We start from the raw sequence: 60,948 nt of genomic DNA, 5'->3' as shown, positions 1-60,948 counted from the left end.
GGGTTGGGTGGGTTTCATCCAACCCAATGACATCCCTATATGTTAAGTGTGTATTTGCAATATTTCAAAAGTTAGGCATGTGCTCGTAAATAGACTAAAAGTTAACAGTGTTTTTGTAAATTTTTCAAAATTTAAAGCATGTTTTTTTTTTAATTTTGCAACAAAATTAAAAGCGCATTCGCAACAATTCACACTTTGAAATACCTGTTAATATAGATAATTTGTTGTATCAAGTTGGTATCAGTCTTTGGTATACAGAGTAAGACCCATTTTTCTTTATAACCAAAGAACCCAACTTAGCACAGGCAAGAGCAGTTGATTTTTTTTTTAATGATGAAGAACCTTTATAAGGATGTGGATTAATGAGCCCGCCTCCTTACAAAGTAAACTAGGGATGGCAGTGGACCTGGTGAAATGGGGCTCCGCCCTGCCTCGCCCCGTTTAGACCGGGAATGGAGGACATGAAACCGGGATGGAGGTTAAATTCAAAACCTGTGCAGGAATGGACTTACACTTTTTCCCGTCCCGATCCCCACCTTGCCCTACCCTGCCCCGTCCCTAATCCTTCTTTAGGGATGGCAATGGACCGAGGGAAAATGGGGCCCTGCCTCGCCCCGTTTGTAATTTGCCTATTAATAAACAGGTAGTGTCCGCCTAACCCCAGCTGGCTTAGATGAAAATCATTATTTGCATGTTTCTTATGCCAAAATTAAAAATATCTTTGAAAAACAAAGGATTGTCTAAATTTCTTAAATCAGATTTAATCATGTCCCCTCTTTGATCCTATAGGGTTTGTTACGGATGGGTCCGGATAAACCCGATATGTTGACACCCCTAGATAATATTAGCTATCCTCAACTGTACCATACCCTTCAATAGAAATTGTTTGTTTCTTTATATTTTACTTAATTTTTTCAGGATCAAGCCTTATGGATATAATGTATGTGTTCTGTTTAGTCAAAAACAAGTTTTACCTTATTAGGATCGCGATATGTAAGTAGGTTTTTAAGAACTTTAAATTTCTTCAGTCTAGAAGAAAAATTCATAATTAACAATCTCATATTTTCACATCAAAATCACTCAATTCAAACTTTAAACGGACTACGTTACATGCATCTATGTGGTCAAATTAGTAAAATAAAAATTTGCATATGCGAGTTTCGATGAGAGCATAATCAATATTTTTTTCCATTCTCACCGTCACCACACCCCTAGAACATCTCTCTCTCTCTCTCTCTCTCTCTCTCTATATATATATATATATATATATATATATATATATATATATATATATATTCAAAATCTACAATATATAGGTGATAATCCACTGTCTTCTTTCTCTAAGACAGTTTTTTATTGATCAGACTTTATATATTGAATTTTTATCAAAAGTGACAAGTTTTGGGTTATGAATTTTTTATGTTTTAGATGCATTTTTAAGTGTTAAAAATCAACACCCACAACACTTTGTAGTGTAAAGCTTTAAATGCATTGTGAACAGTCATTTTTTGAGGCTTTGGAAAACATGTTTATGTTTTTTTAACATATTTATTACTAAATAAATTATAAAGAATAAATATATGAGGTCCGATGGATGAACTTCTTGGTTTCAGATTTTAGACTTTTTGGATGGTTTCTTTTTATATATATTATTTTTTATTTAAGTTGTTTTAATTTATAAGGGGGTGGTGTCTCTTCTAGATAATGCTTTTTAGAGAGTAGAGCTTTAAATATTATATTTTTGTAATTATTTTATTTAATATTTTAGAGAATATTTCAGAGGGTGTGGTTCTCCTCTAAAAAAAACCTTTATAGGATAAAGTTTAAAGTTTTAAAATGGTCATGAGTGAATTTTGGATTTACATCACGATCCAAATTCAAATCCATGTTGATTCTACATTGATTATATCTTAGTCAATATTGATATTAGACTGAGTCTAGATCCATATTAACTTAGATCAAATCTAAGGGATTCAGTATGATCAAAACCAAAAGAATTAAAAAATAAAAACAGATCATTTTTTAAAAAGTACAATTTTCAGACCAACCATAATTGGATTTTGAAAAAACAGCCAATACAACTCACTCAAAAGAATGGATGCAAAAAGCCTACTGGGTTGCCAGAAGAGATGCTTTCAAATTCATCCACTGTGAAAACTCATCATTGATCCAACACTGAAAGTAATTAAAAGGCCCATAAAAAATAACTTTCTCATGAGCCATCCTCCATTGAAAGACGACTTGAAACACGAAGACATCTCCAAATAAGGTTTTTTTATTTTCTTAGGAGGGAAGCCAAGTGCCTCAATGTCAGGATGGATACCATCTAAACCACTACATGATATAAAATACCAGGTGATAACTGGTACATATTTCAATTGATAAGAAGTTAACAGGGCAATTGTATTACTCCAAGACCCTCGAACGTTCTCAAGCAATATACATAGGGATGGCAGTGGACCGGGGCAGGGGCGGGGGACAAGGTCTCCACCCCCTCCCCGTTTCAAAATTTGAACCTTCATCCCCGCCTCCATCCCAGCACGGGGATGAATTTTAACATCTACCCCGCCTCCATCCCCGTTTCATGTCCTCCATCCCCGGTCCAAACGGGGGTGAGGCGGGGTGGGGTCTCGTTTTCCCGCAGTCTATAGTTATTCCTTAAAGGATTGGGGACGGGGTGGGGCGGGGCAGAGAAAGGCGGGGATTGAGACGGGGACAGGACAGGGCGAGGCGGGGGAAAGCGTAAGTCCATCCCCGCACGGGGATAGATTTTAACCTTCATCCCCGTTTCATGCCCTTCATCCCTGGTCCAAACGAGGCCAGGCGGGGCGGAGCCCAGGTATCCCCCGGTCCACTGCCATCCCTAAATATACAGGCCACCAAGTGAATTAACTAAAATTCACGACTCTGTCGCATCTACAAAATCAAGGCACATACTGGGAAATAATGGAAAAGATATAAATGATTTTAGTAAGAGAGCGTTGCAGTACACAATCAAGCCTTAACTAAGTATACAGCTTAAATATTTTCTTTTTTTCCTGTTTTTAGCATCTCTGTGAATGTGCCATATTCTTAATGAGTGATTTTCAATAAGAAACCCCAAAAGACCGCTCTTCTCATCCTATCATCGTATTACATAGGTTCTCACCAGAAAACGATACATCGAACATTCTCCCCATTTAAGAACTGCCATCATACCACCTGCTTTCCACTTTAGCTGATTCTTTAGCCTACTGTCCAACTAATAAACCCAACCACCATTCATATCGGCAAAAGTGCAACATGCACTAGAGGGGATACTTCAATAGCTATACCTACATTCAAACAGGTAACTGAATGTGGCAATCAAGTAGCACAGGATTCACCAGTCAGACAAGATTGAGTGCTTGCATGTAATTCCTTGTATGCACTATTTTATGTTCTTTGTGCCATAAGCAAATGTTATTGTCATCGGCATGCTGCAGCAACATGCCAGTATTGGAATAGAGCCCAAACACATTTATTTTGTAACCTGGGTCATGATGATAATACCTATATGGATGAAAATAGTACACCAAACTTTTTGGTAATAGCTGCTTACAGCCATTATTACTAAAAGTTTCTGTAGAGGTGGAAGACACACCTTCAGCGAATACGTTTTGGACATAGAGATGTGGACTAGTTGGTACAAGCAATAAACTGCTAGAAACTTAATTATTAAAGCCAAGAGAATTTCTGTGTAGAGGTGGAAGACACGCCAGTGAATAAGTTCTGGACATGGAAATAAGGATTGTCTACTAGCTACAAACTGTTGGAAGCTGAATGATCCAAAACTAAAGAATTATTTTCGAGATCATATTCACATAAAGAAATCATTAGAGATGCTGACAAGTTTGAGAGGGGGATAGCGCTCCCACTAGCTCTGGCTGGCATGGCTGGAATGAATCTGCTCAACGTTTTTCTTGGGTGCGACCTCTTGAAAGCATATAGGCGAGACCGAACTCAAAACTCATAAAGACTGAAGCTCTTCTTTGCTGTACCTGTCATGGCCGGAAAGAATGTATTGAGAGAATTTTCTTGTCAGATTTCTCAGATATGGGCAACAGCAAACTCAAACTCAAGAATGGAAGTGATGTTCTTGCTAGCTATATTCTAAATGTGTGGAATCAATCTGCCCAACAATTTTCATGGCCAAGGTCTCTTGGAATCATATGGGCCACAACGAAGGTGAATACTCAATGAGAGAGGCAAACTGATCTTTTTGTTTTTTATATTTCTCATTCTTCTGTAATCTAGTTGTGACTAATGTGTAAGATATACCAAGTTAGTAATACAATTTCCTCACAGGGAGGCGGGCCCATTAAGTGACCTGGTTCTTGGCGAGGGCTGGGTTCCTTGGTTGTAATAAATAAATAAATAAATACAATGACTGAAAGCCATGTTAATTGCAAACACTGGCTTGCTATGTCAAGTAGGGGTGGCAATAGGGTCGGGTTGGCGGGTTGGCGTGTCAGCATACCTCAACCCTAACCCGACCTGTTTATTAAACGGGTTGGCTGTGGCAAACACGAACCCGACCCGTTTAATAAACGGGTAACCCGACACGACCCGCCAACCCATTTAATAAATGGGTTGGGTCGGGTAAACGGGTTTTCAGGTTCGCGGGTCAGGTTGGCGGGTCGGGTTGGCGGGTTGACGGATCTGGTTGGCAGGTTGGCGGGTTGACCCACCCGCCTAACCCGTTTATTAAACGGGTCAGCCGGGTTGGCGGGTTGGCATACCCCCAACCCGAACCCGACCTGTTTAATAAACGGGTTACGCGGGTCGACCCGTTTATTAAATGGGTTGGCTTAAGCCCAACCCGAACCCGCCTAAGAGGCGGGTTGGCGGGTCGTGTCAGAAATTGCCACCCCTAATGTCAAGGGACAGTTAAGTAACTTCATGGAAGGCAGCACAAAAAAAATTTGATATTTGTTTTCAAATAATTTTTCATAACAAAATAACTCATTTATTTTGCAGTATGTTACATGAGTGTGTTGCTAATAATGGGTTAATGTTTGCTACTCTCATGGGTAAGGAATCTCTTAGTACAAAACTCTAATATTTTTAATCTTTTGATGGGTTTTTCTCATTTGTCCGTTCCTGATTGGACATATTTGGGTTAGTAGAAATTGGTACGCGGATCATGTTATCCCAACATTTACCCAGGATTTTGGGAGTTGAAAAATTAACAGCCTGTATACGAAATGTTAGACCCTGATAAATTTGTATTTTTTTTTTAAGTAAAAAAAAAAAAAAAACAATCCGTCATGCTATGGGTACACTCATCCCATCAACTTGGTGACATTCACAAGTTGCTCCTACCAGATGAGCGGAGCCCTTGTGGGCTTTACAGTTAACTTAACTTTTGCTTGTTGAATATTACAGGATTTCCAAAGCCTAAAATCTTTTCAAAGGGTGCCAGTTTTGGGTGTCGGATCTATTTGTTCCAAGAATATAGAGTCGGGTTGCAAATCTGCAATTTTGTTAGTGTCTCGAGTCAGATATGGGCTTGGAACCGAACTCATTACTGTAACAATCGAATCTGATATCAAACTCAGATCCAACCCATTACATAGAAATTTATTTGTAACAATCAATGTCACAATGATGCAGGACTTAAAGGTTCAGGGGACACAAACTAGACATGCTCGAATACGCTGACACAACCAAAACATGCATGAACATTTTTTTAATAGTTTTTTAATAATTTAATTTTGTTTTCACATAAATATTTTTATATTAAATTATCAAAAGTATATTTTTCATTGGTTAAATAAATAAAAAAAATCAACGTGCTCCTGTCTATTTTCCAAAACACGTCGCAAACTCATCATATCACGCACATATTTCTTTTTGAGGTTGGTGTCATTTTAGGTTTATGGCCCTCGATTCATGTGGTCCATTGATTTGGTCACGATTGATTCACCCACGATAAACCTGAAAGATCCTTGTGGGTTGTTCTAAAACTACTCAGTAGATTTTTTTTTTCAAAAAATGATAATAATGATATTTCATAGTTTAGCTAGAAAATATTGCAATATTCTTCGCATACCTATCCACCCGCTGAATTTGAGGGTATTTATGATGATTTTACACTGATCTAACAAAACTGAGATTCGTCTTACATTGAAGTAGCAAAAAAAAAATAGTGAAACTCAATTTATGAGACTTTTTTTTTATTACTTTTATTCCACTCTCCATCATCATCACCACCTCTTCACCATCACCGTTACCACTACCACTATTATTACTACCACCACTTCTCCACCATCATTATTGTTATCACTGCCATTACCACAACCTCCACCATCCATCATCATTTTCACTGCCACCAGCACCACAAGCATCACCATTACAACTGCCACTCTTAACATTGTTATCATCACCACCATTATGTTTTGCTAGTCTTATAGCAACTAAGTTTCACAACCGAGTTTCGTTGTTCTTTTACAATTGAGTTTTGTTATTCTATTACAATTATGATGAATGGTGGTGGTGGTAATTATAGTGATGAAAATGGTGATAGATGGTAATGTTGGAGAAGTAGTGATAATGGTGGTGGTGGGGAGTAAATAAACAAAATTTGATGAATCTCAATTTTGCAATTTTGATGTATAGGTGAATTTCAGTTTTAGTGGCAAAAGTTGAGTTTTGCTTGAATGAGATTCATCTACATATCAAAATAAAGAAACTCAATTTATGAGACCCACATCAAAATAATGAATTAAAAGTAAAAGTGAAAGTGCCTCAGTTTTGATATTTCGATATATAGGCAAATCTCAGTTTTGTTAGAAATTTTGAATTTCGTTAAAACTTAGATTCACTCGTACATCAAAATAGCGAAACTCAATTTATGAGACATACATCAATACCGAATTAAAAGTGAAAGTCCCTAGTTTCACTATTTTGATGAAAATAACAAAACTCAATTTATGAGACTTACTTTTTTTTTACAACTAATTTTCTTTTACTCTCCATTACCACCGCTTTTTCACCAACGCCATCACCATCACCATCATTATCAATACCACTACTGTCAGGGTAAGCTAGCGCACAAACAGAAAACAGCAGGAAAGCGGTGGAGAGCATACCTGATGCGGCCAACGGAGAACCAGATCGATGGTGGTGGCTGGAATAGGGTGAGCTTCACTCCTCAGTCAGACTGCAGCCCTCCAATGAGCTCAGGCTCCTTCAGCAGTCGGTGAGCAAGATCCCTCTTTCCTCTCTTTATGAAAAACGCTTGGAAAAGGTAATTTCCTTAACCCTCTTCTGTGTTTTTCTCTGTATGCTCGCTCATATCAGGGCCGCTCATGGATACCCTTTTGTAGTTGTAGCAAGGGAAATGGTTACGTAACTGTTTTCTTTCTTGTTTTCCTTATGTATATCGGAAGGAACACTATAAGGGGAAAGTTACCATATGTGGGTAACTGCCACTATGTGTGGCTTATCCCAACATTCTCTCACTTGTTTCGACGATAAACCAGTAAACTTTATGGGAATGACTTGATGAATATATTGGCCTTTACAAATCTATTCTACAAATCCTTAGTTAAATCTCTAATCCTTATGAGATTAACAACAACCATAATGAGAATCAATAAACCGTATATGATCACTTTATTCATGTGCATATGTCAAAAAGAGTTTAACAAGCCCATCCTCAATACATGTTCAAAATATAATCCTGGTGCTAGCTTTTTAGTAAGAGGATCAACAATCATCTCTTTGGTACCAATATTAACAATATGCACTAGATGATTCTTTGTCATTTTTTTAACAACAAAATACTTTAGTTTCGTATGCTTGCATGACGTAGTACTTTTGTTGTTGCTTGAAAATGACACTGCAACTTCATTATCACAGTAAACCTTCAGTGGCTTCTCGATGGAATCGACCACCTTTAACTGTGATATGAAGTTCTTCAATCATATGGCCAGCGAAGTAGTCTTGTACAATGCTATGAATTATGCCTCCATGGTGTGAGCAGCAGTAGTCGTCTGTTTCCTACTCCTCCAAGAGATCACTCCCCCAGCAAGTAAGAAGACATACCTAGTAGTAGACTTTCTACTATCAAGGCATCTTCTTAAGTCCGCATCTAAGTAGCCAACGACCTCGAGGTGATCAACTTTATGATACATCAATATATAGTCTTTTGTTCTTTGCAAATACCGCAAGACTTTCTTAGCAGCCTTCCAATGGGATATGCCTGGATTAGACTGGAATCTACCAAGCATCCCTACTGCGAAGGAAATATCTGGACGTGAACAAATATGCGCTTATTGCAAGTTGCCAACAACTGATGCATGTGGATAAACATTCATTTGTACTTTATCAACTTCATTCTGTGGACAATGCTTTAGGCTTAATTTGTCACCTTTTGATATGGGTGTTCAACCAAGAGAACAATTCTCCATCTCATATCGCTTTAACACTTTATTTATGTAGGATCTTTGAGAGAGGCCTATAAAACCTTTTGCTCTATCTCGATGGATCTCAATGCTAAGAACACAAGCAGCCTCACCCATATCTTTCATATCAAAATATGATACAAGAAACTATTTTGTCTCCGAAAGCAACTTTATATCGTTGGTTGCAAGAAAAATGTCATCCACATACAACATCAATATAATGAACTTACTCCCACTTTCCTTAAGGTATATACATTGATCAATAATATTTTCTGTAAACCTGAAAGTCATAATGACTTGGAAAAATTTAATATACCACTGTCGGGAGGCCTATTTAAGTCCATATATTGACATGTTAAGCTTGCAAACCAAACGATCATCTTCAGAGAAACTAAGAGGTTGTTTCATGTATACCTCTTCATTCAGATCCCCGTTGAGGAACATTGTTTTCACATCCATCTGATATAGCTCTAAGTCATAATGAGCTACGAGGGCCAAAATTATCCTCATTGACTCCTTAGTTGAGACTGCAGAAAATGTCGCATTATAGTCAATGCCCTCTATCTGGGTGAACTCTTTAGCAACCAATCTTGCTTTATATCTTTCTATGTTACCTTTGGAGTCTTTTTTTGTCTTAAAGACCCATTTATACCCTACGGGTTTTACTCTTTTAGGTAACTTGACAAGATTCTACACTTGATTCTTAGCCATAGAGTTCAACTCTTCTTTCATAGATTTTATCCAGTGTGAAGATTGTTTGCTTTCAACAACTTCCATAAAAGTCAACGGGTCATTATCTATATCTATAAAATCATGAGGCTCCTGAAGGTACACCACATAATCAGGATGAATGGCAAATCTCCTAATTCTTATGGATCTCCAAACAGGTCGTTCTTTAGGCTCAGATTGAATCTGGTCATCATGTCCGTGCTCTTCTGCATTGTCCACAATAGGTTCACTTTGGATTTGTGCATCAACAACCGGGTGATCAACTACATCATCATTAAGAATAATAATGTGGTATCTCTCGGTGTTTTTCTTAACAGGTGATGAAACTGGATCATGTACTTCCTCAAAACCAAAGTTTTAAAGTACACTTAATCCTACTGAACCATCTTCAAGAAATTTAGCCTTATCCATTTCAATAATCTGTGGTGAATGAGATGGGCAGTAAAACCTGTATCCTTTTGATCTCTCTGGATAACCAATGAAATATTCACTCGTTGTTCTTGGATCAAAGGATTTAATCTGAGGCTTATACAACTTAGTCTCTGCAGGACATCCCCATATGTGCATATAAGATAGTGATGGTTTCCTACCTGTCCACAACTCGTAGAGAGTTTTAGACACAGATTTCGTAGGAACCTTATTCAAAATATGCACAACAGTCTTTAAGGCTTCACTCCACAACTTCATGGAAAGTGTTGAATAATTCAACATGGCCCTGACCATTTCTTTAAGCGTACGATTTCTCCTTTCAGCTACACCATTCTGGTAGGCACTATCAGGCATGGTATATTGAAGCACAATGTCTTCCTCTTTTAGAAATCACGCTAATGGTCCTTTCCTTTGCCCTATCTCGGTAAACCTACCATAATATTAACCACCTCTATCAGACCTGACTATCTTAATAACTTTATCGGTTTATTTCTCTACTTCTTTATTAAATTTCTTAAACATCAGAAAAAAATATCAGATTTTTTAAAAATCAAGTAGAGATACATATACCGTGAATAATGAGCAATAAAGGTGATAAAAAAATTCTCGCCTGTGTAATGGGGGGTAAATAGTTCACATACATTCGTATGGACTATCTCCAATATCTGACTACTGTGTTTGGCACCCTCTTTATATATGTTTATATGCTTAGTCTTTATGCAGTCAACACACGGGTCATTGTATGTAAAATCTAGAGATTTCAAGATCTATTCATTTACGAGTCTCTTTATTCTCTTTTCAGAGATATGACCCAACCTTCGATGCCAAAGCATAAAGCATTTATCATTAATTATGCTACGTTTATTCTCAATCAATGCGTATTCAGAAGTCAAAGACTCCTGGGTTTGGATCCTCACGTTCAATTTATACAAACCATCATAAAATGATGCAGAACTAATTTTAATAGAATTTCTGTATATGAATAACTTTGAATTTTTAAATTTAAAGCAATATCCAAATTTATCCAATCTTGAAATTGAAATTAAGTTTCTACTATATGATGAAACATAAAAGACATCATGAAGATTCAAATCTACGCATGTATCTAAAGTGATCATGTAGGTCCCAACACCCTTCACATGTGAACGTATCTTGTTCCCTGAATAGATGCTCTTCTCATGCATTGTTGGTTCCCTTCTGTTCAAGAACGACTGTAGACAGTTAGAAATATGAACAGTAGCACCAAAGTCAATCCACCAGCTATTTTTCAGGAATTTGTAATAAATAACATTCATGAGAAGCAAATGACAAATTACCTTTCTTTTCCAACTACTTCTTATACTTTATGCAATCAGTCTTCTTGTGTCCCTTCTTCTTGCAAAAGAAGCACTTTATGGGACCAGAGTCTGATTGGTTGTCTTGGGATGTCTTATCCTCTGCTGGCTTCTTCCTAGCATTTTTCTCGAATGCATTCTTCTTTGGACCTACCTTGGAACCATGAGAAGCCATATGTGTACTTTGCACATTCTCTCATTTTAATCTCTCTTCCTCTTCAACACACTTGGACATAAGTTCATTGAATGTTTATTCATCATTATGTGTATTGTAAGAGATTTTGAAAGGTCCATACTCTAAGGGTAAGGACGTCAAAATCAAATGCACTGGAAAAGTATAAAAATGGTTAGTTTTTTGTCATTCAACTGAGACGCTATGTTTCTCATTTCCAAAATATGCTGGCGAATATTACCCCCCTCCAGAATATTTCATAGTTATAAGCTTTGATATTAAGGTACTGGCTCTAGCCTTATTTGAACTCATAAACTGCGCCTCAATGACACTCAGAAATTCCCTCACTGTCTTGCATTGTGGGATGGCACTACGAATATTCTTAGTCACCTTAGATTGCAAAAGCAACAGGCTAAGCCTATTTGAGCGCTCCCACTTCTCAAAAGCAATCTTTTGATCAACAGTATTTTGATCAGTCAGGGCAGCGGGTTCATCTATCCTTAAGACTAGATCTAAATTCATATACCCTAATGTAAATAGAACAGTTTCTTTCCAATCACTAAAGTTAGATCCATCAAGAAAAGGTATTGAACTTGACTCATCTAATATCACAGAACTAGAAACTGCATGACAAAAGACATGTATCAAAAGAAAGCATATACGAGACAAGCTTGATAGAAAATGCAATAAATAAAAGGCCCTGAATATGCTTATTTTCAGGTGAATGCAGGGAGTCATCAAAGTCTTATTTTGGTAAGAGCTCTCACACGCGTAATCACTATGCCTACCGACCATAGTTGGTAAAACTAAGGATCATGTGAAGCTAGACCATCAACACATGGTACCTTTGGATACACATATGCAATGTATCTCAACATATTTGCCTCATTTTACCCTACCTAAATTTCAAACATGATGAAACTACCTTTGGGTTTATCGTTTCATGAATCTAAGTACAACAATAACATTGGCTAAATCCAAATGATAGTATAAAATTATGACAACATGCGTGTATTCAGTCACTTTGGTGACATGAATTCACTAAGTCATCTAGCTATCCTTGATGCCAATCTTATACATTCATTTATACATACATAATTACAAATAAAATGCATCAACAATAACAAAATCCAAGCTCAAATGGGTAAAACCCTGGGTCCTCAAGCAGGAACCGGTCTGAAAGTACTCTAAACCGGTCTGAAAGCACTCTGAACCGGTCTGAAACAGCCCCAAACCGGTCATTCAAGGGTTCGAACTGGTTCTGAACCTTATGAACTAGTGTCAAGTATGAACAAAACTTCATAAAAATCCTATAACTGTATGCCAAAATCCCTGTATTTTCTTATATTTATGAAAATAGGGTCTCAGCATTTCAAAACCTGTGAGAAACTGGAAGGAACCGATAAAAAATGGCTATGAATCAGTCCCAAAAAGGAGGTCGAATCAATCTATGATCCGGTTCAGGCGAAATAGTGCCTGGACCCTTACTGGATCCAGGTCTGACCCGGTATTAACTGGATCCAGGTCAGACCCGGTATAAACTGGATCTGGGTTAGGCCTGACACTAACCGGATCTGGGTCAGACCTGGTATTAACCAGATCCGGGTCAGACCCAGTATAAACTGGAATGGACTCAGATCTGATCCGGATCCTTCGTTAAAATCAGAAAAAACAAGAAACCCGAGGGTTTCTGTTTTCTGTAAAAATGAAAAAAAAAGTGGGTTTACCCTCTTGGCTTGCTAACGATCGATATCACTTGTCGGCGATTGATGTCGCCTGTCGGCGTCCCATGTCGGAAAAAAAATCCAGCAAGCCCGATCTATAGAGGAACCTCAAGTAAAGAAAGAGGGCTTTTCAAACCCCTTTTCGATGATCAACGGAGAGGAGTCCGCCGAAAACACCCCCCTACCCACGACGATGATGCATCCCGGTGTCGACAGCATCATCTTTCGACGATGACCCTAACGGAAAACCCCCTTTCAACGAAAGGGTTCCATCAACAGTCAGTCAATCCAGATGTCGATCAATCCAAACAGCATGGAGGTCCAGCAATAGCGGCACTTCGACAATGGATTTGTGTTGTCAGCGATGCCAACAATCATAGCCCCTCAACGCCCAATGAATTTGTGTTGGCGAAAGAAGTCGGCGGTGAACCCTTGCAACAACTGATCACTCTGCAGCCTAATGGCCATAGGTAAATATCCCATAACATTTTTTTACTCTGTCGCCCCATAGCGACAGTCGCCGTCTATCGGTGACACCATGTCGCCCCACAGTGACATGCTGTCAACTTCCAGCAATGTCAATGTCACCCCATGGTGATGTCGCTCTGTCGGAAAAGCTTTGTCGCATCATGGTGATAGTCACCGAGAAATGCCATCGAGCCTGCAGCGGATGTGGGGTGTGGGCCCATAACCCAATATCGAGGTCAGTCAGCGCACAAACAGAAAACAACAGGAAAGCAGTGGAGAGCATACCTGATGAGGCCAACAGAGAACCAGATCGATGGTGGTGGCGCTAGTGGCTGGAATAGGGTGAGCTTCGCTCCTCAACCGGACTGTAGCCCTCCAATGAGTGCAGGCTCCTTCAGCAGTCGGTGAGCAAGATCCCTCTTCCCTCTTCCCTCTCTTTATGAAAAACACCTGGAAAAGGTAATTTCCTTAACCCTCTTATGTGTTTTTCTTTGTATGCTTGCTCATATTAGGGGTGCTCATGGATACCCTTTTGTAGCTGTAGCAAGGAAAACGGTTATGTAACTGTTTCCTTTCTTGTTTTCCTTATGTTTATCGGAAGGAACACTATAAGGGGAAAGTTACCATATGTGGGTAACTGCCACTATGTGTGGCTTATCTCAACAACTACTTCTTCACTGTTATCATCACCATGATCAATAACTACTTCTTCACTATGTGTGGCAAATCTCAGTTTCACTTTCAAAAATTGAGTTTAGTTAGATCACCTTTTAGCGAAAAGGTAAAATTGTAAAAAATACCTTCAAATTCAACATAAATCAGGTGAGTGGATATGTGAGAAATATCGCGATAACTTTTGGCTACAATGTGAAATATCATTTTTCATTTTTTTAAAAAGTTTTTTGGCGCATCTAACTCTCAATATGTGATTTGCATGTTTAGCATAGATGAAATTGGTCCTTGGATTACCACTACACCATAGAACCACCTATTGAAAGAATTCACAAAAAATTAATAAACTTGTTAATACAATCTGCATCCGCCTCCCTCCCAGGCTTTAAAGTACGTTTTTTATAACAGGTATTTGTAGCTCCGTTTACAATTCATTATTGTCATTAAGTTTATCACTATTTTTTTTTTACATGATAGAACTCTTAATCTCAAACTAAAAAAAAGAAACGACCATTGCCCTTTCTTATGATCGTATTGCAAATTTATTAAGGGTTGTTTCCATTTTAATCCCTCTCTCTTAGGGCTGGCTCGTGGCTCGTTGAAGACTCTTTCGTGATCAGGTCATAAAGGTGGCGAGCCGAGCAACGAGCTGCCCAAACAAGGGGTGTTCTGCTAGGCTTTCACCTAAGCTCGTGAAACCAAAATATAATTTCAACACTCATCACAAATTGCATGTTCGTCAGAGCGTTGGCAAGTCACAGGTTTAGTATCCCGTCTTCTTCAATATCTGATGTACTTTTTATCATATGAGCTGGCTCGGACACGGCTCATCTGGCTCAGGCTTGAGCTTGGCTCGCATTCGACTTGGATAAAAACAAGTCCAAGCCCAAGTCTGACTTGAATTCTATGGTAAACGAGCCGCTTGAACACGGTGCGTTCGGTTTGTTCAGCTCGTTTACCAGCCCTATCCATATGGAGTCCACTCGTGTGCTTGGGGCAGTTTCTTTTGTTGTTTCTCATTTGCTTCTCCTTATGATTCTTAAATGCTTCATGTTTTATTTATTTTAGGCATTTCTTAAGCACCATGCATCACCACATTTGTTATTTATTTTCTGTTGTTAAATAAAACATATGCACTCAAGCAAGCAAACAAGGGTCTTACTGAAATAATAACCAAAGTTAGGCTCTGATACCACTTTCTTCATTCTATAATATGAAATATATGTAAACTATATTTATTGTTAATAAATAGCCTATACAAGCCAAGCCGAGATGAATATTGGTTGTTCTTTTTGTTTTGTTTTTTGAAAAGCAGACTGGGGTTATGCCGACCCCTACCAGTTGTACAACTATACCATTGGGTTTTGAACCTCCAACTTCCTAACACAAGGTGACATGAACTAGCTGCTCCTACCAGACAAGTGGAGTCCCCAGTGGTAGAACATTGGTTGTTCATGCTCGAGCTTATCGAGCCTATTTCACAAGCTCGAACAAGCTCTTTACCAGCTGAACATGAGCTGAGCAACAAGAGGCTCATCCCCTTTCCCAGCCCTACATATGGATCCAACATATGAATGCACAAACTTTTTAAAAACTGAACACCAAAACACTGATTTTTAATTATAAAAAAATATACTTTTGATATTTTAACATTAAAATAATGTGAAACACGTCATGACATATCACGTGGTGTATATACGTGTCATGTCATGTCATCTAGACAAGGGAGCCTAAATAACTTGTTCCTGTGACAAAAAGAAACAAGACAAAATTATAGTTAAAACCTATCCTTTCTTACTAAGAAAAGATCTGCAAGCCATTTTATCAAGTATATTTATGAGTATGCCAATTTACAATAAAGACAAAATTTAAGAAAGTATGAGTTTCAAACATAAAAGGATGTTTTCAATATCAACGAAGTTCATTTTCATCCAGAAATAAACAAGCTTTCTATTTTCACAAGTGAGCTTCTTATAAATGTTTGGGAGCATTAGAAAAGCATTCATGCTTCCAATGCAAAAATAGAGATTTTTCTTTCCTGTTTGATAGTGTGTGGACCACACACAAGAATGGAATTTGCTTGTCGCAAAGAAAGCAGCTTCCATGTTTGTGTTGTGCATTTCCACGAAAAACCCCCCTTTTCCGCAGCATAAAGATGGGCCCTCAGTGCCATCAAACTCCCTCTAAGGCTGTAAAAAACTTCCAACTGCAAGATATGGTGCTAGAGGTGATGATGAATAATCATAAAATCATGAAATGGATGTGTGTGTGCACAAGCACGAGTGGATGAATGGGGGAGAGTAAGTAGAAAAATACACAGCTTTAGGAAACAAATTATCATCCAAGCACCATGTCAACTGTCCTAACTTTGTTTTAGAAAGTAAGATGTGCTATATAAAATCAAGATTTTTAAAATGCCACCCAAACCCAAATTTCTACGTGAGGGTTTTCCTTCGTCATAAAAATAAATAAATAAATAAAATGCCACCCAGAAGGGGCCTAATCTTTTAGCAAAAATTGTAATAACGTGAAGTAACTGAAACAATGGATGGAAACTATCATAATGAACCACAAAACTTGTCTTCCTGCGCAGATAGAATTATAAGAAACACACCCCTCAAAGCAGTGTAACTCTTCAATCTTGATAGCCATTATCTTGGGAGAGATTGGGGGTACAATAAAAATTTCCTTGAACACCAGAATGCAACAAAAAGCACAAGATGCATTCATCTTGGAGATGAACAGATCAATTAGGTGGAATAAAGCTTCCCTCCCGTGCACCATCAGCATGTAACTGCCACCCTCCCTCTATACAAAGAGCAATTCAATACAAAGCAAGATGGGGCAATACAAAAACATCAAAGAACCCCATGTATGCAGGACACAAGACAACGCCTCACCATCAGAAACAAGCATGATGTGCTTTAGGAATCTCAACCACTCATTTTGCATCTAGATGCTCATTTCTTTTCCTGAATCAGTGTGTTAATTAGTATGTTGCCTGTAACTAAGACACAAAAATTGGAAATGCTTGTTAACCAGCACTTAATTAGTGCTTCCTAACAACTGGTGCAGAAAACAGGTTACCCAGTGAGGTTAGTGTAAGGGATCTCAACAGCAGCAACACAGAAAGCAACCAAAGAAAAGAGAAAAAAACTAAGCTTTTCATTTTCCATTTTCCTGATATTTTGTATAACCATCTGACAGCATACAAGAATTACTTGCTACTGCTTTCAATCTGGATGCCACCTCTATTGCGTGAAAAGAATCTCCCAAAACCATTCTTGTTTTTTTCTGCATTCATCATTGATGAAGATGATGAAGATGATGAAGATGATGAAGATGTTGATGATGGGGACTCACCCTCTTTGGTGTTAACAGCTGGCTCTACCCCATGAACATTATTAGAACACTCGGACAAAACAGTAGCTGCTGGAACAGGTGACCCTACTTTGTTGGGATCCACCACGTTGGCTTCAAGCATTAACTCATCGAAGCTCGCCAAAGCCTTCAACTGCCGACCAAGTGATGCAATGGTTTTCTGACATTCAGCAAGCTTCCCGGCTGCAACTGTCAATTCCTTCTCCTACAGAGACACATCAATAAAAAAGCAAAAAATAGTAAGTAATTTCAAAATAATTGAAAGATGTGATGCAATATGAAAACTAACCTGTCTCATCTTAAGCTCATAATTGGAATTTGCTACTCTCAAGCGCTCAGCCTCCAGATCATAAATGTCCCTTTTGGCCAATGTTTCCTCCAGAGCTTGGCACTTCACCTGAACTTGGGCCGAGAAAGCCCTTTCTTCTTCAAGCTTAGCCTCTAACAATTCTACATCGATTTTCAGTGTATAGATACTAGCATTTGCTGTATTTAGCTCCATTTCAACTGTTGCCTTCTGTACACGGATGGCTTCTAAGTCCAACTCAAAAGTTCTATTTGCATCCTTTGTGGATGCCAACTGCTGCTGTAATTCAACTAGAGTTGGTTCAACTTCCATGAGCCGCCTATTTGTTACTTCCAAGTGCCCTTGGCATTCAGCTAAAGCAGTCTCCAGTCCCATCTTTTCTGTTTTCAACTTCTCTACTTGCACCTCCAATTCTGACACACTGTGCTGCATGGCTTCTAGTTCTTCCTTCATAGAAGAATTATTAGTTTCTTGAGCAAACACGGCACTCTCACTAATTTCCTGGCATGAATCATTTCCTAAGCCACCATTTTCAGAAGCTGCTAATTTCTCCATCTCAAGAAAATCATCCATCAGATAAAGGTTTGCAGATCCAGCAACAGTAAAGTTCTTCTGAATACTGGTCTTCTCATTCTTGAACTGATCTAGTTCAGCAATTAAAGCAGACGCCCATGAGTCAGAACCACCCAGTTTTTTCTCATTCAACTCCAAACTGCCTGACTTACTATTACAAGAAGGACCATGAAGCTCCTGCAAATCATTTTCAATGGCAAGTAAACGGTCACCATTATCAGATTGACTATCAGCCAAGGAATCAACAAAGACTGATGAAGCCACAGATCTGTGGTCAGCCTCCTGCAGTCCAACTTGAGGCATCTGCCAACTAGGTGAAGCCTTCTTTGCTAAAGCTCGTAACTTTCGGCATTCTGCCTCAAGCCTTGCTACTTTCTTTATGCTCTCAAGGTGCTGCTTACTTGCTGTTTCTGCAGATTGTGTACTCAAATCCCTCTCAATGCTTCTAACCTCCAGCTCCTCAGTACAAATCATGAGCTCACGCTTGAGGACTGCATTTTCCTGCTCAGCTAACTCAAGCTTTGCTTTCATATTGGAGGAAGGAGAATCATTTTTTTGAGCCTGGAGCTGGGTCTCAAGTTCAAGAGCCCGACTCTCAAGCTCAAACTTGATGGCATCACACTCCCTGGTTTTCTTAACAAGGGCTTCATGGGTCTTTTGCTCTTGCTCCTCTCTTGCCTGGCGCAACTGCCTGACACATTCCTTGAGTGCACTATCAAGATGACCAACACGGTCTTCTAGCACTGAGTTTTGCTGTGTGACAGTTTCAAGTTGCTGCTTCAAAATGAGGGTTTCAGTTTCAGCCTTTTCCCAACCTTCAATGAAACAACCCAAATGGTGAAAAAGTTATTAAATTCCGTAGTAAGACAATCATGTAGTTTTGGACCGCCTAAAGAATTTATCACTGAATCAGACTTATCAGTAATGATTTATATGTTTGAATGGTAAAGTTTGCTTTCACATGATCAAACTTACCTGAAACAGCTTCCTCAGCAACCCTGGCATGCTGCTTCACCAGATCCTCCTTGGCACTGACGTTCAAAAGAGCAGTAGATAATTTTTCACTCAGACTCTTCAGGGACTCATCAGCTACACCAACAACCACGGTTGATGACTCCATCTGTGGTTGAGCATGATTTGGAGAAGCCTTCGAGACTTCCTGTACAAGCAAGTCCTTCAAAATTCAAACAAAAGAATTCACGAGCCTATGTGCAACACAAAAAGTCCCATTTGTTTGGCAAGCAAAAAATGTCATGCAGTTTGGGTCATGAATGTAGAGAAGGTAAAAGCATAAGACCCATCATGTCAACCTCCAGTCATGTAAAATACATCTTATATGTAGAAGATCGGGCTCTGACCCAGGAATATCCAAGAAACTAGTTGCATCAAACAAATTACTAAAGCCATGTGGGTGCCAAGAAGATATGCCTCAATTTTCACAATTGTTGGATTGGTGTCAGACCGAAATTGGAGTGGACGTCACTCATTCTTGATGTACACCATAGGCATTTTCTATGATAATCTTTCATAACCATACCATCCTAACATTCTTCCCCTCTTTCTAGTGCAATATATTATTTTCATGTCTTCAGAAAAAGAAAAAAATGTTCCACCTAAAGGTGTCAAAGACTACATGCCACATGGAGAAGATCACTCTAACAATAATAAGCACCAATTTCACCATGCTTGGCGTGAAACAGAATCACTCTGAAAGCTAAAAGCGAAGACAAATAGAGATTTTACAATATGTGGGGTGTCAAAAACTACTGTCACTGGTCAAAAGCTTGCTTGAATGGAGATCTTACACAAATTAACAATAATAAGCACCAATGCCTACATGCTTGGCACGAACCAGATTTTACATGTAGGCTATCATAAACTATTGTCCCAGGCTAAAGATCTGCTTGAAAGGATCTCCTGCACAAACTGCTAACTGTAGAGAACATGAAAAACCATCATACTTTCAAAACCAATGAACAAAGCCTTGTGAAAGCAGCTTGAGAGCAAGGATCCACCATACATTAGTAGAGTTTCCTAGTTAGCCTTTCAACAACTCATAAACATGTAATTCTCTCAGGGACATGCTATCCTCAGTAAATGCTGCCTGTTGTGTGATCCATTGGTTACAAGAATCGATAAACAGCAACCAGTGTCAAAACGGAGGAAATTCCTAGTTGAAGAAGAATAACAAATTTTCTAAGAGTAGAAATGTTCACTAATGCTGTGAAAGCACAAACAGTATGACCGGCTCAAATCTAAATTTCAAGAGGATATGCATTGTGAAAAGGAAACACAAAGCAACATAAATAATACTTTGAAGGTAAATAAGAGTTGCATGCTATGTCACCTGGGTACGGATGCGGGTGTGGGTACAGAGGGTACAACAAGGCAATTCCAAAAATGTGGGTAGGGGGACACGGCAATATATATATATATATATATATATATATATATATATATATATATATATATATATATATATATATATATATATATATAATAAACTGAATATAATCCAAATATATATGATATATCTAAAATATATATTATATACTGAAAATATAAAGTTAGAAACTGAAAATATAATTATACATTATAAATTGAATACAAACTTGTATGTACAGAGGGTAAAATGGTGTGTCCAGGTGTCGACATGGGTACAAAGGGCAAACTGGAGTGTCCGTGTGATATAGGTTGTATGCAAAATGACGGGAAAGATAAAAACCACTGCATAACATGAACACTTCACTTAGAATGTGTGTCCCCTGTTGACACAATACAACACCTGACATGCCATGACACTTGATGGATGAGGTCAAACTTGTGCCAGGCATGGTCAACACCATGTCCTTAACTTTATCTATTTTTTATGATCTTGATTTTTTATTTTGTATTTACTTGTGTTCTATTTCTTTCAAAATTCAAAATCACTGATTACATTACATTTCAATTTTCAATTTAGAGTATTCTTTAATGATTGTAATAATAAAATTTTATAACAGTTCAGAAATTTTCACTGTAGATTATATTCATGCTTTATTGGATCAGATTGAGTTTTGGATATATATATATATATATATATATATATATATATATATATATATATATATATATATATATATATATATATATATATCAGAACTGTTATAACAATTTATAGCTATATTAGAACATCTTACATAAAGTTATTCAAAATAACAACATAAAAATACACTGTCACATCCAAAAAAACAATTACGTATGCAATTAGAGACAAGAAAGATATTTATGAATAGCAAGTTTGTTTTGTAGATAAAGGAATTAAAAATAATAAAAAGAAGTTTATGCATCAATCTGCACATATTCCATAATATCTATAAACAATCTAAATAAACATTATAAGCTACTAGCAACATTTTTTATTAAACAAAAATTCAATAAAGATACACAACAATTTCCTGAATCCAAGAATCATGATTCCTTAATCCCAAGAACTGCTAAATATGGGGAATCAGGATTCTTAGCAGCACGAACCATGATTCCTAATCGTTTCCACTCATTCAAGGAGCATGAGGCTTCTGGTTTCTGAATTAGAAGCACTTCCGATCATCCAAAGCAATGTCTTTCATGAGTCACTGTGGTAATTCACCACCATGTTGGCACATTTCCATGAACAAAATGAACCATGCTTCTTTGAATTAACCCAAAAGGTTGATTTAAGTAAATGTTCATGCAATAGCACTGAACACGTCTAAGAGAAACAACGTGGCACTAATCAAGCACATTACACATATTGGGCAGACAAAGGTCTACTAGGATGGATGAAGTCTTAGTGTTTGATCCCACACATCACTAACTTTACCATCAGTAAAGATGTTGCACTAGTTGTGAAAAAATAGAACAAACTAGAAGGAAGATAATGCTTCACTCCACCGTACTTGACATTCCCAGAGAGGAGTCAACTCACAGGGTTAATTCAACATGAAGAAAACCAAACTACATCACTTCTCAAGAATGCCAAACGGAAAAGGTAAAAAAAAAAAGCTTCAGAAACAATCATAAATTCATTTGCTAAACTTGAAATGAGCACAAATTACAATGATTAAGGGCAGAAGGTGTCAGAAGTACACCATAAAACCATGATAGCTAGCACTAGGTGATAAAAATGTTGGAAATTTTGAACAAGCAAATCTTTATGCAGTAAAGCAAGATTACCTGATCATCCAAGCATCGTTCAGAGTGAGAAGACACTGAACCCGAGCTCTCAGTATCTCCCGAAGTTCTATCAGATGATTTTTTTCTCCAAAGCCAACTGCGGCGTTCCATCTGAGTATCCAACTACCAAAACTAAAATGCAAAAAAAATGTCTCAAGCTGGCTGCAATAACCCCTGAAAAGAAAGGTATCAATCACAAACATCAGTGATCTCGCACCACCATTATCAAAATCCCTCACGAAATCGTATCGCAAAACCAGAAATTCAAGGGAAAATGATGAAATTTGACAGAAGAATTAATAAAAGAAAAGATAAAAACCCAATCCTCTGTCTGAAGCACACTCCAATTAACAAATCCGTTCAACGTCAAAACCCAAAATCAGGAACCCCATTGCCCAGCACAACATCAAAGAATTCAGAACCCAAGTCGCCTCCCATCGTTCAAAACAAGGCGTTGCTTCATCTTTTCATCCTAAATGACAACGATCCGAACCCAAACAAATGCGGTTGGCTCACGTTTTGCTCGAATCAAATAATCACCAAAAACGACAAGGACGGATACGGAACTCCAAGAAATTACAGAAAATATGAAATGGGTATCGTTCAATAATCTTAAAAAACCGAATTAGGAAACAGAAACCCCAAACTTGGACTAATTAAAGAAAATATGAAATGGGTATCTTTCAAAAATCTCCAAAAGTAAAAACCGAATTAGGAAACAAAATCCACTCTTATACCAACCGACCGAAAAAGCATTGACGCCACCAACAAGATCCTACCAACAGAGAGAGAGATAGGAAAAGCAACCCCTGGTCAAAATATTGGGGCAGAAAAAAGGGGAAAAAAGAATTACCAATGAAGGAAGAAAACTATGAAATCCACTCATGATTTCACAGAAGAAAAGAAGTAATAACCTCAAAAAAAAAAAGAGAAAAGAGAAGAACATCTCCAGAATATTAGCATAAAAAAGGAATAGAGAGGTGCAGAGAGATCGATGGGCACAAAAAGGGGAGGTAAAAAAGAAAAGTTGAGAGGCAGAGAATATCAGAATGCAAACTATCTTACCAACTGACCCCAAATGGCCAACCATGTGATGTGGGAAGGAAGGGGGTGGTGTGTGGGAAAAACTGGCGGAAACATGGTATGGTTTTGACTGTTGAGCACTTTTTTGCTTTTTCTCTCTCATCCTCTTTTCCCCTTCTCTTTTGAAATTGGGTTTCCCTTATTCCCGCCCTTCAATTAGGGTTCCCCCATTAATTATTTTGGTTTCCAGCATTACTGCACCACCATTAGGTTTAATTAAATCCTAGTAAACCCATCTCTCTCTCTCTCTCTCTCTCTCTCTCTCTCTCTCTCTCTCTCTTTCTTTACTTAAATTATTCTAAACACAACTCTCTCCCTCTCTCTAAGTTTACTTAGATTCTAGTAAACCCAGATCTCTCTCTCAAGATTACTAAACTTCTAGTGAACCCAACTCTCTCTTAGTTTACTTAAATTCTAGTAAACCCATCTCTCTCTCTCTCTCTCTAAGTTTACTTATTCTAGTAAACCCATCTCTCTCCCTAAGTTTACCTAAATTCTAGTAAATCCATCTCTCTCATGACTGGCAGAGGATGAGGAGCAAGTCATATAATCATGTGTTCCTGCTATTTAATTCTTTTTAGCTCCTTTATACTGCATATCCCTAGGCACATAACTGCCACATACTCATATGGCCTGCTCTTTTAATTCTTTTTTTATTTTTATACTCCTCATCCCTAGGCACGCCACTGACTCGCGGTTACGGTTAATATTGGAATTGAACTTTTAATGGTCCCCAGATTTTTAAGTATTTGCTTTTATGCCTGCAACCCTGTTGGCATCGACTTCATTTCATGTGACTTGCAGAGATATCATACAGTCAAGCAAACATTTTTATATGACATTGCTTGTATCAACAGTTAAAGTATACCTCAGATCTCACTCCTCGGCCCCGTAGAGTCGTCAAGCTTCCACTTTCAGAGGAGGGTGACACCCATAGGATTTGAACCTAAACTGCCCATCAAACGGTCTAGGTCACATCCCACTGCGCCAAATCCCTTGGGTCATCCTTGTGTGCCTTTACTAGAACTGAAAAAAAAAAAAAAGAAAGAATGGAGGGGTCTTGTCTTTGTACCACTGAAAGGGAAAGCTAGCATAGGTTCACAATAAAACTCCCACTGAACAAAAGAGTTTGGAGTTTTGGTCCTAGTCCAAGTATTCTTTTTAGGGTTAAAAATAGGTGATACTAAATTCAATATATTTACTATCTAGACTCCCTTTTGTATCAGCTACATATTTTTCTAAGTAATCATTAATGGTTATAACATAAACTATTTAGGTTTATGTATATTGTAATTAGATCTGGTTTTTATAAGAAGACAGACAAAATATATACGTGCACGTTTAATTGTCTTTCTACGCTCTCATTTAACTTTCTTCCATTCTAATGGTTCTCTGGTACCTATTTTCCATCTATGTCACATAGACTGGGATGTAAGTCACAGTATTTTTTTTTCAAAAATAGGATATTACGATATGGGTTTTTATTTAATTGATTGATTAAAATGATTATGTTTAAATATATGAAGATATATTTATTATTGAGAATAAATTATTAAAATCTATTATAATTTATGAAAAAATATAAAATATTATCAATGCATGTTATATGTCTTGTCCATGTGTCATGTCAGTTTCAATGCCAAAACTGACGTGTCCCTGTGACATAGCCCTGTATTTGTTCCATGCAGTAATAAACAAAAGCAATAAATGCCAACTTCTCTTTTTTTCTTGTGTACTTCTTTAGTGGCAAGGGTTTATAAAGTTTGTGATTGGTTGGAAGCAGTTTGTCCAGGCCAGACAGTGCATGTGTTTGCTAAAATAGGACATTGGAAAAGGAAAAAATATAATAAAGTATGGGCTTTTTAGTATTTTTTGTTTTCTTAAATTATTCATTTGATGAGACTTGGTCCCATGCAAGAAAGTTCTATTCAAGTCTTGACAAGCTTCTTGTTAGTGGGCCCTATTAACAAGACCTTTTGATCAGGCATACTTGCACTAGATTTTATACTGAGTGACTTTATTAGTCTTCAGCTCCACTTTTATAAAAATACATTTTATAATATAAAATACAACTTATAATTAACTTCATGGGGGAGTTTGTTCAAGACATTTTATTTTTTAAAGTTCATAATTTATTTTGATGCTATTTTCAATATATATGATGATGCCAATGATGTAAGCCCTCAAGTGCATGGGGGGGCTGCTATTGCTTTATTACGGTTGAAGCACATAAGGCTTGCTGATCATGAATTATCTTTATTAAAATGACTACAATATTTAAAAAAAATGCAAGGTTATTTTTTTGAGGTTAAAAAAGTAACTTTTGATAAAGTTACATTTTTTTGAAAAAGATATTTGACTTTTTAATTTTCTCTAAGTTCAAAAGATCTATAATGCCTAAAAATGTAATTACTTTTTTTAATATAACTATTTTAAAAATATTTTAATTATTTTAATAAAATTAAATTTATTTAATATTGAACACAAGTAATTTAATATTAAATTAACTCATATATATATATATATATATATATGTATATATGTGTGTGTGATGCTCTCTGAGGGGAAATGTTAATTGTCAGCAAGAAGGTCAATCTACATATGTATGAAGAAGACATGTGAGATTAATGGTTCTTGGTTGATTACTTCTACCCTTGAGATTTCAAATCTCAAGGGTTACCCTTGATTTTAAATCTCTTCAAGTTGAGGCACCCGAATTTTCCCAAAATCACATGAGACCCATGCCATTTTAAATCTTAAGCAAATTAAAAAGTGATTATGAATCATATTTTTTTAAAGGAGCAGCCGAACCTACCCTAAAATTTGTTGAGCATGATATCTTGCTAAGGCAGTCATTTTTCCTTTTTTTTTAAATCATCTTTTGCCAAGAGCTTGAATTATCTCGTGTGGGCCTGCAGTATATCATGATGGAGATGCCATGCCATGCTGGTCTCCTACTCTACCCACATGATGTGGGCATGACATGATAACAGTGAATATAACCACAATTATGATTATGATGATGATGATGTTGAAATGACAAGAAAGATTTCTAACAAAAATGATTCTAAATCACGGGTTGCCCGAAATCTCATGTTCGGTTCAAGCTATTAGAATCACTTTAGTGATTCTGAATGATCCAAACGAACATCCCCTTTGAATCTCAAGCAAATTAGAAAGTGACTCTAATTTGTAAAGGTAAATGAGATTCACTTTCTCATTCAAAATTGAAAGTAAATGAGAATGATCCAACCAAACGTGCCCTTGTTCTCAGGAAAGTTTTTTGTGAAAAAAAGACGTGTCAAATTAAAATTTTATTTTCCAAAAAGGTAATTGGATAATGTATGTATACTCTACAAATATCAAAATTTAAAAAATGTGTAAAGAATATGTAGCAATATAAAAAATAATAAACAGTGGAATTATAGCACTACATCAGGAATTTAGGATAAAAAGTATAATTTCAAAACTAGTGATATCTTAAAAATTATCTTTTTTTTGGTTGGGTGAGGGGTTTGAAAATGTCTGTATATTTTCATATATATTTTTTATATTTATGGAACAGGCAAGAAAATAGCCTTTTTTTTTCTCCAAGATCCTCCTCATACACATGGAAGAACCATATTTCTGCCTTACTTTTACAAAAAATTCAATGTATCTTATCACTATTCAAAAAATAGAAAAGTTTGGATGGTACTTTAGCCATCTGGTGAGGGGTTAATTCTGACACCAGCAAGGTGCGACTCTTACTAGTTGTTTTGCTTTCAAGCAAAGAATTTTCACATATTCCCCACCATCTTTAATATTGACTATGACATATACGTAGTACCAAGTTTTTCCTTTTTCCCTATTTTACATTGTCTACCTCTTTATGATTTATTACTTACTGCTCATCATTTTCTTCTTCTTCTTCATTATTATTATTATTATTATTATTATTATTATTATTATTATTATTATTATTATTATTAAGGTGTCTCTAAAAATAATCTCTGTCTTATTAACCATTTAGAAAAAAGTCCCTACATTATCTCTTTTTGTAAAACTGCCCCTACCTTATCTGACACTACAACAAAGCAGTAGATTAGCGACGACCACATTCCGTCGCTAACCATGCTAGCGACGGATTAGCGACAGCGAGGCGACAATATGCTTACGTCGCGAATATTTCGACGCTAACTGGCGACGGAATTATTCCGTCGCCAGGTCCGTCGCTAATTGCGACGAAATAACAAGCGCTATATTCCGTCGCCAATCCGCCGGTACTCAACGTCGACCACCGCTTGGCGACGGATTTACTTCCGTCGCTATGCCGTCGCTATATTAATATGAATAGCGACGGATGGTTCCGTCGCTAATCCGTCGCAAACACGAAAAAAAATAAAAATAAAAAATTATTTGAAAATTAATTACCGAGAACTGTACAATTTCTATTTCCTGTACAATTTATATTTCCTGTAAATAAAAAACAAACCACACAAAAAAATTCATATAACAAGAATCTACAACAATTAATCGTTCCACCTTAAAATTAAGAAGTTTAATTATTTACAATTCAACAATTACAATTAGGAAAAATAAAAAAAATAGAACTTCTTCAACACAGTCCTCTAATCATCGTCAAGATTTTGTGCGTCTTCTTGTTCATTGTCTTTATCTGTCCCTTCAGCTCCACTACCCTGATTATCGCTAGCAGCCTACACAAGAAAAGAACAGTCAGTATTGATAAACAAAATATAATAAATAAATTACACACTATATGTGATTCTATCATGTGCTCATGTGTGATCTAAGGCAATAAAAAAACTCTATATGTGATTCTATCATGCTCATATGTGCTCTAAGGCAGTCAAAAAATTAAATATGTGATTATAGCATGTTCATATATGTTCTAAGGCATCTAAAAAAACTTTATATGTGATTCTACCATGCTCAGATGTGCTTTAAGGCAGGCAAAAAACTATATATGTGATTCAATCATGCTCGTATGTGTGCTAAGGCAGTAAAAAAATTGAATATGTGAATATAGCATGCTCATATGTGCTCTAAGGCAGGCAAAGCCAAAAAATTTATATGTGATTCTATCATAAATGATATATAACATGTTCATATATGTTCTAAGGCAGTAAAAAAACTCTATATGTTATTATAGCATGCTCATATGTGTGCTAAGGCAGTCAAAAAACTGAATATGTGATTATAATATGCTCATATGCGTTCTTAGGCAATCAAAAAACTTTATATGTGATTCTATCATGCTCATATGTGCTCTAAGGCAGACAAAAAGTTATATATATATATATATGTGATTCAATCATGCTCATATGTGTGCTAAGGCAGTAAAAAAATTGAATATGTGAATATAGCATGCTCATATGTGCTCTAAGGCAGGCAAAGCAAAAAATTTTATATGTGATTCTATCATAAATGATATATAACATGTTCATATGTGTTCTAAGGCAGTTAAAAAAATGAATATGTGATTATAGCATGTTCATATGTGTTCTAAGGCATCTAAAAAAACTCTATATGTGATTCTACCATGCTCAGATGTGCTTTAAGGCAGGCAAAAAACTATATATGTGATTCGATCATGCTCGTATGTGTGCTAAGGCAGTAAAAAAATTGAATATGTGAATATAGCATGCTCATATGTGCTCTAAGGCAGTCAAAAAACTGAATATGTGATTATACCTGAGAGGGACCTGGAATCGAAGATCCCCTATCCTGAAAAGCGGCCTTGATCTCATTTTGGAGAAAGGGGGCGACGGTGTATTGAAAGTAGTTATTCAGTGATTCATTAATGATCTCGCGTACGTCATCACCAGAAAGAATAGTCGGCTGCTTGGAGCTTATGTCGGCGCAAGAAGTCGGTGAGCCGTAACTGGAAGAACCAATAACTGGTGAAGTGTTCATATTACTCTCAAACCCGAACACGCGACCTTTTTTTGGTTCACCTGCTGCAGTCACCCATGCTGTAGGATCAAATGATGGATGTTGAGTAGCGTCTTCGCCATATCGCTCTACCATCTGTTGCTCATATGCCTCCTACAAAATAATGTTTAAAGTATTCATTAATAATTAATGATAACATTATGATAACTTGCATATATATTGCAATGATTATTAATAAAATTAATACATATCGTTGTCGTTCTCACCTTCTCTGATACGAAGACTCCCGTGGTCTTCCGTTTATGTGTTTCTACAAACGCATCCTTATATGGTACACTGCCTCCTTTTTCTGCTTCCTGCGAAGTTAAATGACAAAAGATTTAGTACACAAGTTTGCAACAATACTTATAAAATTAATATTATATATTGATGAGTTACCATTTTCTTTAGGTGGCTCCCAAATGTCTTAGATCCACCTGTGTGTAGATGGGCTTTGGGCATCTTCGATCGATTTTGTGAAGCCTTCGCAGAGCGATTTTTAAATGCATCTCCCGCCCACTTATCGCACATTTCATCCCAGTAATCTCTCCTGATAGTAATAGGACCATGGCCCTTCCACAGTAATGGATCATCTACTACGCCAAATGTTTTTTTTGCTGCAGTCTTCATAGTGTGCAGCATGTCTGCAAATCGATTGACAGTCACCTTCTGCCACACCTTCCTTGCATCATTTTCTTCCACCGTAGTTGCGAAGCGATTCGAAGCCTACAAATATTTTCAGAAAGTTAGTAAACATTGCTTAAAGAAATTAAATATGAAACATATTAACTATGAGGAACAACTGTATACCATGAATGAGGACCACAATCTGTCTAACACCTCCTTTGGGTACTCTTTCCATTGAGCAACTGGTCCTGGTAGATGTTGAAGAAGTGAATTCCTAATCTCCCATACTACTTCTTGTGGCTCAAACCTCGTGCTGCACATGAATTGTTACACAGTAAATATCAATATAAAATATTTAAAAGATATGCAATAATTTAAAACAAAATACTTACGGTCGATTATCGATATACACTATTCGAATGAGTCTTCTTGTGCCAGCCTGAGAAGACCATGTTTCCTGTGTTGGCTGTTGACTTGTGTGATCAACTGGTGTAGGTGGGTCGTGTACAGGCGCAACATCATCTGTAAAAAAATACATTAGAAATTCTCAGAATGTGCATTTGAACTAATCAAGCATCTAATTAGTTATATGATATACCTATCACAGGAGCCCGTGAAGATGAAGGCTGAGCCTGGCTACTACTGGATGAGCGACCACTATAACCTCCATGAACCATATTCTAACAAATAACATATGTCATAAAATACATTCAAATAATTCACATCAAGTATTACAATGCAATCAAGTCATTCACATCAAGCATTGCAATGCATTCAAATAATTCAAATCATTGGCATCAAGTATTGCACTAATTCAAATCATTCGTTAATTGCATAAATTATAATACATTCAGATAATTCAAATAATTCACATCAAGTATTATAATGCATTCGAATCATTCGTATCAAGCATTGCAATGCATTCAAATAATTCAAATTATTGGCATCAAGTATTGCACTAATTCAAATCATTCGTTAATTGCATAAATTATAATACATTCAGATAATTGAAATCATTCACATCAAGTATTACAATGCAATCAAGTCATTCAACTCAAGCATTGCAATGCATTCAAATAATTCAAATCATTGGCATCAAGTATTGCACTAATTCAAATCATTCGTTAATTGCATAAATTATAATACATTCAGATAATTGAAATCATTCACATCAAGTATTACAATGCATTCGAATCATTCGTATCAAGTATTACAATACATTCAAATAAAATTTATGATCATTCACACCAAGTATTGCAATACAACTCACATCAAGTATTACAATGCATTTAAATAGAGGTTTGTAGTATAAGATTTTGCTCACTAGCTTGAGAATTTTTCCTCGTCACTAGTTTGACTTTCTTCTTCTTCATTGTTTGCCCATCCACTTGGTACATCATTTGGATCGCATTCCTCTATGAATGTTTCATCGGCCAATGGAGATATGACATGCATATCATGCGCAACATCGTGACCATAAGCGAAGTCATAGACATCATCTGATTGATAGTAATCACTGTCTTCAGCTAACTCATCTTCCTGTAACTGATCATACTCGGGGTATAGTTTGGATTTCACCTTGCAAACTGCCCACCATTCATTTCTATCTGACTTTTTTATACTCGGATATGAAGTATAATAAACTTGTTGAGCCTGCGAGGCTAATATGAATGGTTCATATATTCCAAACCTGGATTTATGATTCACCTCGACAATGCCTGAAGCTTTGTCGAGTCTTGTTGCAGTTGGATCAAACCAATGGCATTTGAATATCGTAACCCTGTTATTCATGCCTAAGTAAGTCAACTCCATTATTTCCTCTATAACACCGTAGTAATCATGTTCATTTTCACCGTAGCTGCTACCCTTGACACACACACCACTATTTATCGTTGATTTGTTTATACCGTAGTCTTTTGTATGGAATCGATAACCATTTACGATATACCCGTTGTAGCATTGCACAACTTTGGTCAGACCATTTTCTAAATCACATATTCCTTGATCTTTAACATCACCATTGCGAACCTACGCACAAACATAAACAATGATTGTGATCACGATCAATTAAGTAACTTAGTGTTGTTTATAAGTACAAAATTTATGTTAGCTTCTTTACCAACTGTTTCAACCACTCCACAAACTTAGTTTCACGTTCTTTTTGTACTTCTGCATCAGTGAGATGTGAAACTTCGTTTTGCAACTCCAGATCAAATCGTCTGCAAACCACAAATACTTATATTACCGAGCCATGTATCCACATATAGAACATAAAAGGATGTCATACAATCACAAGAATTATGATGCATGTATTGATAACTTAATATTTTCATGTGCAAACAATTCATGACACGATACATTCATTTGAAGCATGCTTTCAGTATACAATTTCACATGGAAGACATAATCAAATTGAAAGTAACTACATGTAAGCATGGATACAATCACATCAAACATTGCAATACATCGAAATAATTCATATCAAACAAATGTCAAACATGTACCTGCAGCAAACACACTTAAATATCCCACTAACTACTACCATGCATAGCATGGACTCCGTACTCCAAAAATAAGAACACTTCCATATTCATACATTAAAATCATGCTCAGCATGATCTCCGAACTCCAACAAAGCAGTCGTAGATATCAACAACTAAGTGAGTGTGTGAACAATAAAGTGTTACATTCAATAAATTAAATAACATGTGATGCGCTTGCCTCACTTACTCACCACGGGTATTTACCCGATTTGCATTGTTTTTGTCACTTACTTACCACGGGTGGCGGGGCACAAGCGAGTTCCGTTGAGAAATCTGCACAAAAAAACAATTTTTTAAAATGAAGCCACCACAGAAAAAAAACTGTTCTGACAAGGGGTCGACTCCCCTGCTGTTCCCACAGGGGGTCGACCCCCTGCCCGGGGTCGACCCCCTACCGGAAAGGCAAGGGGCAAGGGTCCTCTGCCGAAAAATGCAGGGGGTTAGCCCTCTGCAAGAAACGCAGGGGGTTAACCCCCTTCCGGAAAACGCGGGGGTTAACCCTCTGCCGGAAAACGCGGGGGTTAACCTCCTCCGTTTTCCGGAAGGGGGTTAACCCCCTGCCGGAAACGGAAGGGGGTTAACCCCCTGCCGGAAACGGCAGGGGACGCAGGGGGTTAATCCCTTGCGTTTTCTGGCAGGGGGTTAACCCCCTGCGTGAACCGAGAGGGGGTTAACCCCCTGCCGGAAACAACAGGGGGTTAACCCCGTGTGAACCGGGAGGGGGTTAACCCCTTGCCGGAAACGGGAGGGGGTTAACCCCCTGCCGGAAATGGCAGGGGGTTAACCCCCTGCGTGAAAATGGGGGTTAACCCCCTGCGTGAACCGGAAGGGGGTTAACCCCCTGCCGGAAATGGCAGGGGTTAACCCCTTACGTCAAAACGGGGGTTAACCCCCTGTGTGAACCGAGAGGGGGTTAACCCCCTGCCAGAAACGGCAGGAGGTTAACCCCCTGCGTGAAAATCGGGGGTTAACCCCCTGCCGGAAACGGCAGGGGGTTAACCCCCTGTGTGAACCGGGAGGGGGTTAACCCCCTGCCAGAAACGGCAGGGGGTTAACCCCCTGCGTGAAAACGGGGGTTAACCCCCTGCCGGAAATGGCAAGGGGTTAACCCCCTGCCGGAAACGAGAGGGGGAGGGCGTTACCTTTCTCCGGGCGGCGAACGGTGGGACCGGCGGACGGTGGGACCGGCGAACGGCGGGACCGGCGAACGGCGGGAGCGGGACCGGCGCAGGAGCAGCGAAAGAAGAAAAAGAAAAGCTGGTTGGGATTAGGGTTATTCGAAAGTTAGCGATGGATTAATTCCGTCGCTAAGCCAACGTAAAATCAAATTCGCGAAAATAGCGACAGATTATATTTTGTCGCCACATCCGTCGCTATTTAGCGACGGACTAGTTTCCGTCGCTAACGTCATCGATAAATGGTGCGATCGTACCGACAAAACAATCTGTCGCAACATCCGTCGCTAATTAGCGACGGACTTGGCGACGGACTATCTTCCGTCGCTACTTTCATAAGATTCAGTAATAATAGCGACGAATATTTGTCGCTCGCCAATCCGTCGCTAACTAGCGACGAAATCTTTCCGTCGCTAACAACGTATTTTCTTGTAGTGTGAACTTGGTGCAAAGAGGTTATTGGTTAAAAAGGTGTTAACTTAACTATGGTTAGACAATGATCAAGGCTTGAGGGCTATGTACAAATGATTGTTTAACCCACGGTACTAAATGAATGTAACTTATTTGATATTTTGCAAAAAGGTCTTTTAATAAGGGTAAAATGTTTATTTTGTAAGAAACTAACAACTATCATTAGGAGGTAGGAACGAAACTAGGGCTAAGAAACAAGCCGAGCTGTAGCTCGGCTTATGTTTGGCTCGTAATGAGCTCATTAAAATAGGATCGACAAGCTGAATATGAATATTAGGCACTCAGCTCGGCTCAACTCATATAAGCTCGTTAGGTAGTAAGAAGTATATTTTAAATAGATTTTACATATATTTTATTACAATTATATTTCTTTCAGCTCTAGAACAATATATTTTTCTATAAACATGCTAGTTGAAACTCAACTCATTTAACTTGAGTGAATTATGAGCTTGAACTCAGTTTGCCCACCACAATTCTGAGACAAAAGTGAACACTTGTTCAACTCATTTACCAGCTCCAAACAAAATTGTTAGGACCTTATGAGAACGGTCCTACAGATTCTGGCAAGCTGGAAATGAGGCACTACTCCAGATAGGAGCATGCACCACGAGCAAGATGAACATACAGTATTGAGGAAGCGAGAGAGTCGTATCTCCTGGTCGACTACACAAGAAAGTGTGAGGTGGATGGAACATCGATGGCAAAGGAGAGATATAAGGTGTTTCCTTTCGAGTCGTTGATGAAATTGGAAGAGACAAGAGATAAATATATTTTCTCTGAGAACAAGAGCATGAACCATGAATGAAGCTTAGAGAAATTTCTAAATAAACTTTATTTTTGAAAATAACTAAGTTGGGTACATACTTTTATAGAGTTACAAAAGGAAAGAAGAGTAAAAATACACAGGCACAATCACTCCCTAAAAGGAAGTCTAGGGGGCATCTCAACATAGTCCTAGCCTGAGTAGGACTCCAGGATGGGATTGACTTCTGATAAATTCTGCAGAGTCCCAACTTGCTTGGGATAGGTTGGCAGCTCCTCTGGGGCAGATCCAACACTGGGTTGAATCCTCTGGGTCAAACCTAAAGCAGAAAATGGTATATAACAATACACCTCTTTCAAACACGCTTTGTCCTCAAGGTGAAAACTCCAGGTACTAGGTTACCAACTGGTCTTCAACTTTTCAGGTTGCTTTGTCTACTTCGCTTTTGGTCCACTAAACTAGCACTTTCATGACCAAGCAACCATCCTTCCTCCATCTCCTCTTCCCTAGAATCCTAGATGGATGAGGTGAGGTATCTCCAAGATTAGGCAGGATCGACCAGACGTTCATCGGGCGACTCTTTTTTATGATCTGCAGCATGACCTACATTCCTGCCACCAGGATCAAACATGGTCTGCTCATTTGGTGTCTAGTAGCTATCTACAACTTCCAGATGGCAGATGCAGTGATGCAACACCTAGCGTCCCCATAGCCAAGGCTCACACAAATTTTGGTTTTCATAACCTTCCTTATACCCTTATGAATAGGGCAAGGACATTTGGTGTCATGAAACGCCTGCAGCGAAAAGATTCATTGTGAGCTTGTGCATGTCTTTGTTGATCATAATTTCTTCTCAATGAGGTAGGGTTGATATTCATACCAGACAATATTTTCTTCATTATTTGGCACAGTTTTAGATCTACAGAGTTCTCTTATTGCAGAGGTATCTTCTCGATCAATTGGGGTGCATGCATGGTTATGCATACTTTTTTGAAGAATGATGCAAGATTCGTATCATGAAAAACTAGATCCATTTTCTAACAATTTTCATATGGTCCACGAAGAACTATAGAAGATTTGCAAAATAAATGATTCATTTTTTCCCTTTGCTCATTGGATTCATATTGCCATTTCGCTAAATCTCGTAAGGCATTGTCGATCTTACACCATGATGAATCTATCTTGACTGCACCCTCAAATTCAAGTATTGTCTGCCTATTGGACAGAATGTTGCGTGTCCAAAGTTCGGGTGGTGCAGAGGGGTAGGCTAGGCTTTATGGGTGCCTTTGGGTTTGATCATCTAGTATAGGGTATCATGTTTGTAAAAATATATTTTTTTGAGATTTTTTTAGGGTTTTTGAAGGTAAATATTAATTTATGGGTTAGGTGAAAAAACCTTATAGGTTCAATCAGTTTTCTAGGTTCTGACAATTTTCAAAGATCGAACCGAATCTCAGCGATTCAGTTAAATTTTTGGGATCTATAATCTTACATATATATGTTCATAAAGTAAATTTTTTAAGATTAATGGATCTAAGATAAGGTCTAGAAAAAATTTTGAAGTTTAAAAATGTTGGGTCGTTAGGATCCAAATGCTGGGGGGCCTTTGAGTTTGATCGTCTAGTATAGGGTATCATGTTTGTAAAAATAAATTTTTTGAGATTTTTTTTAGAGTTTTCTAAGGCAAAGATTAATTTATTTCTAGGTTAGGTCAAAACCATAGAGGTTCAATCGGTTTTCTCAGTTCTGATAGATTTTAAAGATCAGACCAGATCTCAGTGATCCAGATAAATTTTTGAGATTTGTAAATTGGGTTTGAAATTTAACAGATATACGTTCATAGAGTAAAAATTTCAGAATTTATAGATCTAAGATCAGGCCTAGAATTTTTTTTGTAGTTTAAAAATGTTAGGTCATTAGGATCCAAACGCTGGATCTGATAGGTTTCAGTAAAACGGTGATATCTAGATATCAAGAACTAGTTTTTATAATCTATAGATTAGGTTCGGCCTAGGACAAGAGAACTAACTATGGTAATTTTTTAGTATTTTTTTGGGACTGTCAGAGGGCTTAAATGAATTTTGAAAAATTATACTGGAATATAGGATTGTAGCAATCCTTTCTAAGAACAGGCAGAAATTTGGCATGACATTTAGAAGTCAGATCGGGGTCATCAGTGGTCAAATTCTAACAATTTAAAAAATAATTTATAAGTATGAGAATCAAAGAACCTGATGTTGATGTGATCTCCTTGGAACGATTAGAGGAAAGATTTTGGGGTGTAGATTATCGTGGTTGATGCAGGTCATTATTGGTTATGGCTATATTTGTCATGCAGAGTTGAGAGAGCGTATTCGGGGTCAAGAGACAAACCTACTTTAATACCACTGTTAGGACCCAAACTCCTATAGAAGACAATCTTACGAATTTCGGTGAGTTGTATATGAGGTATGACTCTAGAAAGGGGTGCACACCACGAGCAAGAGGAGCATGCAACATTGAGGAAGAGAGAGTCTTCTCTTCTGGTTGACTACACAAGAAAGCATGAGTGGATGGGGGTCGATGACAAGGGAGGAAGACAATGTGTTCCATCTGGATCGACGATGAGCGTGGAAGAGAAGTGAGGGAGAAATATGTTCCCTGCATGTCCAGCAGAACAAAAAGCCTCAAAATTATAAATTTTTTAACAAACGTTAGATGTGAAAAATACGCAGAACGCCATCTATCATATCTATAAAGCATCAATATTTTCCTTCCACCCCCTATTACGAAAAGATCGGGATGTAGAGAATGAAGATAAAAAAAATATTTTCTCGACGGGTGCTCCCCTCTCTCTCCCGACTCTCTCGCTCTCCTATGGAGCGAATGAGAGTCAAAGGAGGAGCAGGTTTGGGTGCTGGTCTGCAAGGCCACACCAAAGGAGGTGTCTCCGGTCTCTCTTCAACTTCTCCAGCTATTGTGCTTCACAGGGGAGGGCGAGTGCCTCTGATGGATTCATTGTCGGTGTCCTCATTGATCGAACTCCCTAAAACCCTAGACCAGCCACTAGGATCTCTCGAGCTCCCCTAAAACCCTAGCTCATCTTCGTATATTTGTCTTTTTCTTTTTTCTTTCGAGAGGGATGAGCTTCGCGACTTTATCCATTACTCTCTCTCTCTCTCTCTAAGGAATCCTGGCCATAGACAAATCATAAGGAATACAAAACAATTGAAGCAACTCAACTCTATGTTCCCTCTTACGATGCTCTTATCATAAAATTCTTGTAAGTTTTTTTGTTTAGTTTTCCAAAATTGCATGTCTTTCTCTAGATTTCAAGTATTTCATGCCTAATTTTAGCTTGTAGCTTTTGGATTCACAATTTTGTTAGTGTGATTGTTTTGACTTGCATCTTTTGAAAGAAACAACAGAACCAATAAATTTTCCTCTCTTGATTGCTCATTGTTTTAATTTTTTTTATTTACATTGTTGAAGTTACAACGCTCAGTATTATTTTTTTTATTGCTTTTATTATTTTCTCTTACACCATGCACATTGTTGCTATATGAAATTCATGAACGTTGTTTCTTTTGGTTTTCTTGTGATTTTTTTTCTTGAATTTCGGAACTATAATGAAAATTTTGTTTTTGAGAATTTGTTCTAGCATTTGACATGCTAAATTTTCCTTTCTACAACCCGTCGAAGAAACAAGCAGTAACTGTCCAAGTTGTTTGCATATCGTAATCAAACAACGAACATTTGAAACACAACATTCGAGTATGGTCCAAACAAATGTTGGACTTGCTACAGTTACGAGACGGAGATAATTAGTGTTATGTTCTGTTTTTTGTGTTCATTTTGTTCAATCATGAACAAGCCATCAAACATACTCTAAAAAAACAAGAACACGAACAAAAAATGAAACTTAGAGAAATCTTGAATGAACTTTTCATTTTTTAAAATAACTAAGCTGAGTGCATACTTTTATAGTTATAAATGAACAAAAAAACAAAAAATACATAGGCACAATCTCACCCTAGATTGGAGTCTAGGGAAAGCATCCCACCATAGTCCTAGGACTCTAGGCTGAGATAAACTTCTAATAAATCATGTAGAGTCCCAATTTGCATGGGATAGGCTCGGTAGCTCCTCTGAAGTAGATCCAACATTGGGATGGATCTTTTGGGTCAGACTTGGATCCAAAAAAAGTCCGTAACAAAAACCTTAAGGACAACCTCACAAGAGTGAAGCAAAAAAAAAAAAAAAGACCAATTTGTGGGGACCCCCTGAGAGGCAAGTGGTAAGCCCACGGAGTTTTATGTTGCTAGGACAATGCTCATTAGTACGACAAGCAGAGCCAATGAACTTGGGAGCTGTTTTCTCCAAGTAAAAAAAAAAGGACCAATTTGCAAAATCACATAAGGTAGGGACCATTTTGCAATCTGGCAAGACTAATTTGAGAATTATTATTATTATTATTATTATTATTATTATTATTATTATTATTTAAAAAGCGAGTGAAGGAGCAACGTTAAGGAGAAGTAAACGACAAATTGTGGGATCCATGAGGAGTTGGATCCCATTAGTATCTGTGGCCATGTTCTTTGATTTGGACTTATGATTTGTACTGCTACACAAATCATGCATAAGCCTTAGATAGATTCCCTGCAAACCCAGTGGCAATCGTGCTATGTCACATGGACACATTCAAAAGGGCATTGTTCATAGGAATGTCAATGAATCAGATTTTATCAGAAATCGGTCCGAGTTTGATTCGGTTTAGTTGCATTTAGTGAGTCAAAACCATATCTGATTATAATAGATGCGGATAGGGTTTTGATTTTTAATGACCCAATCCGACAGATATTTGAATTTGACCGATATCCAAAACCATTTACATGTAAAAAGTGGATCTGGTATGAGCTTTTTGCCATTCAAATTTGAATCCGTTTGGCCAACATCAGACTACTCCAATATGGTTTTTGGCCATAGCCGATCTGAATGTGAACCGTTTACATCCCTAATTGAACACATTATTGGTCTGCAGTTTCCCCTAAAAATAGCATATAAGGATAGGGATGCAACCAGTTTGGACCCAAACAGCTAAATACATGGAGATTTGGATCGGAATTGGATCTGAAACAGACAAAAATTGGAAAACCTCTATCTTGTATCCGACTAATTAATTTGCATCCCTATATAAGGAGACATGGCCTGGGGGTAAGTTTGAAGAATCATTTGACAAAACAGATAAAAGAGAAATTTATTGAAGTGCAGGTACTAGGGGTGCAAACGGGTTGGGCCAGATCTGAATCCAAAATAAAAACAATAGATCCAAATCTGAAACAGAACTGAGTAGCTAGGTTAGGTTGAATCCGAATCCGAATCCGAATCCGAATCAAGCTATTTACATGTAAAAAATGCATCCGGTCGGATTTTGATTCGGATCAACTTCAGATCTGACTTAAATTTCTGATCCGAATCCAACCCAAATCCAAAAATAATCTGATTGAACAGATCCAAATCTGATACAAATTCACATTCGGATTTAATTTAAAGGATCCATATCCCAGAAAACATGTCGGTCTCAGATCAGATATCCAACCATATCCAATCCATCTGCAGCCCTAGCAGCTACACATGGATTCCAACACGATTGGATGCGAAATTAAACGGTCCAAATCCAGCAAATTTTATAAAATGAAACTTATTTTGTGATCCATATCTACTTAATTTTCTTTCAGTTGAGTTGGAGTCAGATAAAGATCCGACCCATTTGCAACCCTAGCTAGCACATAGGGGCGAAACCTTGTACTGTGTGGTGGTGGGAGTTTGTGTTTGGTGCATTCTTTTTTTTATTATTTGGCGTTGCATGCACATGACTGCACGCACTTCATGGATCTTGGGGAGTGTTTTGGTGCACAAAAAATGAGTGTTGTGAACGTACAATGTGCTCATGCAGATGCACAAACACTTGCTCATGCATTCCAAGGACCCAGTTTTGATGAAGAGAGATGCCTCTTGATTTTGGTGCTAAGTGGATAATTTGACCTAAATGTTGTTTTTATGTCAACTCGGCTCATTCTTTGTTGAGAAAGTGGCAAAGGTCCATGGTCTGCATGTAGACACTGTTTGGGAGACTTGAATTGGAGGTGTGTTGCCGTTTTCTCAATATTTTTATGCTGCTTGAAACATAGTTGCATTGGTACTCTATGCACCCTAGCATATCACATATCAGGCATAACAGTATCAGATACAGGTACAAAACTCATCTATGAAATCGAAATACCAAATGTTTAATAAACTCGTCTCGATTACTTGAGAAACGTGTACCATCTTATATAGAAACATGTTTTTATTACATTGCATATTGCATATGAGTATCAAGTTTGCATAAAAACAATAATTTCATTTTATAAAGACACTTTTTATCAATGGTAATAAATATTATAATTTGTGAAAATTTATTCTACATATAATATTTAACCATTTTAATATATAGGCATCTTTATAAATTATTTACTTTGTATCAACTTTTGAGAAACTCCAACCAATTCTTTTAAAAACAACTCTTGTAAACAACAAGAGTCGCTTCGCTCCCTGCATTTATTAGCATGTTGCCAAAAAGACACTGCGTTGAGAGTGGAATTGGCAACCCTAACACCACATTTGAACACCATTCACAAGAGGATAATTTTAGCAATTCCATAACACCATATTTTAGCAACACAGAGAAATTAACCGTGTTTTCATCCCAATGCCAAGAAGTAGGGATGGCAGTGGACCGGGGGAAAGCGGGGCCCCGTCCCGCCTCGCCCCGTTTGGACTGGGGATGAAGGGTATGAAACGGGGATGGAGGCAGGGACGAAGGTTAAAATCCATCCCCGTCCGGGGATGGATGTGCACTTTTCCCCGCCGCATCCCTGCCACAATTTCCGCCTCATCCCCGCCCCGACCACTTTTCCCCGCAATATCCCTGCCCCGCCCCGCCTCATCCCCGTTCGAATCGGGGATGGAGGACATGAAATGGGGATGAAGGCGGGGATGGAGGATAAAATCCATTCCCCGCCGGGGATGGAGGCGGGGGTGGAGGATAAAATCTTGAGGTGGGGCGGGGGTGGAGACCTTGTCCCCCGCCCCACTGCCATCCCTACCAAGAAGCAAAGAAATCCCGGGTGGGGCCCCACAACCACCTTGTGGTATGTGGTCCACCTTCGAAAGCTACGTGCGCCAACCTGGGTGCAGTTTTTCCATGAAAATGTAAAAAAAAAGCTAAGGGTTGTACACATACAACATGGTGCCCGACCCAACTTGGGGAACCATACAAGAGCGGCACCCCTAGACCCATTAGAAACTGAAAAGTGGGTCCAGTATGGCCTCTTCAATAAAGCCCACAAATTATGTGAACAAAAAGCATATGTGGGTTGGCCTTTGGCCAGGACTGAGCTCACCTTTTCCCATATATCAAGAAGAACCGCAAGATGGGAATTTGGATCCTACTCACATGACTGCATCTGCTTCTGCAGACTTCATGTTTGAAGTGGACATGCAATGACCTGGCCACAACCATTTCCAACGTGTTGTTCCATCATTGTATGGCTACGGATTCACATTAGCACCAACACGTACGAGTACTATTTTAGCCATTTTTAATAATTTTAATTTTTTTTGGATAACAAAAACAAAAAATCCTCACTCAATGATAAAATAAGCTTATTGGTGTAAAAACCAATGTCAGAGTCTGACAGAATCGGTCGTTGTCAATTTTTTAAGAATATCTTTTCTTTGTATGTTTTAAATGCACATTTTAAGATTTGATTGGACACCATTTACTCTTTTTTTTCCCTTGTTTTAGGTATTTTCTTGATCTTTAATTATTAAAATCAAAATACTAAAAAGGCCAATTCAAAGCTCTCATAGTTTTATGCTGCCAAAGATAGCGTACCAATTGCAACTACGACAAGCAAAGCCAACACAGTTAAGTCTATGATCATGGGGGTGGTTTCTTCGTGTAAATATATACAAAGAAATGATTCTCAGACTGTCTTGCTAAATCACCTTGAAAAATGATTTTGTTCGAATACTACATTTTGACAACATTAGCAAAATCCTAAGGGGTCATTTGTTTCATGGTGTACAAAAGGATTTCAACGAATCATAAACACCCCCAAAGTGCACCACCCCCCTCTCTTCTGGACGAAAACTGCCTCCCGGGAGGTGTGACATAGGTTTTCACTGAAGCTCTTTATTTGGGTGAAAGTTGTGTGGACCCCACTTGCTTTTTTCTACATGGTGTTGTTGAAAATTTTACTTTAGTGGGCCATGCAATTGAAATTGAACTAGTGAGCTCAGAGGCATGCATATACGCATTGTCTTTCAAGCGATAGTTACACCAATTAGAATCAAGGGTGCAATGAGTATTCGTGCAATTATGCTCTCAAGATACAACCGAGCTTTCACCTTCTTGAGAATGATTGGACCACACCCTGCACTAGGTGAGCCCAACAACCTCGACACAAATCACCTCGAACAATCTCTTGACTAGGATTGAATCGGGTATAGATCTTGGGTTTGGATTTGAATTCGAATAGCAATTGAATTTGGATCCAAACTGTAATTGCATATGGATCCGAATAATAATTAGATCAGAATCTGAATAATAATTGGATCATGGGTATGATTAACAATCAGATCTGAATTCCAACTTAGATATGGATCCTAACTGGATTCGAGTTAACCGGATTGGGACCAAACAAGTTTGGGCTAATTGAATCTGGGTTAATCGGATCGGGACTCCAAACTTTAAGAACCAAAAGAGAAGAGATGAAACATAACTCATGAAGAAGGCAGATAACACTTGTGAAAGAAAAAGCTAGGAAAGGATAGCGGTGAGGGTTGGGGTTTATATAGGCCCTAGCCCCCTAGCTACTATTAAGGCTATAAAGGGCCTTTAAGAGGCCAAAACAATCATCTATAAATGGGTTATGACAGGCTAAAATGGTCAATCATAAAACCCCAATCGGTTAGCTAAGGAGGGCATCCAAACAAGACAAAAATGACCCTAGCAAGGTCACATCTGACCAAGGTTGGGTCAAGATCATAGACCTTGACTGAGTCAATAGGTCAACAATCAATCAATTGGGCAACTACTAAACCATTTAGACTATTAAAGCCCCTTGCAAAAATGTTAGGGCAAGGTCCAAACAGATCCAAGTAAGATCCAAGAATATCTGAAGAGGTTTAATGCTTGGTCAAAGTTAATTAATGGGCTGGTTAAAAACAATTTTAGACTTTCATGATTAAATCCATCCCAAGTACCAAAAATATAAGTTTAAACCTAAAGTCTAAGTCCAAAGGTAAAGATTCAAAATTATTATCAAGATCCAAAGTCCAAGGTCTAAGATCTAAGAATAAAGTGATGTACAAGCCCAAGATCTAATGCCCTTGAGGGTCTTGCCCTTTAGGGCACCACCCTTCTATATAAGAACAAGAGTTTTTTCAAAAAGCTTCAATATAGGACTAAACTTTTATAGAGAACCCATTACCCACGAACTTAAGAAAAAAATAAAAAATAGAGGAAATATACAGGGATAGTTTTGAGCCGAATTCCAACAATCCCCCATGTGGATCAAAATTATAGAAGATGACTCAAAATACTGTTCATGAAGATTGAATGCACAAGTGAAGGTACCTTTTGGGTTTGAACGCCCACGTTAGTGTTACTTAGTCTTAGTCAGTCTCTGAAATCTCAATAGCGTTAGCTTTGAATTGCGAATTCTAATTAACCTTCTAGACACTATAATACACACTTTTACTTTAGGTGGTCATAGTTTATCTACCAATATATAAAAGTCGTTCGAGTCTTGTGTTGTATCCCAGTTTCATGAGTGCTCTAAAGACAAAGTCTCAATTCTATAGAAGACAATCCTCACCTTCACACTCATATAAGTAAATCCATTAAGGTTGTAAACCTATTTGAAACACCCCAACCATAAGGCCTATGGATCTTATTAAGAGTTTAATTTGAACTCAACCTTCGTACGCAGGTTTCGAAAACTTGACATCAAGAATGAGAAAATTATTAAGTACTCGATCTAATCACTCAGAAACTTGTTTTTTCCATTGAACTACTCGACATGATTTGACCCTTTTCGTGTGGTTGAATTTCTATCAACGATGATTGTTTTTATAGACTTTAACATTATTCTCCTCGATGTCTTAAAAAAGATATCTCGAGAAAGTCCCTTTGTCAATAGATTCACTAAGTTTTGATAAGATTTTACATATTGAATTTAGATTACTCCTTACTTGAGTAAACTATTCACATAATTGTGCTTGAGACTGATATGTCTAGATTTTCCATTATAAGTATTATTTTCTGCTTTGTATATAGCTGCTTAACTATCGTAACACATAGCTATCAGGGGTACTGGCTTGTCTCCTAATGATATCTCCATTAAGAGATTCTTTAGCCACTCGACTTTCATACTAGCTGATGCTAGTGCTATTAACTTTGTTTTCATTATAGAATGAGTTATCACAGTTTGCTTCTTGAAACTCCAAGCAATTGCTTCAGATCAAAGGGTAAACATCCAGCTACTTGTGGATAATGACTCATTGAAATCATAATTCCACTTTGCATCATTATACCCTTTAAATATAATGGGTTCTCACTCATAGAATATTCTATATTCTAAAGCTTCTCTCAAGTACTTTAGACTTAAAAATGATATTACAATGCTCTTGTTCTGGATTACTAGCATATTGTCTCAACTTGCTCATGTTAAAAGCTATGTTTAATCTAGTTTCATTCATAGCATACATGAGACTCCTAATAATACTTGTATACTTTAGTTGAGATATGCTTCTTTTAATGTTAATTGATAGCTTAGCACTAGGATCGATCGGAGTAGCAACTGACTTACAATCATAATGATTATATTTTCTTAATATTTTTTCAATGTAAGGGATTGAGTTAATGCATAACCACTTTTATGTATAATCAGTTTAATACCAATTATAACATCAGTTAATCCCATGTCTTTCATGTCAAATTTAGATGAAAGAAAATTTTTGGTATTATTTATGCATTATACATTATTACTCATGATTAACATATCATTTACATAGACACAAATAATTATAACATGACTATCTTCTACTTTGCTATATATGCATTTATTAAAGTCATGAATTCTAAAACAATATGAAATAATTATTTCATCAAATTTCTCATGCCATTGTTTAGGTGATTGTTTTAAACTATACAATGACCTTAATAATTTGTAAACTTTCTTTTCTTAACCTGATGTGCTATAACCTTCGAGTTGCTCCATATAAATTTATTTTTCTAAGACACCATTCAAAAAAACAATTTTGACATCCATTTGATAAATTTCAAAATTATAAATTGATGCCAAAACAACAATAGTTCTAATTAGATGCAATCCTACTTATAGGAGCATAAGTGTCAAAATAATCAAGTCCGGGTTTTCATTTGAAACCTTTATGTACTAATCCAACTATAAATTTTTCAATAGAGACATCAGTTCAAAGTTTTATTTTGAAAATCCATTTACATCCCAAAGGTTTAAAATCAGGGCGTAAATCAACTAAAACCCAAATTTTATTCTCTACAATAGAATCTAATTCACTCTCTATAACTTTTTTTCAAGAAGGAACATCAGGAGAGGTCATAGCTTTTGAAAAAGAAATAAGATCTTTATATATCATATAGAGATGAAAATAAGGACCAAAATCTTTTGGTTTTCTTGATCTTTTACTTTTTTGAATTTCAGGATTTTCAAAATCATAAATTCTTTTCTTTGGATTATTTTCAATAATTTTAAAGTTAAATCTTCTCTAAATTCAACTTGGATAAATTTTAAAATTACTTTGCTTTTAATATCCATAAATCTATATATTTTACTATTTTAGAATATCCAATGAAGAGACATGTTATGGTTTTTGGACCTAGATTGGTTAATTTTGGTTTAGTAAGCTTTACATAAACAATACAACCCCAAACTTTTAAATAATTTAAATTTAATTTTTTCCTTTTTCAAAGTTCATAAGGTATAGTATTTGACTTAGAATATGAAACACTATTTAAGATATGACATAAACTAAACAATGCATCACCCCACAGGTTATAATCTATACATGAATTAATAAACATTGAATTAACCATGTCAATTAGAGTCTTATTTTTATGTTCAGCCACACCATTATGTTGAGGAGTATATGGACCATTATTTTGTCTATGTATTCAATGATATTCATAATATTTAATGAACTCATTTGAAAGATATTCACCATCTTTGTCATATCTAAAAGACTTTATTTCACAATTATGAAAATTTTTAACCTATGCTTTGAAAATCTTAAAATTTTCAAATGATTCAACTTTTGTTTTCTTGAGATAGACATAAGTATATTTTGTGAAATCATCAATAAAGATTATAAAATAATTGTTACTCCCACGTGTTGGAGTATTTTTTAAATCATGCATCACTATGTATTAAATTTAATAATTTAGAAGTTCTTTTAATACTCTGAAATGACTTTTTCGTAAACTTTGCTTTAATACAAACATCATATTTTCTTCTCAAAGATTACCCATGCTTCTCAAAGATTTATAATTTGTATGTCCTAATCTAGCATGCCATAAATCATATAAGTCAAACATACAAATAGAAGAATAATCAACTTTATTACTTTGAAATTTCTTCATGTGGTTTACTATGTCTATTGCTTTGAAATTTCTTCATGTGTTGGCATTCTCTCGCATAGTGACTCGATTTTCCATAAGTATAGCAGGAGACATTAGTTTTCCTCTTAGCAATGAACTTGGATTCCTTATTCTTGTTCATAAGTCCGGGTTTGAACTTTAATTTGTGTTCAACTATGTTTACCTTAGCACGAACTTCTTTTACTTCATATTTCTTATCTCAAAATCGAGTTTCCTCCTCGATGGTAAGATGTTTAAGAAGTTGTTCTAAGGTAAACTCTTCATTCTTATGTTTTAATTCATTTCTATAATTTTTCCAAAATGGGAGTAATCTACCAATGATTGCAACCACTTGGAACTATATATCAAGGTTCATACCCTCAGACTTGATCTGCTTAGCCAAGATCTGCATCTCATGGACTTGAGGTAGCAGTGACTTATCATCAAAGAATTTGAAACTCATATACTTATTAACTAAAAACTTACAATTTTTTGCATCCTCTATTTTGTATTTGCTTTAAGGGCTTCCCACAACTTCTTTGTAATATTGATTTTTAAGTAGAGGTCAAACAAGGTGTCATAGAGTGCATTCAGTACGTGTCTGCGACACAGAAAGTCATTCTGCTTCTACTTTAGTTTCATGTAGTTTTCAACAATGGTTTTGTTCTCCTGTTCTTCTCGATAGTCCTCTGTGAGCATGCACACAACTTTTGTAATCGTGAGGAAGATGGGCACCTTGTGTTGCCATTGTTTAAAAATTATGCCATCAAACAGGGACAACTTAGATAATTCCTAGTTTTCAACCTTCATAGTCATCATTTTTGGAGAACTATCGCTTGAAAATTATTGAAAATTTTACCTTGCTTAGTGGGTCAGGCAATTAAGATTAAACCAGTGAGCTCAAAGGCATGCGTATACGTTATGTCTTTCAAGCGATAGTTGCCCCACTTAGGATCAAGTTCTCGGTGAAATGGGTATTCATGCAATTATGCTCTCAGGGTACAATCAAGCTTTCGCCATCTCACGAATGATCAGATCACGCCTTGCACTGGGTGAACCCAACAACCTCGACACAGACCACCTTGAAGAACCTCTTAACTAGGGTTGAATTGGGTATGGAATCTAGGTTTGGATCTCGATCTGGATTTGAATAGCAATTGGATCTAGATCCAAACTATAACTAGATCTAGATTTGAATAGCAATTGGATCAGGATTCGAATAACAACTAGATCTGGATTTTGAATAGAATATGAACAATAATCGGATTTGGATCCTGAGTATGAATCTGGATCATAACTTAAATATGGATCTTAATTGGATATGGGTTAACTGGATCGAAACCAAATGAGTTTGGGCTAACTGAATCTAGGTTAACTGGATCTGGACTCCAAACTTGAAGAACCAAAAGAGGAGAAAAGAAACATAGCTCGTGGAGAGAGCAGAGAACACTCGTGAGAGAGAGATAGAAGAGGAGAGCAGAGCAGAGCAGAGCAGTGAGATGACTCGAGTTTATATAGGCCTCAACCTTCCTAGCCACCATTAAGGCCATAAAGAGCCTTTAAGAGGCCAATATGACCAATTATAAATGAGTTATAGCTGGCTAAAATGACCTGTCGTTAAATCCTAAACGGCTGGCTAAGGAGGGCACCCAAACATGATAGAAATGACCCTGGCAAGGTCACATATGACCAAGAGTGGGTCAAGATAGACCTTGACAGAGTCAACAGGTCAACAATCAATCAATTGGGCGGCTACTGGACCGTTTGGACTATTAAAGCTCCATGCAAAACGTTAGGGCAAGGTCCAAACAGATCGAGAAAGATGAGAAGGGGTTTAATGTTGAGTCAAAGTCAATTAATGGGTTGGTCAAAGAGAGTTTGAAACTTGGAGACTAAATTCATCTCAAGTACTAAAAAGATAAGTCCAAGAGTCATGATCGAAGAATAAAGTGATGCACAAGCCCAAGATATTCTTATAAAGATAAGAGTTTTCCCAAAAACCTTCAATGTGTGACTAAACTTTTATAGAGAACCCATTACCTACAAACTTAAAAAAAATAAAAGGAATACATAAGAATAATTTTGAGCCAAATTCCAACCGGTGTTTCCCCACCTGCCAGCAAAGAGGACCACTTTAATGTGAAAGATGCTTTCACATGAAAGTAAGGCATGAAACAAACAACCCTGAGTCTCTCTTACCCAGTGGGGAGTATAGCCAGCTTTGGCCTTGTATCAAGGGCACATGTTCATGGGTGCAGAACTTAACGATGTCCCTTCAACTTGGTGATGTTCAAAAGTCACCTTTACGGGCTTAGTGCACTGATAGTTATAATATTGTTTCAACAACAAATACATTTTTATACATTACAATATAAAAAAAACTAATTTTATCAACAAAATAATAAAAAAAATCTGTGTTGTCATGTCTTATTTTGTGAAAAAATTGCGAAGCTCGCATCACGTCGAGTCACTGTTACTGTAAACATAGATCTGAACCACTTTTGCAGCAAATTTACACAAAAGTGTTAATGATACGCCAGTGTCTTCTGTTAGCAGATATTTAATTTCCAATTATTCTCGTCCCAACTTTCCCAGTTGATGAATAATGTGAATATTGACAGAGAGGTACAGTGGCTGCTGCATGCCCTTGCTTTCCTTTCACTTCCCATTCTCAATTATTGGCCAACTTGCACCCACCTAGCCTTCCCTTTGCAGCAATGCATCTACAAGTCCTAAGCTGGCCTGGGTTCCACACTGTTTTAGCTAAGTTGCAATCATGGTTCCATTGGATCATAGCTTAGCAATATGTGAAAAGATAAAAAAATTATGAAATACTGAATGTGTTATTTGAAATGTTTCGCATTGAAAAAAGATGGTTGAAAAGAACGGCCTAGAAAAATGAGTTTTAAAAAAAATCGACAAAAAATATATACGGGTTTAATTCGATTTTAATTTTTTAAAACATGGTAAAAAATAGACATATATATGAAAGTTTTCCTTGAAAACCAAGTTAGGGTATAGGAAGTATGATGCAGGGGTAGAGTAGAGAGCTCGGGTCCATCAGGATCTATTTTTAGATTTTAGATTTTTTTTTGGATCTTTGTATCACTATACTTGATCCATTAAGATAAGTGTTATTTTTTTAGAAGGTTATTAGATTATCTAATTTATTTTATTTAGAATTAGGTAAAATCTCATTTATTTATAGATGAGGGATTTCTTTAGATGTCCAGTTGATTGAGAAATGAATTCAATTAATTTCTTTTGTTCCTGCATTTTTCTTTAATTTCCTACTTTCTCTTAGATAATTTCCTAGTTGGTTAGATAATCTCATAAATCAGCAGTCGAATTTACATCAAAGTATGAGAATCAATTTCATGAATCATCATAATCCAAACCAAGATCTGAAACAATGGGATCCCTCATTGAGAAAAAAATATTTTCTGTAAATTCATGTTGTAAATGCTTCTCTCAAAAGAATGCATTTTTTTGCAGATATTTTGAAAAAAGGTGGGTTTTTTTTTTTCACAATTTTATTGAAAAAATTTGTATTTTGTTAACTATGGTTCTGATCATAATTAAACAATGTGTGAAGTAGAAGAAGAAAAGTGACTGTTAAAAAGTAGCATGAAGTGGGAAGCAAGATACAGTTGTAAAATGATTACGTAAACGTATGCAAAATAAAAAGGAGACATTCAAAGCAATCTAAAGCTCAAACTAAAGCAAATAAGAAATGACGTGAAAACATTTTCAAAACCACATAAAATCAACATCCAAACTTGTTATAAAAAATTATTATGTTCTAATATGAAAAATAAATGAAAGCGAGAGGGAATCAATTTGAGAAACAAGGGGAAAACTGGCTTCCCACTGAAGGAAAATAAAATTTCCTCTATATCAAAAGCGGGTTTCCCAAAGCTTCCCCTTCTTTTGAGGAAGCCATTCCGAAGCGCATTTCTGTGGAAGCGAGCTTCATGTACCAAAAAGCTTTCAGTAACTATAGTTCCGATCACCATCATCTTTTTTTTAGGACGAGGAATCCCTAATTGGTTCCATGCCACAGTAATAAACCCCAAGAGAGTAAACTGTCCCCACTATCACTATTCATCTTTGAAATGAATGGCAGTAAGGATAGTTGGTAGATTTTAAATGTAAATGTGGGGGGCCCAAAACTGAGCATTGCATGTATAGGATGGACGATGATGCTGCATGATTCCAAGACAGGATCATAACTCCTTGTGATTGTGCTTTAAGTTTTCTTCTATTGTTTCTTCCTAGCATGCAGCTGTGCTTAGACTTTGTTGCTGAGCCAGCACAGGCCATTGATGGTTTCTACTGTGAACAAACAGCAAGGACGTGTACAATGGGTTGCCAATCATAAGTGAGTGTGCTAAATTAAGTTTTACCCTGCCAGGACAACGATCGTAAGTACAGCAGCCAGAGCCAGCACGATCGTGGGGGGCGATTTCTCCCTGTAAATATAAAAACAAACAAACAAACTATAGGGCCCATGCTCCTGACATACACAAGAGTTCACTCCTCTGGTAAAGGATTGGTTGACATGAACATGGATTGCTGTCTTACCCTTTATATTATAAAATGAAATGACTTGAGTTGGGACCATATTCACAAAAATCTCCTCAGGAAAAATATTGGCGAGAAAAAATATATCACGATATTATAAAAAAAAAATTCTCAATTTTTGATACAATTTAATGGATCATGGAAAAGAAGCTCTATCAGCGCCCAAAGTCATGTGTGCTTGGTTCAGGCACGTTTTTGTCCAACCTGATATGGTCTAAATCCAAAATTTCCTCAAAGCTCAGATGAAATGGAAGAAAAATTAATGGGTTTTCTTTTTTTTAGAAAGGCAAACTAGGGTTAGGCAGGCAGTTATACAATGATACCATTGGGATTGGAACTTGCAACTTCCCAACACAAGGTGAAGTGCACTAGCTGCTCCTACCAGACAAGCGGAGCCCCCGTTGGTACAATTTAATGGGTTTGGTTCCATCTAATCACTCCAATCCAAAATCACATTCTGGATTGTGGAGTCAGGTCTTGATCCACCCTGATTTCAACTCCCAACGGGTGGTCAGCATCGGTTTGGGTTGAAAAGATACTTAGGCGCATTCAAGATGATACTTTACATCATCTTTTTTTGACGTAAGAAAATATGATTATCTGAAGTTATGAAATTTTGGTACATTGTGAGCCATTGATTTTTGAAGCACTTGAGAAACCAACTTACATGTCGCAAAAACATAATAAAAAAACATGTTTTCTACTAAAAAAACCTTACAAATCACATCTACAATGTCAGGTATACAGGACCCAAAACATGTTTTCTACTAAAACATAGATGTATTCAATATGATTTGTTTGGTGTTATGTAAAAATATCATAATTTTGAGTCATAAAGTTTTGGTACAATTTTATTTTTAAGCACTTTAAAAACCAACTCACATATTGCAAAAACATAACCCAAAACGTGTTTTCTACTAAAAAGACTACATAGATCACATCTATAATGTTAGATATACAGAAAAATGAAAAACAGCAAAAGGGTGTTTTTTTACTAACATTGCTTGTATAAATGACTAACAAATTTATATCCTGGTAAAAGTGCCATCATCTGACATGATGGATCTAACCTACATTTCAATCCTCGACATTCAACAGATAGCTTGGATCAGTCCACATTCTCACCTGGATGTGGACCAATCGCAGCTGTTCAGATGCATCAGTTAAACGACTAAGATCGACTATAGTTACTATAGGATCCTTTTTTGTACTTCCAATGTGGAAAACAAGGGAACAAATTGCCTGTGGAAAAGCCCTAGTCAAGAAACTGGGGGAGATAAAACCAGACTCCAGTCAGCACCTCAAGCTTTTACTTTGGTGGAATCATTGAACCAAAACAAGAACTTACAAGTTTGAGATTTTGCACCTAGAGGCATGTCATGAAGATCACTATCTTTAGAACTTCAATTGACTCACTATAAATTATCTAATGTTGCAAAATGAGTTACTCGTGGCTGAGCTCAGAGAATGCAGCTAGATGTAGACCTCTTGATAGTCTTTGCTGCTTAATCCTAAAAAATATGACTACCAAATAAGAACAAGAAACTTGAAGTTTTTAAGAATGAAGCATAAAGAAAAGATGGAAGTGAAAGCTCGTTAGATTGGTTGAACCAAGGGTATGTAGCTATCACAGGGACACACCAAAACCCTGCTGCGTCCCTATTGTTACATTTCACTGCGGTATTCAAGGAGTCGGCTACTACAGCCTTAAGGCAAGGGACTCATACTTGGGATATTGAGCTCTTGATGTTTTTTTAGCTTGAATACCTCGAGCCAACCCACCTAGCCAAGTCTAATAGTCATTGTAGGCTAGTTCTTTGGTGACTACCAACAAAAAATCCATGACCTTTACAAACTGCTAAATGAAATATATGAAGATGCATTGCTTGAGAGAATTTGCTGTTTTTTTTTTGTGTAGTAACGATGGGAGGAGTTTTTTTTTTAAAGGCAAGCTGGGGTTAGGCAGACCCCTACCTGAATGTGTTAATTGAATCAGATTTACAATTCAGTATGTGATTCCCCTGAGGTAACCCAATCAGGCGGCGATCTTTACACATTTTGTAGAGTCCCACCTAGCCATTTGAGCAAGTATACGAGCTGTTACATTGGAATTCTATTTTGGCTTTTGAACAAGACATTTTTTAAAATTATACATTAACTGTTGTAGTTCCTGAGGTATCGTCTGTTACCTGTTGTCTACCTTCTAGGAATGATACGACACTGTATACTAAATCCAGTCTGCCGGATTCCAAAATGATCTTTGAATTATGTCTAACAAGTTTAGAATTACCGCATTTTCTTTGTTGCCTTCAAACCTTAAGTATATACATTGTTCAACAATGTTTTCTGTGAATCCATAGTTCAGAATTAATTGATTGAACTTTTTATACTTTTGACCAGTGAGTGTACCTGCACCAATGCTCATTTTTATCCATGCCTCAATTTATAGTAGTAAGAAAGTGAGAGATTACATACATGTCATTCATTTATGTGAACCCTTTGGTGGTAGTTACCCACCATGTGGATAACGCTCCCCCACGAAAGGTGTTCCTTCCGTTAAACTCGCACAGAATCAGAAGGGAACGGTTGCACAAACCGTTCCCACTCTGTGCCTATAAAAAAGGGTTTCATGAGCAACCCCAATACAGTGTAAAAAGGAGATATATAAGGAAATACGAGAGAGGGTTTAGAGACTTACCTCTCCATTCAGAGTATTTCCATCCGGTCGCGGGAATTGAACCTGCTCACTGACTGCATCCGGCAACCTGCGCTTGTGGAGGGCCGTAGTCCGACTGAGGAAAAACCACTCTTTGCTTCTATCAACCTCTGCTCCAGTCGACCTCCACCACCAGCAGAAGCACACTTATGGCTGTCTCAGGTACACAATCCTCCCCTGTTGATATACTATTTTCATAACAGTATTTGTGTTTTTCTCTGTTTTAGCTCAGGGCCACCGCCATTAAGGGGAGGCGATCCCGGACCGACCCAACAATGGGTTATGGGCCCACACCCTGCATCCGCTGCGCGGGGTGTGTTTCTGGTCGTCCAACAATGCAGGTCGCTGTGGGGCGATGCTGCAGCTGGTCGTCGGGACCGTAGACTGTCGTCGTTGGGCGACAGACAGACGAAAAAAAAAGCAAGGGGGTTTCAGGTTTTTACCCATTCTCCTGTTTGATCCACCGTCGGACATAAGGGGGTTTTTTCGTCACCATCAAGACGCCGTCGGGAGGCAGAAGCTTTCATCGGCTGCTTCTCTGGTGCCGAGTTCTATCCAGCATCTCGCTGATGCATTCACCTTGATTCCTCTACCATTGGGCGAGAAGAGGTGCAACGTCGGTCCAGGCTCCGTGAAGGTCACCGGCAGGCGACATGGGTTGCCGGCGGCGATTTGGGTTAACCCTAACCCCCTTTTACAGAAAAACAGAAAACCCTCGGGTTTTCTGTTTTACAGTTTTGTTTTTAAATGGGTGGAACCAGATCGGGTCCGGTATCGGTTCGGACCCGGTTCATATGGGGCCCGCCCCGGATCATACTGGGTCCGACCCGGATCCGATTAAACCCCGAGTCTGACCTGGATCCGGTTACAAACCAGGTCTGACCCAGATCTGGTTAAACCCCGGGTCTGACCCGAATCTAGTTCAAACCGGGTCCAGTCTGGATCCAGTTCAAGTCGGCTCCGGCCCGGATCCAATTTGAACTGCTTCTGACCTGGATCCAGTTCAAACTGGTTCTGACCCGGATCAAGTAGGGTCCATGCACTATTTGGCCTGAACTGGATCAGAGACTAATTCAACCCTTTTCAGGATCGATTCAGAGCCATTTTGACCGGTTCCTTCGAGTTTCTCACTGATTCTAAGATGCTAAGACCCTATTTTCATAAATATAAGAAAATACAAGGATTTTGTCATACGGTTATAGGGTTTTTATGAACTTTTGTTCATACTTGACACCGGTTCATAAGGTTCAGAATTGATTCAAACCCTTGGATAATCAGTTCAGGGTTGTTTCAGACCGGTTCATAGTGCTTTCAGACCGGTTCCTGGCTAAGAACCCAGAGTTTTACCTATTTAAGCTTGGCTTTTGCTATTGCTCATGCATTTATTTGTAATTATGCATGCATGAATGATTGTTTAATATTAGCATCAAGGATAGTTAGATGACTTAGTGAATTCATGTCACCAAAGTGACTGAATACACGTATGTCGTCAAAATTTTATACTATTATACGGTTTTAGCCAATATTATTGTTGTACTTAGATTCGTGAAACAATAAACAACCCAAAGGTATTTTTATCGTGTTTGGAATTTAAGTAGAGTAGAATAAGGTAAATGTGTCGAGATACATCACACATGTGTATCCAAAGGTACCTTGTGTTGATGGTCTAACTTCATAAAAATCTTAGTTTTACAGAATATGGTCGGTAGGCGAAGTGGTTTCGCATGTTAGAGCTCTTACCAAAGTAGGACTTCGATGACCCCCTTCACTCGCCTAGAAATAAGCATATTAAGGGCCTTTATTCTTTTGCTTTTTTCATTAAAGTTTTGGTCTCGTATGAATGCTTCTTGATACATGTATTTTGTCGTGTAGTTTCTAGTTATGTGATTTTAGATGGCTCTAGTTGTATACCTTTTTTAAATGGATCAAACGTCAGTGATTGGAAAGAGACTGTACTTTTTACATTAGGGTATATGGATCTGGATCTATCCCTAAGGATAGAAGAATCTGCTGCTCTAACTGATCAAAGCACTATTGATCAAAAGACTGCTTTTGAGAAGTGAGAGCGCTCGAATAGACTTAGCTTGTTGCTTTTGCAATCTAAGGTGGGTAAGAATATTCGTAGTGCCATACCATAATGTAGGACAATTAGAGAGTTTTTAAGTGCTATTGAAGCACAATTTGTGAGTTCAAATAAGGTCAGAGCCAGTACTCTGATGTCTAAACTCATATCTATGAAATATATTAGAGGGAGAAACATTCGCCAACACATTTTGGAGATGAGAAATATAGTGTCTCAGCTAAATGACATGAAGCTCACCATCTCTGATTCTTTTTTAATGCATTTAGTTTTAGCGTCCTTACCCTTGGAATACAAACCTTTCAAAATCTCTTACAACACACATAATGATGAATGGACGTTCAATGAACTTATGTTCAAATGTGTTGAAGAAGAAAAGAGGTTGAAAGGAGAGAAGATGCAGAGTACACATATGACTTCTCATGCATACAAGGTAGGACCAAGAAAGAATGCATTTAAGAGAAATGCTAGAAAGAAGCCAACGAGGGATAAGACATCACATGGCAAGCAATCTGACTCTGATCCCATAAAGTGCTTCTTTTGCAAGAAGGGACATAGGAAGGCAGATTGCATAAAGTACAAAAAGTGGTTGGAAAAGAGAGGTAATTTGTCATTTGTTTCTCATGAATGTAATTTATTATAAATTCCTGAAAATAGCTGGTGGATTGATTCTGGTGCTATTGTTCATATTTCTAACTGTCTAGAGTTGTTCCTGAGCAGAAGGGAACCAACAATGCATGAGAAGAGCATCAATTCGATAAACAAGATGCGTTCACATGTGAAGGGTGTTGGAATCTGCAGGATTACTCTAAATACAAAAGTAGTTTTAGATCTTCATGATGTCTTTTATATTCCATCATATAGTAGAAACTTAATTTCAATTTCGAAATTGGATAAATTTGGATATTGTTTTAAGTTTAAAAATTCTAAATTGTTCATTTATAGAAATTCAATTGAAATTGGTTTTGCATCAGTTTATGATGGTTTATATAGATTAAACATGAAGATCCAAACTCAGGAGTACCTGACTTCTGAATACGCATTGGTTGGAAATAAATGTAGCTTGATAAATGATAAATCTTACATACTTTGTCATCGAAGGTTGGGTCATATATCTGAAAAGAAAATAAAGAGACTCATAAATGAAGGGATCTTGAAATCTCTAGATTTTACCAATAATGACTCATGTGTTGATTGCATAAAGGCTAAGCATACAAACACATATAAAGAGGGTGTCAAACGCAATAGTGAGATATTGGAGATAGTCCATACAGATGTACGTGGACCGTTTACCCCTTGTTACACAAGCAAAAAATATTTTATCACATTTATTGATGACTATTCATGGTATATGTATCTCTACTTAATTTTTGAAAAATCTGATGTTTTTCAGATGTTTAAAGAATTTAAGAAAGAAGTAGATAAACAAACTGATAAAGTTATTAAAATAGTCAGGTCTGATAAAGGTGGCGACTATTATGGTAGGTTTACTGAGATGAGGCAAAGAGAAGGACCATTAGCACGATTTCTAAAAGAGAAAGGCATTGTGCCTCAATATACCATGCCTGGTAGTGCCTATCAGAATGGTATAGCTGAAAGGAAAAATCATACGCTTAAAGAAATGGTCAGAGCCATGTTGAATTATTCAACACTTCCCATGAAGTTGTGGGGTGAAACCTTAAGGACTGTTGTGCATATTTTAAATAAGGTACCTACAAAATCTGTGTCTAAAACTCCTTATGAGTTGTGAACATGTAGGAAACCATCTTTGTCTTATATGCACATATGGGGATGTCCTGCAGAGGCTAAGTTGTATAACCCCCACATTAAAGCCTTTGATCCAAGAACAACCAGTAGATATTTCATTAGTTATCCAAAAAGATCAAAAGTATACAAGTTTTATTGCCCATCTCATTCACCACAGATTGTTGAAACAGATAAGGCAAAATTTCTAAAAGATGGTTCAGTAGGATTAAGTGCACTTCAAAGCCTTGGTTTTGAGGAAGTACAGGATCCACTTTCGTCACATGTTAAGAAAAACATTGGAAGATACTGCATTATTATTTCTAATGATGATGTGGTTGATCATTCGGTTGTTGATGCACAAATCCAAAGTGAACCAATTATGGACAATGTGGAATAATATGAACAGGATGATTAAGTTCAATCTAAACCTGAAGAACGACTTGTTTAAAGATCCACAAGGATTAAGAGATCTGTCATACATCCTGATTATGTGGTGTACCTTCAGGAGCCTGGTGATTTCCTAGATATGGATGATGACCCATTGACTTTTATGGAAGCTGTGGAAAACAAACAATCTACACACTAGATAGAAGCCATGAAAGAAGAGTTAAAGTCTATGGCTAAAAATCAAGTGTGGGATCTTGTCGAGTTACCTAAGGGAGTAAAGCTTGTAAGGTGTAAATGGGTCTTTAAGAGCAAGAAGGACTCCAAAGGTAACATAGAGACATAAAGCAAGATTGATTGCTAAAGGATTCACCTAGATGGAGGCCATTGACTATAATGAGACATTTTCTCCTGTCTCAACTAAGGAGTCAATGAGGATAATTTTGGATCTCGTAGCTCATTATGACTTAGAGCTACACCAGATGGATGTGAAAACAACATTTCTCAATGGGGAACTGAATGAAGAGGTATATATGGATCAACCTCTTAGTTTCTCTGAAAATGATCGTCTGGTTTGCAAGCTCAACAAATCAATATATGGACTTAAACATACTTCTTGATAGTGGTACATTAAATTTTCTCAAGTCATTGTGACTTTCGAGTTTACAGAAAACATCATTGATTAATGTATATACCTTAAGAAAAGTGAGAGTAAGTTCATTATATTGATTTTGTATGTGGATCACATTTTACTTGCAACCAACGATATAAAGTTGCATTTAGAGACAAAACAGTTTCTTGCATCACATTTTGATATGAAAGATATGGGTGAGGTTGCTTATGTTTTGGCATTGAGATCCGTCGAGACAGAGCAAAAGGTTTTCTAGGCCTCTCTTAAAGATCCTATATAGATATGGTATTAAAGCGTTATGGGATGGAGAATTGTTCTCCTAGTTCAACACCCATATCAAAAGGTGACAAGGTGAGCCTAAAGGATTGTCCACAGTACGATATTGACAAAGCACTGATGAGTGCTTATCCATATGCATCAGTTGTTGGCAGCTTGCAGTATGCGTAAACATATTCTCGACCAGATATTTCTTTTACAGTAAGAGTGCTTGACATATTTCAGTCTAACCCAGGTAGACCCCATTGGAAGACTGTCAAGAAAGTCTTGTGGTACTTGCAAGGGATAAAAGACTATAAGTTGATCACCTCAAGGTCATTGGCTACTCAGATGCAGACTTAGGAGGATGCCTTGATAGTAGAAAGTCTATTACTGGGTACGTCTTTTTACTTGCAGGGGGCGTGATCTCTTCGAGGAGTGGGAAGTAGACGACCACTGTTGCTCACACCATGGAGGCAGAATTCATAGCATTGTACGAGACTACTTCGCCGGCTATATAGTTAAAAAACTTCATATCACAGTTAAAGGTGATTGATTCCATTGGGAAGCCACTAAAGGTCTACTGTGATAATGAAGTTGCGATGTCCTTTTCGAATAACAATAAAAGTACTACGTCATGTAAGCATATGAAATTAAAGTATTTTGTTGTTAAAGAAAAGATGGAGAATCATTTAGTGCATTTTGTTAATATTGGTACCAAAGAGATAATCATTGATCCTCTTACTAAAGGGCTAGCACCAAGATTATTTTCCGAACATGTAATGAGGATGGGCTTGTTAAACTCTTTTTTGACATTTGCATATAAATAAAGTGATCA

The 60,948-nt window shown here is 37.3% G+C and overlaps 1 protein-coding gene across 1 annotated transcript; it reads right to left on the bottom strand.

Annotated features, from left to right (window-relative positions):
* Nucleotides 1–17,174: 17,174 nt before the first annotated feature.
* On the bottom strand, nucleotides 17,175–22,588 carry LOC149847293 (filament-like plant protein). The gene is made up of 4 exons (XM_089993881.1): nucleotides 22,413–22,588; nucleotides 19,194–19,377; nucleotides 17,628–19,033; nucleotides 17,175–17,543 (listed from the first exon to the last, which is right to left on the bottom strand). Exons 1-4 carry the CDS (start codon nucleotides 22,521–22,523, stop codon nucleotides 17,175–17,177), a joined length of 2,070 nt encoding a protein of 689 aa, XP_089850007.1. The 5' UTR covers nucleotides 22,524–22,588.
* Between the last annotated feature and the right edge of the window lie 38,360 nt (nucleotides 22,589–60,948).

This window comes from Nuphar pumila, chromosome 2 (genome assembly GCF_984573655.1).
Source record: "Nuphar pumila chromosome 2, dmNupPumi1.hap1.1, whole genome shotgun sequence".
Classification (NCBI taxonomy): domain Eukaryota; kingdom Viridiplantae; phylum Streptophyta; class Magnoliopsida; order Nymphaeales; family Nymphaeaceae; genus Nuphar; species Nuphar pumila.
The sequence above is the reverse complement of the archived record's forward strand: the minus strand, read 5'-3'. Positions and strand labels throughout refer to the sequence as shown.

Excerpts from the sequence above, each read along its gene's own strand:
- LOC149847293 (XM_089993881.1), bottom strand. The coding sequence starts at position 22,523 with ATGGAACGCCGCAGTTGGCTTTGGAGAAAAAAATCATCTGATAGAACT. Across the intron at positions 19,034-19,193 it reads TGCTGAGGAAGCTGTTTCAG|GTTGGGAAAAGGCTGAAACT; the intron begins GTAAGTTTGATC and ends GTTTCATTGAAG. Across the intron at positions 17,544-17,627 it reads ATGAGCTTAAGATGAGACAG|GAGAAGGAATTGACAGTTGC; the intron begins GTTAGTTTTCAT and ends GTGTCTCTGTAG.